Source organism: Psittacula echo, assembly GCF_963264785.1.
Source record: "Psittacula echo genome assembly, chromosome: Z".
NCBI classification, from domain to species: domain Eukaryota; kingdom Metazoa; phylum Chordata; class Aves; order Psittaciformes; family Psittacidae; genus Psittacula; species Psittacula echo.
Window position 1 is genome coordinate 33,943,377 of NC_137742.1, and position 72,089 is coordinate 34,015,465.

A 72,089-nucleotide genomic window follows, 5' to 3' on the forward strand; every position below is an offset into this window, starting at 1 on the left:
GTTTTAATTACTATTCCTGGAAAATGGAGGGTGTTTCAGCCATAAATTATTGCTAATACTAATTCAATTTCTCTTTATTTCTTTTCCTTTTGAAAGTCTCAGTAAGTACTAAGGTATTAATTCTGAACATACTGAATGGTTACAATGTATAAATCTTAAAATCAAGTAAATACATAAATAAAAACAGAACGGCAAAATACACCACAATAGTTGCACTCCTAAGTTTGAAAAATTTGTATAGGCCTCACTGAAAAAAATATTACTTTACATTTAAGTATTCTAATATTTACAAAATAACACAGTTCTGTTAATATGAATTCGTTAGCTCTCACCTGCATAAAACAGTAGATGGCTTGCTTTTAGTACAAGCCAACCTTTCAGTCCAAATAAGTAAAGGATGATCCTTTATCCAACAGGATGCTTTCAGACATATTCCTGCTTGTACAGTGCATTCTAGTCTGAGATAAACCCCTGGACAATGTTTCTGTGTGCTGAATATACTCATGATTCACCTCATTACACTAAGTAAATAATGTGCAGCACTTATTATCAAATGTTTGGATTTGAATCGTGAATCTCATCACAGTATCTCAGCTGACAAAACGCACTCCATAAGCAATCTCTTGCATAATGGAAGCTTCTAATACCAAGTTCATAACCTTGCTCCTCTTGATATGTTTCCTTTATGCTGGGCAGTTTTTCATATCTACTTGCCACAACTGTATGTTGATTCTGCACTAGTAAAGTAAGTACGTAAATGTACTTACAGACATACTTCAAACATGTCAGCAAATATAATTACTCCTAAATATGACTCACTATAGATAGGCATTCTCCAACAGTATTGCCAGAACAGAAAGTTTTTTCTTGGAAAGACTTTTCTATGAGCAGGCTCAAAACAGGTAGAATATAAATTCAGCTCAGGAATAAATGTATTATTTATCCTTGGAGAGTTTGGTGTCTGGGAGTGCCTGACTAAGGCTTCAATTTTCATTCCTGTCCCTTTCAAATCATTAAAGAAAATATGCTTGTTAAATTAACCAATAAAGTTTTAAAACCTGTCTGTTTTCCAATCTGCAAAATAAGTAAATATTAATTGTGACTGCTAGGTGCAATGGGGAAAGTTTTTATTTTATTCTTTCATTTTAGTGAATGATTAGGTAATTTATACTTTTGAAATTCATGTATTGAGCTGACTTTACAAATAAGACATACAAAATCTCCGGTGTTTCTACAACCCCTTTTATTTGAGTTCTTAATGATTGGTTTATTTATCTTTGAATCTCTATTGGAAGGTGGGGAAGATGGGAGGAAACTTTTAGTGGTTTTGAGGGTGAAGAGAAAGAGAGACAGGGCCTGTTACTTCTGGACATTTACTGATAAACTTTCTCCATTACACCCTTGGTGAATATTCACTTTTCTAAAACTGTATTCCTGATAGCAATGCTTCTGCAGTTTACTCATGAACTGCACCTTACTGTTTTGATCATTCAAACACAAAACCAGTTAGATAAGATTGCCCATTCCTCATTTGTTTGTTGAGGTTGTAATTCATTCCAAGGCTTACACCTAGAGCAAGGCTTATTCATCTCTAAGGTGTCACACAGGCTTTGTGTGACACCTTGTTTGGCTTGATCCTCTTCCTACAAAATTTTACTTTCTGCTTCTCAGAGTAATTTCCTCAATTTTGTCATGGTAAAGCCCAACATGCAGTAAAAACATCCATCGGATGCTACTTCAACATGCAGAACAATGCTACCTCTTCTAAGTCAGTCTTACTTAACTTGAGTTACATTGACAAAGGTGCTGGTATGCTAAGCATGTGAATCAGGTGACTCTGCACTGTATTTTCTAATCTTTAAGAAAAAACAGGAAAACTACTTATATCAGAGGATGATATATATTTCAAGATATTTGGCTTGCATCCCCACATTTACACTGACTTGTATGATTCCTCCAGGTGTGCAATTTTTCTTCTTTTTTGTTTTGTTCCTAAAACATTTTCATAAATCAAAGTATCTGGCTCACTTTTAGAAGGCATAGTCTCTACCAGTGAACTCCAGGACTTTTGAAAGTCAGAAATACAGAGAACTGAAGTAAACAAATGCTTCTAATCACAGAAGACTAACCACTGCAATAGATTTCTGACATCTTAATGGTCTTAGTTTTCAAAGCACTCAGGATCATTTCCTAATCGTAAGTCTAGCAGCTTTGTAAAATTTGTATTTCATGTTTATTATTATCTATTATTATACAGTCACTGAGACGACTGTAACATGTCATCTCAAGTTAATGTGTCTTTTAGTTTCATTCCTCTCTAAAGATATTAAAAAATTAAAAAGGGACTTAGTGGGGTGTCATGGTGGACAGCCATTATTTCTGTTTTCCTGATGCCCTAAGAAAAGAAAACGTTTCTTTTCATTTTTAACCTCTTACCATCCATATAATTAAGCAACATGCACAATACTACGGTTTGAACAGAAAAGTTATATTAATATAAATGAGCCATCTTATTAAATAAGGATCTGTGGTATCCTGCCTTTAAACGTTTGAAAACTGCAGTAACTGAAATCCGCATTGTAACTAACTAGATTTAAAGCACGTATGTTTTAATTTGAAGAAAACAAAAACCAAAAACCAATCCAAAACCCCATAAAACCCGCCAAGTATTATAAATAATACTTCAAGATTTCTTCCTACAAAAAAATTAGTTCAGCATAATCATTATTAAATTTTTTGGCCCAAAGCCTGGTGCCTCAGTGGCATAAATTGCTTTTTCAAGTGGTTTGGCTGCTATGGCGAATCTTCAATTTACTCTAACATTATCTAGCACACAGGTTGTGTCTATTTGTAGACCAAAAAAGCTAGAACAGTTGTATGTGAATGGCTGACACAGGCTGCCTGAACTATACTATCCTACTGGGTTCTCCTGAAAGACATTTGAGTGACAGTGCAGTCACCAGGCACAGTCAACACAGGTTCACAAAGGGAAAGACCAACGTGATACCTTTCTATGGTAAGGTCACCTACTACTGGAAGGTGGTGGGTATAGTTTTTCTTGAGTTTGGTAAAGCTTATGATACTGTGCCTCACAGTAGCCTTCTGAACAACTTGCCCAGATGTGAAGACTTTAATGTTGTAGGGATTGCTGGTGCTATAACATAAAGGCTCTGGTGCTTTTATGTTTCAAAACCTGAAATGGTTATTCCTGCTATCATGGTTAACATTTATAAGTACAAATAACTAGTGTGTATGAAAATGTAAACATATAATTTCTTTAGTACATGAGAAAAGATAGTATTGAAAAGCATGTCACCCTTCTGTTATGCATGGTGAAGGACAAATAAAAAGTAATCTGCTGCATGGATACTGGTACTAAATACTTACCAGCAAAAGAACAAAAAAATTGCAGAAGAGGGAGAAATATTTGCACATATGAACAGCTTAGAGCTACACCACAACTTCCAACAGGAATATGCAGTTTGTCAATTTTTTTTTTAACTTGACTACGCAAACGACAATAACAAATAAAATGTCACCTATTTTCTGCCTCTCTAATCATCATCTTTGCATCTTGGATAGAAAATATCACAGGTAACAATCATAACTCAAAATTTACTGGCAAAGCACACAAAATCATGATAAAGAATATTATCTGTCCAGTAGCAATGATTCCATCAATATGACATGCAGTATAACTAACTACCTGACTAACTAACTAACTAACTAACTAATAATGCCAAATATTTCTTCAAATACATAAGATGCTCCTGGAACTTAAAATTGGAAAGAAAAAATACTACAATAAGACAAAGGAATTAAGACAGCCTTTTGTTGTGTGTTTTTTTGTTGTTATTTTTTTCCCCTTAGCTGAGTATCAAATGAGTTTTCAAGGGCAGGCTAGGCACCTAATATGTTAGAATACATTTTCAAGACTCTGCCCAAGATTAGTCGTTGCAAATTTCTGTATTAGTTACAACTCTTGGTGGCTTATTTTCATGTGCTTTTTGATTTAAGCTACATGAATGGGTGATTTACCTAAGAAACCTCTGTGGCAAACCAGTTGAAGAATTTTTTCCCACAGTGATATATCAGGAAAAAGTAATATAAGAATTAGGAATATGTATTTCAAGATTCTTGCTTGCTTGCTCTAACAGTTTGAAGGAAATCACATGACATTTGTTTGGCAATTGTATCTCCTAATACATTTAAATGCTTCCCTTACATACTTTTGATTGAAAGCATTTTTTTAAAGGTGAATCTGAAAATAGCATTAAAAAATGCCCTTGTTCTTCAACACTTCTGTCATGAGTCAGCAGACACAAGGAGGTAGAGAACACTCAGCTTGTGCCCCACTGTTTTGAGAGTGGTGCAGCTCAAAGTCTGGCATGGTTTGATGTGACTCAACATCCAAAGGTGATCAAGCCTTCAGGCAGAGAAAGATGAGTGACAATTAAAAACTTTCAACAGCAATGTTTGTTTTGTTTTGTTTAAGGAGAATTGAAGGAAGTCTTTTAGCAAAGGTGAATAGAACAGAAATTCACTGTTTAAAGTATCCTTTCACTGTGGCTTGCCTGCTTTTGGTGACCCATGTCACTTACTCTGGAAAGGATAACTGCTTGTGCCTTCTTCTTGCTCCATGCAAGACCAGCAGTTCAGCAGTGGAATGTCAGCTTAAACTGAGTTAGAACTTAGAAAAATTTTATAAAACCCACCCACACTGCTGCAGGGAGGATCATTGCTTCTAGTAGAATAAATGACAGTCAGAAATTCCAGTAGTGCTGAAGTGCTTGTAGAAAATTCTCTGAAATTCATAATCCATTTACTGCACACACAGAGTTATCCTTCTTGTGTGTTTTAGAGTATCACAATGTATTTGAATGCCCTGGGACTCTGACAAAGATATTTTAAAGTCTGCAAGTGTCAGAAGAAGATTGTATAGGTTCAGTTAAAATGAGTAGATGGTAAAATATGCATAAAGGTATACATGCTGCTACACAAGGGATGCTTATTTCAAAATGCACAGAATATGTGAAGGCTCTTGGCTGGCAGAGGCATGGAAGGTGCTTTATAGAAATGACATGCACACAGTGTGTCAGGTAATATGGGTCAGATAACTCTCTTGGTTTATTGAGTATTCCAGTGCACTTTGGTTCCGAGGACAGATAGTGACATGTTAAACTTGCCAGATGTAAGGCACAGCCAGGATTGTAATGAGAGCTGGGAGCAGGAGTGTATGTGATAATGAGAGAGCATTTACCTTTTGGGAGGAAGAGAAAGTAAAGGAATGGAAAATGGGGAAAAGCCATCTACTCACAGAGAATAACAGAAAAGAGTACACTTCTGTGCTACACAGGAAACATAACAGGAAACAACATATTACATGGTAATGGCTGAATTATTTTTTCGACTAACAATAGACCTATGTCTCCCTCCCACCCACAGTTATACATATGAGTGTCCAAGTTCACATTAACACCCTCTATGCACTCATCTGCCACCTAGAGCAGGGAATATATTTAAATGTTTTTTCACTGCTGGCTTTGGAGCCCACCATGCTAATCCTCATAGGTTTCTGAATCCCATGAATATTTGAAATTTTGGTATTGCTCATGCCTTTAGTCTACTGACTGACACTGTCCACATATATTTGTCCTCACATAGTTATTTAGCACAAGATTCTGATGCCCAAAAGCTTTGCAGTGTGTTCTATTAAGGTCCAACTTCTAAGGCTTTCCAGCACATTAAAAAGTCATATCAAAGACAGTCTTCTGTCCCAGGATGTGAGATGGACATTTCAGATAAACAGACTTTCTACAGAACTGTAAAACAAATCATTTCTTACTGTAGAAAACCAGACATCTAGACAAAGCAAACTTAACTAAACACTTTTTCTGTCTCAGCTTTTTAATGCAAAAAAATAGTAATTGGGTTTGCCAGTAAATTCTATGAAATAACGAAAGTTTCCCTAACACAGATGGTTTCTTTCTGGAATCATGCAGTATATCCCGGTGCAACTTGAGTTGCCTTTTATTTTTAAAATACCTTTTTTTGTATACTCTGATAACACAGTCATACTTTTTACCTAAGGTGTATATTTTTTCAGGCTTCTTTGATGTAGGTCCCTTTGGTTTTAAAAGTTACCAGAGATATCTTTGTTGTGCATTTTTACATAGCTCACTGCCATTTTTCTGTGGTACACAATGATTCTCCTTGTTAGATCCAACCTGCTTTCTGAACTTTGTCGGAATGCTTAACCAGTAAGATCTATTCAGTCTGTGAGCTATTTTTATGTTCATTTGAAATTTCATGGTTTAACAACTCTTGCATAGGATATCTCTCAAATTACCTGAGCCTTTAATAAGACGTGTCCTTCTCCACCTTTATTTGAATTTTTGGATGCAGATCCTCTAGGTTTGTAATTTATTAAGTCCAAATTCATGAGGGAAAATAAAACTCCAGAAACGTGAATACAAACTGCAAATTAGAGTTCATCCTTCTCCTTCATATTAGGAAAATATTAATAAACTCCAATATCCCTTTTGAAAGTAGGTATATAAAAATATAAAAATATTGCAAACTGATTTTATTCTTTCTGTCAGTACAAATTAAAGACAAGCTTTACTGAAATTAAGTCAAAAATGTTTGATGACTTTTGGTGTTGACTGATAACCAAGGCAGAATAATGAGCTATTTTCCTACTACTTCAGAGAATTTATTGACAATTAACAACTTAGCTATGTATTTCATACAAATAAATCTATATCTTAATATCTTTCCAAATGTCTGCATGACTTGTCTTAGGAAAACATTTTGACATTCAAAAAGAAGTATGTTCTCATAGCACACAAGCTCTTGTATACTCTTCTAGCATATGAGAAATATCTTTATACCTACTAGCATTATTATGCCAAACCTTGCTTCCTGGTTTTCTGATAAATTTAAAATTTTCCCCCTACAGCAGTCACCATGGTTTCCCCCTTAAGTTAAATTGTTTGCTGCTACAGTTTAAAGCTTGCATTTTCTCCACAACCTTTTACTTTCTCTCCACTTTTTGAGAAAAAAATCTTTACGAACTATATTTCTTGCCATGTTTATTCCTAATCTCACAGTCATTTTGGATGTAAGTTTGTTTTAAAGGCACGTGGCCATTGAATACATATATTTTGAAGAAGGTGATTTGACTTCAAAAACCTTCAGAACTCTGGAATTTGTGAGGAGCTAAGTGATTTAAGCAAACTTGAGAGGCTGAGAGACAGGATAGCGATCCTGTATTTGTCAAATGAAAAGCCAGATGATAAAAATCCCCATCTTCTTATAACCATCCCTGGCAGTAAATGAAAAATTCTGTGCTGTATTCTCTGAAAACATCCAATAGCTCATAATAAAGGCAGAGGACTTGCAAACAAGGAGTACTGACAAATTCTCTTGATTTTGTTGGCAAGATAGGAGAGATGTATGTGCCCTGTTGTTGTCCCAGCATGTACTAGGACATGCTGGAACATCTCTACTCATATGTATTATGATCTGTTCTTTCTTGTTAAATCAGTAGCTGAAGCTTGGCTTTAATGTTAGTAAATCTTATTTGAAAAGAGTTAGTTTTCTTTCACACATCTCAAAGCAGCAATAAAACATTATGAACTGTGTCAAATTAAGTTTCTTCTAGACTCCAGATATCAAAGAGCTATTCACAATTCAGTTTTGTCCTGTCCTATGACAATTACTCCCTCCTAGAGAGCAATGCCATGCACAGAATAGGATCCTCAGCTGTCTTGGTGTAACAGTGAAAGCAGAATAAAAAATTAACCTATCAGAAAAGGAGAACAGCAGCAAAAAAAATATCTATGACAACAATATATTTGCTGTGCTGGTTCAATATATTCTTATCCCAGACTTCATTGACCTTACTGAAGAATGATATTCACCAGTTTCTGTGACATGCTGCCAGGTCTGAGCTTTAGCTGGGGGGAAGGATGCTACTGATTTAGATTCTGGAATATTCAGTCAGTCTGTTTCACTCTGTATTACCCTGCATATACTGTATCTAATCTGTTACTTTGGAAGAGCCTGCAGCAGCTGTTAAGTGATTTATCTCGAGTAACCTCTGTGCTATGACAGCTCTGAGATACTACATGGTACCAGCAGTGATAAGAGCAGCCATACTCAGCACAAAGTGCACAACTGCATATTTATTTCAAAGTGGACTTTGCCAAATATAATTTGTAATGCTGTGATTAATTTGATGATTATTTTATGATACACAAAATTCATTAAGAAAAAAATGCAACACCCAACTTCTTTTGGGGTAATTGTTATCTTGTGGATGGTCGTAAACTTCATAAGAAATATAGACAAAGAGAGAAAAGTTTCCTTTGTTTTTGTGGTTAAAAAAATTGACATTAAAAACCAGAGGCTTGTACTGGAATACTGATCTCATTTTATTTTGCAGACTCCAGATGAACCCTAACAGCAGCAATGTGAAAGAAAGCTATATTAACTGGAATGATGAAAATATTTGAATATATTATTTCAAACTACATAGTAATTTTCTGTATACCTTTTATCTCATGACCATGTTAAAATAATTTTTGTAGCATAAAATATCTTTACAGTGTCTTTAAGAAAACAAACAAAACCCCACATCTTTAAAAAGAACATGATGATGAGAACACATTATAAAATACCTATATTCCATCAAAAAAAAAAGATTAAAAAATGTACAGAGGGTCAAATTTTCAACGTATCTGAATTCACAAAGGTAGGATTAAGTTTGGCCGAGTTGAAATGAATGTGAGAAAGGGACAGTTTACAGTCAATGCTAATACAGCAATTGAAACTTTTAGTCTCACCTTTCCCCTGAACAAGCTGTACTGAATAGTATCTGTTCCATTAAAACTAAGTAGGTCTTATTCAGGTTTCTGGAAGGCAAATCCTAACATAGACCGTCAAATTATACTGTACTCTGTGTCAATGACTTAATATTATTTAGACATGTGATGAAGTTATACTGAAGTCTTTCCAGAAAGTGATTACTTATGTTTGTACCCTTACTCATATTTAGGCTAAGGATGAAACATATATTTTTAAGTTTTTTAATGAATATTAAGTCACCTTTCTTTCACACTTCATTGCTGTTTGTTTGTATTGAGATTGCATGGCAATGTTTTGGTAGCAAGAAGGGAGCTACAAGGGTTGCTTCCGTAAGAAGATGCCAGAAATTTCCCCTGTATCTGATAGATACAGTGCCAGCCAGCTACAAGATGGGCTCACTGCTGGTCAAGGTCAGGCCCATCAGTGATGGTGGTAGCAGCTCTGGGATAACATATTTAAGAAGGTTAAAAAACTGCTGTGCAACAGCAGCTGGAAGAGGAGTAAGAATATGTGAGAGAAACAGCCCTGCAGACACCCAGGTCAGTGCAGAAGGAGGGGCAAGAGATGCTCCAGGCACATGAGCAGAGGTCCGCCTGCAGCCCGTGGTGCAGCCCATGGTGAGGCAGCTGTGCCCCTGCAGCCTATGGAGTTCCATGGTGGAGCAGATTCTACCTGCAGCCATGGAGGACCCCATGCCAGAGCAGCTGGGTGCCCTAAGGAGGCTGTAAACCCATGGGAAGCTGCTGCTGGAGCAGCCTCCTGGCAGGACCTGTAGCCCCATGGAGAGAGGAGCCTACCCTGGAGCAGGTTTGCTGCAGGACTTGTAACCCTGTGGGATCCTACACTGGAGCAGCCTGTCCCTGAAGGAATGCATCCATTGTGGTTTAAGCCCAGGCCGTAAATCAGAACCACGCAGTCTACTTCCCCCCACACACCTTTCTTCCCTCTGCTCCTGGAGGGACGGGGAGGAGAATCAAAAGAATGCAACTCCCACGGGTTGAGATAAGAACAGTTTAATAACTAAGGTATAACACAAATCACTACTGCTACCATCAATAATAATAATGATAAAGGAAATAACAAGGAAGAGAATACAACCGCTCACCGACCGGTACCTCACCCTCAACCTGCAGTGATCCAGCCCTTCCCGGGACTCTCCCTTCTACATCCTGGGCATGACGTGCTATGGTATGGAATACCTCTTTGGCTAGTTTGGGTCAGGTGTCCTGTCTCCGCTTCATCCCGGCTTCTCCTCCTCCCTGGCAGAGCATGAGACTCACAAAGTCCTTGGTCAGGGTAAACATTCTGACCAGCAACTGAAAACATCGGCTTTATCAGTATTATTCCGAGGCTGAAAGTCAAAACCACAGCACTGCCCCAGCTACTAAGAAGAAGAAAAACTGACTGCTGCTGCTGAACCCAGGACATCCATGGAAGAGACCCATGCTGAAGCAGTCTGTTCCTGAAGGACTGCACGTATGGAAGGGCCCACACTGGAGAAGTTCATGAAGAACTGTCTCCCGTAGGTGGGACCCACACTGGAGCAGAAGAAAAGTGTGAGGAGGAAGGAGCATCAGAGACAACATGTGATGAGCTGACTGTAACCTCCATACTCCATCTTCCTGTGCCTCTCAGGAGTAGCAGAGAAAATCAGGAAAGAAGTTGAATCTGGGAAGAAGGGAGAGGTGGGGAAAAGATGTTCTAAGATTTGGTTTTATTTCTCATTACTGCATTTTGATTTGATTGGCAATAAATTAATTTCTCTAAGATGAGTCTGTTTCACCTGTGACAGTAATTGGTGAGTGATCGCCCTGTCCACAAGCTTTTCATTATAATTTCTCTCCCCTGACCAGCTAAGGAGGAGAGTGACAGAGCAGCTTTTGTGGGCACCTGGCACCCAGCCAGGGTCAACCCACCACACTGTCTTAGGCTGAGGAAGTTGGGGCTGTTCAGTCTGGACAAGAGAAGGCTGCGTGGAGACCTCATAGCAGCCTTTCAGTGTCTGAAGGGGGCCTACCAGGATACCGAAGAGGGGCTCTTGGTTAGCTACTGTAGTGATAGGACCAAGGGTAATAAGCTTAAATTTAAAGAGTGAAAGTTCAGGTTAGATACAAGGAAGAAGTTCCTTATTGTGATGGTGGTGAGGTACAGGAACAAGTCGCCCAAAGAAGTTTTGAATGCTCCATCCCTGGCGGTGTTCAAGGCCAGGTTGGGCAGAGCCTTGGGTGACATAGTTTAGTGTGAGGTGTCCCTGCCCATGGCAGGGGGGTTGGAATTAGATGATCTTAAGGTCCTTTCCAACCCTATCTATTCTATGATTCTATGAAACCCTAAGTTTTTTGTTAAAGTTTAGTGCAAATCTAGGTTCAGACTCCGTGAGATGGTTGTATCTATTGGAGCAGTGAGGATGCAATAGCCCAGGATCTGAAATACTAAGACAAGGGATCTTAGCTCACAGATCACCTACGTGTACATAGGTTTCCTCTATAGGAATAGGAAAAAGCCATGCTGTCAAGAAAACTAGTGCTTTCAGTGAGGGATGTCTAAACTTCAAGGAGAGACAAATTTGTGTTCAAAGTCCTGTTTCTATCCTGAGTTTAAGCATTCCTTACAGTAAGCAACTACATGAAAATAGAATTTGTGACTTAAATCTGCTTCTTTGTTTTAGGTGTCTTTGTCACATTTTGTGAACTAAATTTTTCAGCCACTATGAGGATATTAATTGCCTCAAAATTTGTCTAGACCTCCATTTTAAAACATATCAGCATACAAGTTCTATTCTGCATGAGCCTATTTGAAGTAATGAATATTGTTGTCACTGTTTGACACAGTCTCCCACAGCATCCTCACAGCTAAACTGAGGAAGTGTGGACTAGATGGTCAGGTGGTGAGGTGGACTGCGAACTGGCTGAAGGACAGAAGCCAGAGAGTTGTGGTCAATGGGGCGGAGTCTAGTTGGAGGCCGGTATCTAGCGGGGTGCCTCAGGGGTCAGTGCTGGGGCCAGTATTATTCAATATCTTCATCAGTGATTTAGATGAGGGAATTGATCGTACTATCAGCAAGTTTGCTGATGACACTAAGCTGGAAGGAGTGGCTGACACACCAGAAGGCTGTGCTGCCATCCAGCGAGACCTGGACAGGCTGGAGAGTTGGGCTGTGAAAAATGTGATGAAATATAACAAGGGGAAGTGTAGAGTGTTACATCTGGGTAGGAACAACCCCAGGTTCCAGTACAGGTTGGGGAATAACCTATTAGAGAGCAGTGAAGGGGAAAGGGCCCTGGGGGTCCGGGTGGATAGGAGGATGACCATGAGCCAGCACTGTGCCCTTGTGGCCAGGAAGGCCAATGGCATCCTGGGGTGTATTAGAAAGGGGGTGGTCAGTAGGTCGAGAGAGGTCCTCCTTCCTCTCTACTCTGCCCTGGTGAGACCACATCTGGAATATTGTGTCCAGTTCTGGGCCCCTCAGTTCAAGAAGTACAGGGAACTGCTGGAGAGAGTCCTACGCAGGGCAACAAAAATGATTAAGGGAGTGGAGCATCTCCCTTATGAGGAAAGGCTGAGGGAGCTGGGTCTCTTTAGTTTGGAAAAGAGGAGACTGAGGGTTGACCTCATTAATGTTTATAAATATATAAAGGGGGAGTGTCACGAGGATGGAGCCAGGCTCTTCTCAGTGACAACCAATGGTAAGACAAGGGGTAATGGGTACAAACTGGAACACAAGAGGTTCCACTTAAATTTGAGAAGAAACTTCTTCTCAGTGAGGATGACGGGACACTGGAACAGGCTGCCCAGGGGGGTTGTGGAGTCTCCTTCTCTGGAGACATTCAAAACACGCCTGGACACCTTCCTGTGTAACCTCATCTAGGTGTTCCTGCTCTGGCAGGGGGATTGGACTAGACGATCTTTTGAGGTCCCTTCCAATTCCTAATGTTCTGTGATTCTGTATGACAACTGTGAAGATAGATACATCTTTTTCTCTCCAGTCTTTCAGTGCAAAAATGCCATAGATTAACACTCAGTACATTCTCATTAATGTGTATGTTCAGAACTGGTGATAAATTATTTTATCTCTTTTAACAACAGTTGTAGCAAAGAACTGATTGTATAGGTATACACCTGCAAAACTACGTTTGCAAAAGTGATGGAAACCTACATGCATACTTTAACAAATTAATTACATTAATAATTGGTGTCTAAAATGTTTTCTTAATGAAAATGTTTTTAAAATGAAGGTGTTTTAACTCTAAAAGGCTCAAGCTTCCTTTCTTGTAATCTTTCTGTTACCCATCAATTTTATTTCATTTTTTTCTGGCACAATCACATATATAGCACACATGTGTATAATACTTTAAAAGTAAGTTTGGACAAAAAACTGTTAAAAAAATGTCAGTAAATAAATAGTACTGCATGGAATGAGTTGTGAATTGAATTAATGACTTCTAACAGGTTTTCTAGGAGACACTTTTGGTTCTATCTCTCTAGATGTCTTATTAGTTCAGGAACCTTGTCAAATTTTTTCATGTATGTTGACTATTGCTTAACCATAGATTTTCATTGTTGCTTGGCAGTGGTAAAAGATGTTGCTTGTTGTTTTTGTTGTGGAATGGTTATCTGTCAAAATGCACTAGATGCTAACCCAAAATGCAGTACCCTTTCTTCCTGCATAAACATGCTTTTAAATTTTAGATAAAGTGAATTGTTGTAAAGAAGCTCTGCCATAAATTACAGCTGACAGTGGAAGTGATTAAGGTACATAGTTTGATTGCATGCATTAATCTCTACAACTTTCCTCTAGTCTAATTTAATTACCCACAGGTGTACATTTCTTTTTAATTTATTAGCTTTGTCAGTAATCAGTTGCACTGTATGCTGTTGCTTGCAGAAGGTGCAACCCAGCTACATCTATGGACAAATCAGACAGTAAAACAGCAAAATAAATGAACATTAAGTACCATGGCTCTCCCTTAAGTGTAAACTAATACTGCTAAATCAACATATGAAATAAGACTATTTATTTTAAGACTATTTGTTTTATCATGAAGAACTATCAGATATCCCGATTGAGAAAAGACCACTAGCCGAGGCAGAAGTGGCTGAGAAGGCTTAATCCTCTTCTGCTGTGGAAACAGCTGCTGTTGTTAGAATACCCTGCTCAGATGTCATCAGCCATCCAGATATATTTTTTGTAGCCAACTTTATGTTACAGTTTGGACCTGACAATTTATAGTTTAGATGACAGCACTGTCTATTCCTCCCTATCAATTAATTGTAAATATTAATTTTAATTTTAATAGATCAGGACCCTGATTTTCAGTATAACCATAATTTTAGGATCCTACATACAAACTATGCACATTCTCTTGAAGTTTCTTTGCAAACTAGATGAGACATTTTCAGAATTTTTGCATAACTATAAGAATTGGAATTGGTATTGGTGAGGCTACATCTTGAATATGGTTCTGGGCCACTCACTACAAGACAGACAGAGGTACTGGAGCAGGTCCAGTGAAGGGCAGCAAAGCTGATGAAGGGTGTGGAGCACATGCCTCATGAGGAACAGCTGAGGGAACTGGGGTTATTTAGTCTGGAGAAGAGAGGGTTTGTTGGGGACTTTATCTCTTTTTTTAATTAGAGGAGGATGGATCCGGGAGGTGGCTGGTCTCTTCTCCCAAGAAGCAAGTGCTAGGACAGGAGGTAATGTCCTCAAGCTGTGCCAGGGGAAGTTTAGATTGAATATTAGGACTCTAATGCATTAGTAGCCAGTAATGTTTACTAAACTGTTTACTCAGAAGCCTAGTTTTTGTCTGTGAATTTAATGCTACGCAGTCTCATAAAAATCCATGTTTTTCACTTACAAAATCCCTAACTTAAAGGAAGATTGTCTTTTTGGTTTTTTGTTTGTTTATCCTTGTACTTTATTCTAATGACATAGACATAGTTGTAATTGTGATTAAAGTAACAGGAAGAACAACTATTGATATTATTGATTATTTCCACAATGACATGGACAACGCACAGGAAAAAAACACTGTTATGTACTAAAAAGTAAGGAATTGTCAACATCTCTAAGCCAAGCTCTATCTCTTCTATGTTAATTCATAAAATTTGGTACTGTGAAACTCCTCAAATGAATGTAGAGGAATGACAGAGGAATTTTTCTTTCTTTCTTTCTTTTTTAAGTAAAGTATGTTCCCTCCTTACTGGCCCTTAAATAGTGCACAGTAAACCATTTCAAACAAATATAATGTTGAAAAGTTACAATAGGGAAGTAAAAAAGACCTACTAGATAAAAGAATGAACTGCACAGTACATCCAATTATAATTAAAATTGTTTAGTGAATACATGCAAATAAACTGGTTAATTATGGTCAATGGATTTAATGATTGCAGTTGCAAACAGCCAGAAATAAGTCTTCCATGAAGTAAATAGGTTGTTCTTTGTGGCTATAAATTTAAGAAAATATTTTTAATATAATACATGCACATTATTACTCTTGTTGAGCAATATGTGCAGTAGCTCCCAGTTTCTGAGAAATTAGAACTAATTAGAGTTTGCTAATGAAAGGAAAGATAGCATGATTCTGAACAGCACATAGAAGGGCCTTAGGGAGCCTTTCAATTACTTCATACCAACCATATGATATATCCTGCAGCTGAAGTGCAATGTCTGTATTTTACTGTTCATCTGAACTTTCTTTCTCAAATACAGACATTATATAGTGGAGCTTACTTTAAAACTGTTGTTACTTTTCACAAGTCTATAGACTGATGAGCAGTCTGACTGACTGGCTGAGTAACAGCAGCTTTGTGTAGGTGAAGGGCAGGCTATTCCACTTGCAGCTCAGAAGGTAAATCCCATGCCAAGTGGGATAGTGCAAAGAAAGGTATCATGGGGCCAACAACAGTTCATGTTGGACAACCAAACTAAATAAAATTCCTATCACAGCCAAAAACCTCACGTAGCCTTGGTGGTCCAACTACATAGGAAGACAATCTTTAAATTCAGACCAAGACAGAAAGTGTAAAATGGATTAAACAAGTGAACGCATACTACTATTCCTAAATTGTGAACTAGCAATAAAACAAAAAACTTCTTCATATATATTATCCTTATATATCATTCTATATTAATTTGCCTTTCTGTATTTTTTTATCTGTTACTGTTACATGTTGTTGCTCAGTAGCTACTACTGATCAGGGTAACCTGATCAGACTTTTCAGTCTCTCATGCTCTGCCAGTGAGGAGAGCCACAGCAAGATGTGTGAGAGCAGAGACAAGACATGTGACCTAAACTAGCCAAAGGGATACTCCATACCATGGCATGTCATGCCCAATATATAAACTGGGAGGATTCACCTGGAAGGCCCAGATCACTGTTCAGGTCGGGCTGGGTATCGATCGGCGGGTGGTGAGCAATTGTATTGTGCATCACTTGTGTTTATTGTTTTGTTGGGGCTTTTCCTCCCCTTTTGTTTTATGTATTTCTCCTTGTTATTCCTCAATGTAGCAGTAGTAGTATATTGTACTTTATTTTAGCTATTAAACTCTTCTTGTCTCAACCTGTGAGTTTTACATTCTTTCAATTCTCTTCTCCATCCCACTTGGGAAAGGGTGAAAAGGGAGGGTGTGTGAGTGGCTGGGGTTAAATCATGACAATTCTTTTTCGTGCCCAACATGATATGACAGATCTGATCAGAGTGAGTCAAAATAAATTTAATACTTGTAGTATGTGTTCCGTGAGGTGATTTTTATCACCCATGGGGCCTGGGCTAAGGCTCTAATTTTGTTGTACTATAATAGTGGCTTGTGATATGATGGAATTGCTGGTCATGACATGAATCTGGTATGTGTACTGAGCATTGCTGTTATTTTTATACTTTACGACCCATGTAATGGGAACTATTGATAATTATACCATTTGGCTTTTCTCCTCAGAAGGCCAACCTATGGAGGAAACACCCTCCCAGACCTTCCTCCTCCCCACCAGGCTATTTACAGCAGCATTTGAGAATTTAAAAGATTCTGAATATCCTTTGAATACCCTTGAAACGAGTCTGCCCCTTTTGCAAGGAATCATCATGGTGTTCAATGTGGTTCAGGTCTTGTTTAAGGTTAAGCCACTATCTAAGAATACTATCAAGAGATTTTTTCCAAGGCTGGACAATTATAAGTGGGATAGTACGGGTAAGCATCTAGGTCAGTGGGAACTTCCAGTGTTTTGGAACTTCACCTCAGAACAAGCACAGAATCAGAAAAAATGGTAAAATATTTAGAAAAAGTATGCTGTCCTTCTGGCAATTCCAAAGAGGCACAAATCACTGCAATGGGCAAGGGCCTGGTCTATGTCTTCTGAGTCCTACTCAATACATTCAGTACTCTCCAGGGGAGAAGAAGGTCTTTGGATCTGATGGCAAGGCAAGATTTTTTTCAAACTTTTCAAACAGGAGAAATACACAAACTACCTTATTCTTCAGGTATTAAAACAGAACAACAATCAAGAGTCAGAAGAACAGTACCTCTTGCAAAATTTCCTGGCTTATTACTAAAAGTGGGGTTAACTGTGCTCACTTTACATGTCATTTGATGAAATAGCTGTTCCACACATTCAAGAGACAAATTAGGAATATTTAATCTTATCCAGGTTCTTCCTTTATACATGCCAGTTATTTAAACACCATAATAAACTAAACTTAATACAAGGTTATTTCTCAGATTAATTACCACTCAGAAGTAACATTAATTATAGAAGAAAACCATCTAACATATTGAAGAGTAAAAGCTTACTGAAAACTAAAATCTTAAAATAGAAGGAAAATGAGGACATGTAGTCATTCTGGCATGGACCTGCACTAGCCGTATAACTAGTACTGCCTAATCAAAGCCCTATCCTGAATCAAGACAGACTGAGCATCTTTTTTCATCGTCAGTGTCTTTTTTTTTGATTCAGAGGCAGAGTGCAGTAACAGGACTTGTGTATTATTTATGCAGCCATGTTACAAGTTCGAAAATCTCCAGTGAAAGGTCAATAACAAGAATTAGATATAAGTGGCTAGCAAGCTGAACAACTGACACTATATATACAAAAGTATTATTACTAAATTTACCATGTCTCCTGTTACTTCTTCAATAAAATAATGAGAAAAAAAAAAAAGTAACTTTTAGGGGAAATGTATTTCAAAGCAAAGGAGAATGGCTTTGCACTGAAGGAGTGTAGATTTAGATTAGCTATTAGGAAGGAGTTCTTTATTGTGAGGGTGGTGAGGTACTGGAAGAGGTTGCCAGAGAAGCTGCGGATGCCCCATCCCTGGAAGTGTAACTCTGCCTTGCTCAATGCAAATGTCTATGCAGATGGCAAATGTTTAGACAAAATATACAAGATATAGGCTTATTAAGATGTTTCTTTTCTTTTCTTTTTTTTTTTTTTTTTTTTTTTTTCAGTTCTTGCTGTGACTTCCAAGGGAAGCAATGGTCTTTTTCTACCAGCATTTCTATTTCATTTTATTAAGCATGCCCATGGGGGAGTTTGGCATCTGTTTATTTTTCAGGATCCCTTGTTGTTAGAGGATGCTTTAATTTCAAATCACAACTCTCAAGCAGGTTGTACACTGAAAGCTGAAAACATGGAACTAGAAATTGACATGCACTACAGATACCAGAGACAGAATGTTTCTCCACTTAGTAGCTCAGGCAGAACATGTAATTACTTTCACATCTTCCAGGAACATTGGTTTAGTGTTAGACTGAAAAAAAAGAAAAAAGCATTTTGGTTCTGTCATTCAGAGCTATCTTACTGAATTTGTTAGATTTACCTTCAAATTTCATCAGAGATTATTGAACAATTCTATCCATGTAGAAAGCAATTACTTTTCAGTTAAATTTGCCATGAAGTTTTCTCACTTCTCTTTTCTCTTCTTTTCTTATACTTGATAGTTTATTTTCAAGAAGGGAGGGTATTACTAAAGGGGCCAGGCAGCAGTTTGGTTGCTACCCTCTCAAGCCTGTTCTAATGAATTCAGTTGTCTACATATATTTCAGAATATTGTTGCCCAGCTCCTAAAACCAATGTGATTAGAGTTATGATATAAATTAATGCAAACTGTGAACAGCAAGACTTCTGAAGAATTCAAAGATAATCACAATTTCTAAGAGAAGACCTGTTTTGCCAATGGAATTCTTGAAATTACTAGGTTCTCTTCTGAAAGTATTTACATACACATTCTTAGTACCCTGTGATAAAAGAAATTTTTGTCTAAGCTATATATATATATAGAAAACTGAGGCAAATGGAAGATTAAGATCACAAAGTGAAATGCCCTCTGCAGCTGTAAGCATTGTGATACTATTTTAACAGTACAAAGTTTACTTTTTTGGTGTCTACCCTTCAGAAAATATATTCCTGAAATAGAAAAGCCAATCATGAGGCACACAGATAATGAATTCAGAGAACTAGAAATTACTTCCCAATATATAAAGAAAAAGGAACAACCTCAGCCGTACAGAAGAAAAAATACACAGAACAAAGCATAAGCTTCTCTAATTCCTATGCCATTGATATTGAAGGTTCTTCACAGCAGTGATTAGAAAGATGCTTGGAAGATCATACTTTTTATAATTTTTTTTTTTTTTAATTCTGTATGTTCAAACTATACTTTGCTCTCAGAAAATGAGAAGCTTAATAAATATAACATCCTGTAGTATTCAAGTTAGTATCACACAGTAACTTTAAAGTGCTGAGATATGCAGAGGGTAGATAGAATGTGATGTGGGTGGAAAACTGGCAAGACTACCAGGATCAAAGGTCTATGAACAGTGGCACAGTCCAGCTGGAGGCCGGTTACAATGGGAGCCTGTCTGGGGTCAATATTATTTCACTAGTATGTAATTATCTATTTCATTATTTTTATTACAACCTAGATAATAGGATGAGCTGCACCCTCAGCAAATCTGAGCAGAAGAGGTTGGGACCAGCTGGCTGGGATAAGCTCTGCAGAACAGGCTCAGAGGTCACTAAGTTAGCAGTCCCCTGTGCAGCAATGTAACCCCCCATCTGCACAAGCAGATCCAGGATGGGATCTTCCCCAGCAGTCTGGGACTTATGAGATACTCCTGTGTCTGTGCGAAGCCTGGGGCTCCCCTGCATGACACAGACACCAGCATACTGGTGTAAGTCCAACAGAGACCACTGAGGAAATCAGGATTGGAGCACTGGACATCCAAGGAGAGGGTGGGTGTTTCCAGCCTTCAATAAAAAGATGGCCAAGGGGAAACATGATTGTTATCTTCAGCAGTCTAATGGGAAAGTATAGAGAAGATGGAGCTGTACAGTGAAAAGAAGAGAGAAAACACAAAAGGGAAGTATCACGTAGATAGCAAGAGAAATTTCTGATTATGGGTAATCAGAGATTTGAACAGGTTGCCCATGAAGGCTGTGTAATCTCCATTCTTGATTATATTCAGAAATCGACAGGACAAAACTCTGAACAAAATGATCTAGTTGCACTTGTTTTGAGCAAGGAACTTGATGACTACCAGAATTAATTTCTGAATTATATTTTTCTGTGATTCTGTATTACAGAAAATCTCCAGAACAGGTTTTTTATGGCTTGTTTACAGCATGTTGCATTCTCTGGGATTGTATCTACATCTGACAATCAAACAATAATTTTGTTCAAATGATAGGTCACGAAGCCTTATACTCACATTTTTCTTAATTGTCTTTCAACAGGCAAGTGTACTATACACACATCCACATGAGACTAATGTCACTTATAATACAGGGTTCAGAAATAAGGGAAGAACTCATTTTGGAGATGCAGATTGTTTAGTTTAGACCCCATTTTCAATGTTACAGAGTTTATTCCATGACATACTTTCTCAAGTACAACTGCCTGATTGTTACAAACTCAATGACACCCTAAATATCCAGGATGTTTTCTAATCATGTGAATGCATAACAAAATGTGTAAGACAACTGCTTTTTGAAATAGTGAAATGCATTTATATTTCAGTAGAGAATCATAGAATCATTGAATAATTTAGTTTGGAAGCGACCTTCAACAGTCACCTAGTCCAACCCGCCTGCAATGATCAGGGACATCTTCAGTGAGACAGGTTGCCAGAACCACATCCAGCCTGGACTTGAATGTCTCCAGGGATGAGGCATTCACCACCTCTCTGGGCAACATGTGCCAGTGTTTTACCACCCCCATTGTGAAGAATTTCTTCCTCACAAACAGTTTGAACCTCCTCTCTTTTAGTTTAAAACCACCGCCCCTTGTCCTATCATAAAAGGCCCTGCTAAAATGTCTTTTCCATCTTTCTTACAGGCCCCTTTAAAGAACTGAAAGGCCACAGCCTGGTCTCCCCAGAGTCTTCTCCAGGCTCAACAAGCCCAACTCTCTCAGCCTTTCCTCATTGGAGAGGTGTTCCATCCTTCTGATCATTTCTGTGGCCTTTCTCTGGACCCTTTCCAACAGGTCCATGTCTTTCCTGTACTGAAGACATCAGAACTGGAGACAATCTAGGTGGGATCTCTCCAAACCAGAGCAGAGGGGCACAGTCACCTCCCTCGACCTGCTGGCCACGCTCCTTTGGATGCAGCCCAAAATACGATTTGCCTTTTGGGCTATAAAAACATATTGCCGCTCAAATCCAATCTGTCAGTGGATATGAGATATATGCCTGAGTCCTTATCCCCAGTGGTATTCTCAATCTCTTCATCCTCAGCCTGTTTTAATACTGTAGGTTGCCTCAGTCATGGGGTTAACAGGGCTCACTTCTCGAGCCTGTCCAAGTCCCTCTGGATGGGTTTTCTGACAAAAATGAGGCAAGCAAGAACTGTGTATCATGCTACAATTTTCAGATTTAGGGTATATCATCCCGACACTATCTTTTCTAAATGTTTGAAGAATTCTATTGTTTATTTTCTTATTACAAAACCTAAAATTTAATTAAAAAAACAACCAAACCACAAAACAACCTTCCAGTGCAAGACATCTACGTTCATTTTACAACGCATGTGCTGTAAAAGACACATAACATAACATAAAACTAATTCCCCAATATATAATTAAACACTCCACTCACTGGTGATTTCTGTATTGACAGCTCAACAGAAATAGGACCACATAGACACTTGATTCCTGTGATTATCTTTGGGCAGTCCGCTTGCTACATATTTTCGGAGTACTGCCAACCATTAATCAAACCAAATCATGTCAAGGAGGTTTGAAGTATTATAAAACAGCTGAACTTGAAAACATCAGTATTCGGTGGTGATACGAGGCCCTAAAGGATTAAAAGATATAAGGCAGACAAGAAGAATGAAAGACAAATAGATCTTGGGAGGGAAAGGGGAGAGAGAACAAACCCCCTTTTCTACAACCTGAAGCATGTTTATGTATTTTATTAATTCTTAACTGTGGTTTTTTGCTTCCACAAATTTTGTTTGGGGAAAGAAGCTGGGTAGTATCAAACTCTGTTTGCTATGACCAATAAAATGTAAGATACCACTAGAAGAAACATTGCCAAAGTAATTAATGGTTTAACTCACTCTGTGAATTTTCATTATTAATGAAGAAGTGGAACTTTCACTTCTATTGCAGGGGAAACTTATGTTGTTGGTTGTATTTTGCTGCTGGAAAATGAAAGCCTAGGTTATTTGTGTGCTCTCTCTCTCTCCCTCTCTGGAAGTGGCTTAATGAAATGAAAGCAACAATGAGATAGCTGTTGTCTCCATACATCAAAATGTGATATAGAAAAGTTTGCTTCATGGTATTTCATTACTTATTTGGTTGAATGAAAAATGTGTGGTGTCAAATACAAGACCTAAATCACCTTGTGTTCAGGTGTCTTCTCTCCTTAATGATCAGCAGCCTATCAGAGAAGAAGAAAAACGGTGAGAGATATCTGTGGAAAATTATTTGTGGCAGAAGTCTATTTTCCCTGGTGGATTTGCACAACAGTTTAGTAACATTTTTGAGCATTTCACTTTCCTTAAGCTGAGCTTACTTCAAAGCTTTGGCATAGGATTGTTCTTACTTTACAGCAAAGGACAAACTTCTTGGGATTTGAAGCTGCTGACATCTTCTTTTAGAAGGCCTGTGATGGTGATTATTTTGCATCACAAAGACAGTCCATATTGATTATAACTTATACTAAAGGCTCCGTCACTGGTGGCTTATATAGGAATTTAAAAATTCAAACTGCTCATAGAAAAAGCATTTAATGGACACAATGTATCGCATCTATAAAAGGAAAAATCATAGTAGTTTAGATTCACTGAATAATTTTTATACACATTATAGAAAACCAATAGAATTTCTTTTCAAGGGGAGGTGAAAAGATTAGAGGACAGAGAAAAAGAAACCTATCAAGGATGCCTTCTTAGCATCAGAAATCAAACAGGGTTTTTTTCCCTCAAAAGCATCACAAAAATTTAAAATATTCCCTGTGCTTCTACATTTCAATTTAATTATATTTTTAATCTGTACCATGCAAAGTTGCCCATGATTGTCTTTGTTTTGATATATAAGGTATGAAGTTAAACATCTAACATAAACAGAACTTTCAAAAAGTATCAATGCCATAACAAGCCAAGAGATTATCTTATTGTGCTAGACATTTCTGAACTACCAATAAGACGCCATCATAAACTTTATAACAAATTACTGCTTAGTATCAAGCTATTAAAACTACTTGTCAATATAGCATTTGTAAAGGTAAACAAAGCTGCATTCTGTTCCAATACTGTCTTTGCCAACTGTTTTTCAGTTTACCAAAAGTAAACTTCTGAAAAAATTTATATAGTGAAATTACATCTGTAGTTATCTTCAATGGAGATTTTAAATTCTCTAGATTTCTAATATAAAACACTTCATCCAACCTGACAGCACAGTGTAAAATTCTAGATATCATATGCTTTTATAACATATACTTACATGTGTAATGTTTTCCAGTTTGGTTTCTTCCCCTTCTCTTCTGTGTCTCAGATGCCTATACAATGCAAGAAACAAGAAAGCCAAGCACGAGAACATTGAAATAGACACACAAAACAAGGCAAAATAGTACGGCTTTTCATGTTTCTAAGAAAAGTTATTGTAGCTCTAACACAGCAAACATGGCTGCAGTGCTCTGAATGTCAGATTGGCAGATGAAGTCAGACAAAACATGTTTTGATTTGCCCAAACTCTCAATTTTGTTTATTACTTTGATATTTTCTGACACAAAATAAATATTGTTATCGGTTCTTGATCTGAGTAATTACCTCAGATTTGTGGATATTCTGTTTTTAATAAAAAGATAAGCTGATGGTGGAATATGTGTGTCTGTAAATAAAGTGGAAACAATGAAGTGTAAATAAGGACTTCCTTCTCCATTAGCATGTGAGATACCAAGCAACAGGTGGCATTCACTTCACTAGTGATCCAACTGTATCTTATAAAACAAGAAGCTTAAAAATAATTTTTGTCAACATCATGAAGATCTGATTCTGTGCCTTGTAATTCTTTGATATCTCTTTGATAACTTTCTGCTCGAAGTTATTTTTTGGCAGTGTTTTTTCTGATAGATCTATCACAAAATGACTGAGACCAACCAGCAGTTCTGGAAGTTGTCTAGACTCATTCAGCCATGCAGAGGAGCATGTTGCCTAGGGCCATGTTCAGGCAAGTTTCCATTATCTCTAAGGACAGGGACACTACAGCCTCTTTGGGAAATCTGTTCCATTGTTTGACAGCCCTCAGAGTCTGACAGCCCCTTTTTGTTCTATTTAAAATTATTTCCATGTATCTCAGTTTGTGTCAATTGCCTGTTCTTGCTGGACACCACCGGGAAGTTTGGCTCCTTCTCCTTAACAGTCTCCTAGGCACTTATACACCTGAAGATTCCCTTAAGCCTCTTCTGAGGATGAACTCTCACAGCTGTCTCAGTCTTTCCCCATGTGACAAAGATTCCAGTCACTTCCTCATCTTCACAGTTCCACAAGGAACTCCAGTATATTTGTTTGATTAAGGCAGCCCAGCACTGGACACAGCACCTGGATGTGTCTCATTTTTGCTGAGTACAGGGGAAGGACTGTCTTCTTTGATCTGCCTACAGTGGCCTGCTTAATGGGTCTGTTTGATGCTGGCCTGTTTTGCTGCAAGGGTGTACTGCTGGCGCAACAGTTTATTGTCTACCAAGACCACAGGGTCCCTCTTCGCAAATCTGCATACCAGCTAATGGGCCACTGGCATGTGGTGCATGACATTATTCATTCTCAGCTGCAGGGCATACACTAATTTTGTTGAATTTCATGAGGTTGCTGTTTGTCCATTCCTCCAGCTTTTTCTGATCTCTCTGATCAGCAAAGCATACATATGGTACATCACCTACTCCTCCCAGTTTGGTATTTTCTATATCAGATTGTGAACTCTATCTAGTATAATGAGTATAATCTCAGGCATTACAGTGCAGATTCTTACAAAAACTTCTTGTATTATATATTTCAGCTTCTACTTAAACACACGAGATTGTGTTTTCACTTTTATAGTTTCAGCTGTCTCATTACACAAAAACATTAACTGGCTTCTGCTAGTTTACACTGACAGAAAGGCAGCTGTTATGCTACCAACTCTGATGGAATTAAATCCAACTCATTCCAAATTAGAATCGACTATTTTGCAGCAGCACTGTAAGATCTACTTGTATCTTCTGCATAAGTCTGTGGAGAGCAACATTAAAAATCTTGGCTTTAAATTTGCTTGCACTGAATTTAATGGGCATCTTACCATTAATTCCACTGGAACAGCTAAGCCAATGATAAATGCTTAGGAAAAAATCCTGCCATATGTGATTTTTAAATATTCATAACTCAGATAAATAGAAAGGAATTTTCTCTTGGAGACAGTGTTAGTGCTGTTACTCAGTGAAGGCTTAATTTGCCCCAAAATTCAATATTAAAACAGAATGCTTTGTTCATGTCTAAGAATGCTCAGAATATAATCATTTGTTTTGCATTTTTTTATGCTTAGGAACAGAAACACCTTTACACGAAGTTTTCAAAGGAGAACAAGAAAAAGTCTCAAACCAGAAGTTTTAGATAAAGTATGATATGGAACTTGAGCATGAAAACAGGTTAGAAATCCATATAAGGGCAAAGTGTAATTTATACCTCTGTAAAACATGTATACTTGTACATCTTGAGAATACATTAAAGGTGCAGTTTCAGTTTCCTTCTCTATCCTACAATATTTTTAGCGGAAGTCTGATAATCTACTGTATTCTAAGAATGCCATTACTGATGCTCCATTAGATACACAGATTTCACGGTTTTTTATAACATATCTGCAATAAATAAACATTTTTATAGACTGTATAAGCACTGGTTATTAATTCTTTATGTTTTATTCCATGTTACTTTTGCACTTACAGAAAAGACTTCAAATTAAATTTAAAAACAATTTTAGAGTATATTAATTGTAAGAATGTGTTTGCTTTAAACATATGAACAGTGGAGCAATATGTCAGTGTCATAATTTATATTTTGACAATATGGTCTGACCAACTCATTGGCAGGAAAACAAGGTAGGGTCATGAGTGCTTTTGTTTTCTTACATCTGAGGGGCTGCCTCATTTCCCATGAGGAATAAGATGGGTACCAAATGCTCAGTTTATTCAAACAGGGATTTTTTAAAACAACGTATTTACTGCATCATGGGTATCATAGAACTTTAGGTTCTGCACTATGAAACAAATCCTCAAGGGACAGAGATGTGTCCTTTCATTCATAGATTTTGATCTGTAGATTTTTTACACTTGGTCAGGAGAGAGGCAGCAGAGAATTTAATTCTCTAAGTTTATGCTTACCAGTTTTCACTTTATTGCATCAAAGCATGGCAATCTTCCCCATCTTCGACAGTCATTACAAGCTAATCAGTGTCCAGACAGTCCTGGCAGCAACAATATTTCTTTTCCAACCCCTACCAAAGCCTTCTGGGGGAGGGTCACCCTTTGCTTTTGCTTCACATTGTTCTGAGGGATCTGCATTTATCTTGAAGCTGATTTAAAAGTACCCTTTAGTAATATAATATGAAATTTCTGCCAGTGAGAAGACATTGTTCCACATGCTGTGTTTTAGGACCAGGTCATTGTTTTATGCCTGAAGTCATTATTTACTGGTATATTGGCTATACCCCCACCAAAATAAAAACCCTATTTTTTTTCTCATAATTATCAGTTTAAATTGGTACAATGTTTATGGAAAATGCTGTCAGTTTTATCTATGTATTAGAGGGACATATAAAAGCTGCATCCCACCCTTAGTAATTCTAAAACAATGTTTCTTGCCAGTTTTCAAGTTTTGAACAGAATACCAGTGCATCCTACCCATGGCTGTATGACATTGGAAAATTATTCAATATTTTTCTTTCTTCGTTCCTTGTTTCTACTTATGTCAGTGTTTTACTTTTTCTGTCACTTGAAAGTGTCCGATTGACTGATAGAAGGCTTGAAATAATGTGACAAAAAAAAGTTGTCAAATTCCTTTATATCAGCATCTTTTCCAAATGACATGTTGAAGGTTTCATTTCAGAAATAGTGAACTGAAAGGGATATATAAACTACGTTTATATTTTTACTTGCATTTTAAGAAGTTTTGCATGTTGTAGAGGTAATATCTAGTTTTAAGTTGTCTTACTGCCTGCCATTTTGAGGATGTACTATAGGTTCCATTCCTTCCCTTCCTCTTATTCACACTCCTGAAATGAGGTAGCTGAACAAATACATATTTGTTGTGTTGCTGATTAAGAATCAAAACTTGGATATACAGAAGGTGATAATTGAGATGTCTTTGTGTAAACTGGAAAATAACATGCTTTTTCTTCAGAATTCAATAAACACCTCAGCCTCTTTTAAATGCAGAGCCAATTTCATCCTTTTATATTTTGATGCTAGTTGATTATTGTTTACACTGAAGCTTTTGTAAAACAACAAAAATCACTTTTTTAAGACTAGGAATATAAAAATAAGATTTTGAATGAAAAAAAAAAAAGAAGAGATTGCTTGAAGTTGACCACTCTTTTCTGTATTGTTTGGGAATATGAATCCACAAAATGGATATATTTTAGGTGCCAGCAGTTTAAAGCACTGCCTGTGTCTAAAGTTGGTGTCACAGAATACTGCAGTATATACTGTAAGGTAGGGACAGTAAGTACCATCACTACCAAAGATGACCATAGGGGGAATATAAAAAAGGAAACATTCACTGTAGATTCAGACATCGAAAGATCTAAAGAATAAATGGCAGTTCTTTTGCTGTCTGTTGCAAGTGATGTGTACATGTCACAAAAAGTACCCACCACAGCTGACAACCTAGTGGCAGACTTCTTTCCTTTACCATATAGCTTTAATTGTATTCAAAAGTTTTTGAGTGATTGGTTAGCAGATGGCAGGTCACACAAAGCAGTTACGCAGAGCTGCTTAATTTTCTCCTGATACATAGCTGAATTTTCCTTTAAAAATGTAAAATCTTGTCTTATGGATTGTATATGAAATTATGAACTCTGTTTCTATCTTGCCAATTTGCTAATGCTGTCTTTTATGCACTGCTTTTTTCTTTTACTCTGCCTGCTTCCTTTTAAACATGTGTTTCTTCATATTTGGGATTTGGATTTAGTAGCTGGCTGAGCAAGTCAAATACCTCTGCAGAGGGAGGTTGCCTTACTGCAACACTGTTTGTGGCTTTGTAGCTCTACTGTTTTCTCTGTCTTGGTTCTGCAGCGTTCTCTCTGTGAACACTGCTCACTAGCTCCTTAGAATACATTGTCAGGAGAGAAATAAGCCCTTTTCTTTATTGAGCAGGACAGACTCAATAGTATATATGCAAATAGTATAATCAGAACAAGCAAAGGATAGCTGTGAATGGGAAGGATTATAAGAAGGGGAAATTAATATGGTTTTCATCTTAAAGGAACACTTAGGTTGATTTTACTTGCTAGCTTCTTTCAGTTGAAAATATATTATCAGATATACAAGTTTAGGGATTGCAAGACAATGGTAGAACTGATTTTTAAGATACAGGCTGCCTTGTCTAAGGGTGGCTTTATAGTTACTCGCTCCCCAGCTAAAGAACAAGCAAGAAAATGCCAAATGTTCCAAGAAGCTAGTAACGATCTTATCTGGGGAGGATTTTTCTTCTAGTACAGAATGGAGAGATCTGCACCAGGCTCATACAAAGACTAAAGGACAACACTAAACCTGTGGAGTACCACTTTTCTGTACATTTATGTATTCCAAATGACCTTTGTGTTCAGTCAGTTGCATAAAACTACAGGGTTTTCTGTGTCAGATTTTCTGGACTACATTATACTGGACTACACCTGTTCTCTCAGATCATTTAAGCAGCTTCAGCAAAAATAAATCCGGAAGACCAAGGTCTAAAATAGCCAAAAGAACTTCTTGAAAGGATCTGCACAAACATCAGAGATTTGAGAATCTTATTCCAAGCAGAATAAGGCATGCATTTCCTCTGTAGATTCCAGACGCTGGGAAGAGGACAGCTACAGAATCCACTCAGCAGGACACATTCTTGACAAAGTCAGTGACAAAGTCTGGATCTTGCAAAGAGCTGGGAAGCTAAAAAATGTAACCAGGAAATATCTTGGTAACCAGTAGTAGTATCATCTGACAAGACTCAGAGTGCCCAGGAGAGGAGGTTGATAAGTACTGTTACTGAAGTCACATTGTAATTGTCAACACTGCTTTCCATTCTCTCATGTGTATTTTTTTTTATAAATCAGTCAGCAGTATATCCATCATGAATACTAGGAGCTGCTTTGTTATTCTAACCCTAAAAAAGGCAATTGTGATAACATAAAAATCTATCAGTTCTAAAGCAACTACCCTGCAGAAAAATGTTGCATTGTTTTCTTTTATATATTGCTCATATTTATTAATTGTAAAGATTATTTTTAAAGTTTTGGCAACGTACACTCTGTGAAAAAAAAAAAGAAAACTGGGTTTTCAGAAGTCTTCAATAATCCAGTAGTTAAGTAGTTGTGATCAGTCCAGTGAATGATATCAAGCACATAACAGACAGTTGTGACAGAATATTTCTTACCCCTAAATGACCTGATACAAAAAAAATATGTGCATAACATAAATTTTATTGAGGGAAATCTCATTACCCTTTTACTGTAGATCAATAAGGGTAAGAGAAACAGTACAAAAGTGTTTTATTTTCCTTTGTTTTGAGTTGTTTTGGTTTTAAGTCATGACATGTGAGTGTGCTGAATACTGGAGTTGGACTAAATTCTCACAGACTCCAGTAAAATGAAGCAAGAAAGCTGTCTTTTAAATTGAAATGAAACAGATTCATGTACTTCAACATAACAGACAGAACTGAGTAAACTCAATATAGTGGGCAGAAAGGAGAACATTTTACACATCTTAAGAGAAATATAGAGTAGAAAATAATCATCACATGATTCAACAGAAGTATGTTATGCATATCTCTATGACTGGTCATTTTCCTTTTTGGAAAAAAATACCCATTTTCTTTCTACTTTCTACTAAAACCTATCAAATTATTAAAAAAAAAAAAAAAAAACCCACCAAAACCAAAACACAACAACAGTTCTGGAGGCATAATGTCTAATTTCAAGTTAACAAATAAAGATGAAGTACTGTTGTGGTATGGGTTATCACTTTGGATAGTTCAGGTCAGCTGTCCAGTTTCTGCTTCTTCTGCCCCTGGCTTCTTCTGCCCCTTCTCACTGGCAGAGCATGAAAGACTGAAAAGTCCTTGACTTAGTGTACACCTATTTAGCAACAACTAAAACATTGATGTTTTATCAGCACAATTCTTAGACTAAATCCAAAGCACAGCACTGCACCAGCTACTAAGAAAAACGTTAATTCTACCCTAAATGAAACCAGGACAGGTTTCTGAACTACAAGTGTATACTTTTCCAGATTGCAAAAAAAAAAAAAAAAAAAGATCCTTACTTGAGATTCATCAAAGTTTAGCAACACAGCTAGAATTTCGCTATTTTATCTGCAGAACAAAATTTAGAAAGTAGTAAAAAATATTTGGTATTGATTGTAAGAACTGAATAATACATACAGAAGAAAAGTAAATCTGCTTTTTTTTACCTTATGATGTAGTTCATTTTTTAGCAAGGAATTTCAGAGATTGTAAGACAGTTATACATTTTTTTTCTTTAGGTTAAAGAAAAGATACTTTAATTTCTTAGTTAAATTCATGAATTTATTTCTAATTGATAGCACTTTCAGTGGGAAACCCACTAGCATGAGCTAGTTAAATAAACTATTTCACGGAAAAAGAAAATAAACTATCTAGTTTTAGTAATCAACCCCATTGAATTTTATATGTTCTAATTTTAACAAGAGATTGATATTGGAAAAGCATATACCTTTCCATACAGCAAACACAAACGAATAAAGTTGTAGTAATATTGGAATGATCAGCAGCAGAATTTTGAGTCAGTAGAAATGACATTAATATAACAGACAGACCTTGAAAACTGGATCCCAAAAATCATAACTATAGTATATAAAAATTGTGTGGCAGATCAAAACTGTGCAGTTTTCTCTGGGGAGGGACTCTTCATTCTGGGGAGGGACTGTTCGTTAGGGACTGTAGTGATAGGACAAGGGGTAATGGGTTAAAACTTAAACAGGGGAAGTTTAGATTGGATATAAGGAAGAAATTCTTTACTGTAAGGGTGGTGAGGCACTGGAATGGTTTGCTCAGGGAAGTTGTGAATGCTCCATCCTTGGCAGTGTTCAAGGCCAGGTTGGACAGAGCTTTGGGTGGCATGGTTTAGTGTGAGGTGTCCCTGCCCATGGCAGGGGGGTTGGAACCAGACGATCTCAAGGTCTTTTCCAACCCTAATTATTCTATGAATCACCGAACTAGTGATTAAAAATTGGTAAGTACTGACATGAAAGATACTGACCTTCATTTTCTTCATTTAATTTGCTGACTCTTTTCAATAGTGTTAGGGACAGTATCATTACATTTCTACATTCTGTTTGAGAAAAGGACATAAACCAAATTCCTCAGCATCTAAAGAGAGTACATTAAAGTCAATATTTTCTCTTTGGTCAGGTGGGTCAGTTTTGGAATTGATTCAGTTTTCTTTCCTAAATGTAAGCCTTCTATAAACTGATAAGTTTAGCAGGAATGATTATGTTTCAACAAATTTGTCAGTAGTAAAATTCTTCAGATTTGTGTTGTGTTTAGCTTTGAGACTACTGTTTTTTTACAGAATAACCAGTAGCCTGATGAATAGGGATGACATATTTAAAATTATAATTCTGAATCAGGGGATAAGCTTTATCCAATACTCTATTTGATGTATCAGAGGTACAGGTATGTATATATTTCTTTTAAATATTTTGAAGTATTTTGTTGGGTTGGTTTTTTTGTTGTTGTTTGTTTGTTTGTTTACTTGTTTTGAAATGGGAGAAATGTATTTTGAACCCCTGTAGTGTTTTATTAAAGGAAATGATATTTCATGTCTGCTGCAGTGGGGAAGAGGGCAAAAATACAAAAAAAAACAAACAAAAAAACAAACAAAAACCCACTAAGCAAAACCACCCAAAGCACCCAAAAACTTGACCCATTATAAAAACCAGCAGCTAATTCTACACGTAAAAATATCCACTACTAACATATAGAGATATGTGAAAAGACAGAATCCTTTGAATAATACACTTAAAGTATAAAAAGGTATTCTGAAAATGTGTTAAGCCAGTGATTAGAGAAGTAGAGCGTATAGAAAGACAGATGTGAAAAAAATCAGAGAATGACAAGGTGTTAGAACAGCAGCAGTCAACTGTGTTAAAGATGATGCTTGCTATAGCATGTGAGTAGGAAGAATTTGCCTGGCACTAGTTATGCTGGTGGAATGCAATAGGCTATAGTGAGACTGGAATATCCAGAATGGAACAGTAATGAAAATAACTGAAATAATTGGTAACACATTAATATGCTTTGCACATAATATGTGCAACACATTCTACATGTACATTTTCTGGAATCTGTACTGTTAAAAAATTCACTTCTGTAGGTTTTATTCACTTGCTGTTTAAAATCAAAGCCAAATCTCTTATTAACGTGGAGGTGGAACTTTTGCTCCACGCATTCGAATTTTACACTATGGCTGTAGGTGAAACAAGATTACATAAAGTAAGAGAATCTCTACTGAGATTTGTATAGTGTTCATTTATTTCCATTTTACATCCAATCATACGTGCAAACTAATGGAAAAAATGAAAAAAGAACTCCAACAGTGAAATGACTTTGAATAATCTGACTGTATAACTCAGTGAGATTTGGCAGGAAGATTGCAGAAATGGCCTGAACACCTGTGCCATATGGGCACAGAAAGGCTGCTGTTGACCATATGTTTGGAAAATCATGCAGGAAGGCTTCCCAGACATTGGACAGCATGAGGAGCAATAAAAAAAAGAAAGTATGCCAACCACAGCCATGCAGCCCAGAATTATCAACATTTGAGCTAACTGCTGAAACAGCTAATAATATAGAGTATATTGCCCAGTAGGGAAGAAAAGCATATCTAGCCAAATAATGTCAGACTACATAATTCATAGACTTTAATTGTGAAATATCAATGCAGTCAAAGTCATTTATAAATAACTTTAAAAGTAAAATCAACTACATATATGCTAAATAACCAACAACCTCCATACAAGCTACAAAACTAATAAATATTGTCAGGATTATTCTGGGGGGAGGGGAGGGAGGAGGAGGAGGTTGAAAGAAGAAAGGTAAAAAATTCTAACACAAAGACTGAAAGTCTTTGAAAATGGAGCAATTCGTTTTGTGCAAATGCAACTGCAAATGAAAAATTAACTTCTTTCCCTTAAATACAGAGTATTCTTAGGAGCTATACAGCAAGTATTCAGTGCAGGATGCTGTAGAATTTTGTTAAATAAAAAAGATAATTCATAGGTATTGTCACATGGTAACCATTTAGAAAGAAAAAGCTTATCTTAAAGAAAAAACAGTAAAGATACAGAAACTCAATCAGGACTACATAATTTTCATATTTGTATCGTCATGATTTAAAAATTACAAATAAAATTCCTAATTTACTTTTCTTTTGTAGTTCAGTAGCTGTAGCACTAGTATTTCTACCTGAGCAAATGCACCAATTTCAATGACCTTAGAAGAAATAATTAGTGCAGCATTAATATAATGGAATTTTGTTTGGCAGACTTACTAAAAACCAGGTGCCTGAAAGTTCATTTCAGGTGCATTCCCTCAACAAGCTTTTCTATGAACAAAAAGATGATGCTTGTCAAGTAATTCTTTAGCTGGAGCTTTTAATCACTGTCCTTTGAAGCAGTATGCATGGTAAAACCTAGAGCTTTACATATTCATGATGCAAAAATAATGTTTTTATTGGCACCTGAATGACTCATACAAGAAAGGAAAAGCTCATATATCTGCTGACAAGCACTACAAACTAGTCTTAATGAGCAAGCATGGTCAACAGTGTAGAGCTTGTGGCAATCCAGTGAGAAGATGCATAATCTCTTGCTTTTCTATATGTAATGCATATTTATTTATTAATATAAATTTATATATATTAAATATATTTTATATTTTTATATATATATAAATATATATAATATATAAATAAATATATATAATATATTTAATATATAATATATAAATAAATATATAATATATATTTATATATTAAATATATATTTATTAATATATTAATATTTATATTAATATAAATACATATATATTTATTGCCTTACGATGTTGCAATTTGATTGCCTGTCTTTACCCCTGAACATATATCACAACATCACAGATTTAGTGGTAAAAAGATCTTTTGAAGTTATTAACTGGATCAGTTGCTACAAATAATCTTGACGAAAAATGGAAAATGGTGAACATGAACAACTGATGACATCTTCCTGGGTATCTTTAGATACTCTTCTATTATTAATCCACACTAAGCATACCTTTGTTAAACACTACATAGAGAAACAAATGCATTTTGCTTTTTTTTTTTTTAATATATCATTTATATACAAAAGTTTCTATTATTCCGTTCATTTCAACCTTTTTTCTCAATTTCCTCACTGCCTGGTAAAATACATTAGCAGCTCCTTAGGCAGCTAAATTAACATTGCCCGTAATGCAAATGAGTGTTTGGCCTCAGGAATTCTGTGTTGCTCCTAGATGTGGTCCTTTCAGAGCAATGTGAAGATCTGGTATCAGGAACACATCCCTGGAGCCTAAAACAGAATAAAGTCTGTGTCCTGCAAATCACACAAGCCCTGAGACCCAGATCCACAAAAAACAGTTGCATGACCAACTCCCAGTGGAAGTTTATGGTGAGTTACACGCATAAATCAGTCAGGTACTTATAAAATTCCGTATTCATTGAGTTTAGTGATCATTAAATGCCAAAGCTCTTCAGAAAAATTAATGAGAAAGTCTTTTAATTTGGTACAGAAATAATAATTTTATCCTTTGCCAATGTGTGGATGATTACGGAGGGAACGGAAATGTATTTGCTTTGATTAGGATCATGCCAAAGGGAAAGTGCCTAAAAACCCACTCACCTGATGTTATTAAGTAGTAAAAGGAAACTCATAAATCACTATTTATTTTGAATCACATAAAATAATTATGTTTAATTGGGACTTTAATATTTCATTATTCACCTTATTTTATTGGGAGCACTCCAAAATACTAAGTCATAGTATATAGTCTATCACAGAACACTCTGCTATGTGCTGGCACATCTTTTGGTTTCAACAATTTCCTTCCTGCTTTTCATCTTTGCATATTAGAGCCTTCTATTTAAAAATCAATCCCTAAAAAACTACTGCTGTGGAAAATGATGTTCTGCTTATGAAGTTAATGTTAGTGCCTTTTGCTTTGGACTTGTAAGATTGTTTGATATTTGCAGGAGACCAATTTCTTTCATTAAATTATATTTAATAGTTTGAAATCCAGGACTGGCATATTTATTTTTCTGCATCATATTTTTTAAAACATTATAGTTAATTTTGCACTAATTGTTACTAACACTTAAAATAAATTATTGCACATGTTTTCTTATGATAATTTTTGCTGACCTGTTAATTTGTCTGTGGCTTTTTAAACTTATAATGAGAGCCAAGAGCTTGTTTCATAACCCTTGATTCCTAGTTTCTGAAATCATATTTTCTGATAAATATCATAAGTCTCTGAATGCAGCCTTTCCTCTGCATTACGACAAAATAGCCCTTATACCCTTTCAAAAATGCTGGCCTATATGTGCTGAAGCTCAGTGATGCTTTCGAGGTCTATTCCTCATGATCACTGAGAGCTCTTTCTTCTCCAAAATAAATGTTATCTTTTAGTCACTGGTTACAAATTATTTTCTCCACAGCAGATTTTCTTGAGCAGTGTGAAAGACAAAAAGGGAGAAGATGCAACAGAACTGCTCAATAACATTCTGCTGAAAAGCACAATAAGCAATATTTCAACATTTCAATGAAAACTCAAAATAATCCCCATGAAATTCGTTCAATGGAAATGCAGAAAGTAGCTCCATAATTGATAGAAAATTGGCAGAGCTTCACTGAAGTCAGTGAAGCTATGCTGAATTACATCACCTAAGCATTTGGTTTCCTGGTTGGGGGGAATGTGAAGTATTTTAATCCTAAAATAATAATGGATGAGGTTTTTTTTCAGAAGGGACAATGGCTTTTCTATAAAAGTGTTACAGCATTTTATCTTTGTCAGCTCTGTCAATCATGAGAAATGTTCTAACTTGTAAAAAAAATTAAATAAGATTCTGAGACAAAAGTAGAATGGCCAGTTGTAGAGCAAAATATATATGTCCATTGAAAAAACTTGGAGGATGGGTTTCTATGCCTGAAACATCTTTGGTCATTGTGATAGATGTTGCAAAAAGAAAAGAATGAAAATACAGAACTGTAGGCATGTAGACAGCAAAAGTCAACATCAATTAAAAAAACATCATCAAAAATCAAATTCTCAGATAAGGTACAAACTTCTTAGTGATGGCAAATTTGTTGCTGTATCTAGAAATTATATTTGCATTAAGTTAGCAAATGCACTTTTTAAAATAAAGTATAAAATTGAAACCATTATGTATGCTTCAAAATCACCTTCAGGAAACCTCATATAAAAAAAAAAAATGGCATTCTATACTGAAATGTGGTATCAAATATATCTGTAGGCACTTTTGTTTGTAAAAGTTATTGCCCGATCTTCCATGGTAATGTGAATAATGCACTGTATCTAAATTTGTACCAAAAAAATTCATACGAATCCTGGAGCATTCTGTAACTGTGCCTGTCTTTTAGTAGTTAGAGACCTAGTACAAACCCAGGAACTTAGACACAAATGTACACTGGAGGCATGTTCGTTATACCTTATCAGTCTGTGTACACTATAATTAAATATTAATGACATTCTTTACATTGTCTGGTAGAGCTCCAATGGACCACAGCCTTTTCAGGAGCATATCTACTGTGGCGTGAACTATTCCATGGCCACAGAAGCTTTGAGGTGTTCCAGGATGAACTTATCCACAGACACAGACAATGCCAGGTGCACTGCCTCCAGCATCCTTGGGCCACAGTCCCTTCAAAGGGTATACCTGCTGTTATGTGCACATAAGCATGGCCACAGATGATTTGGAGTGTACCTCCACCCATGTGGACTTATCCACAGTTCACAATCCCTTCAACCTGAGTTTGCACTGGAGTTGCTGTGCAGTACAGCAGCACACAAAGAGCAGCAATGCCTGAGACATCTGTGGGCCCAAGTGCACAACTGTTATTAAAATGTTCTGAGGCTCAGGAGAGTAAGATAGTACTTAGACCAAACAACAAACAGCAAAAGCAGCCACGAACAAGTACTAGACTTCAAAGCTAGACTAGACTCTGACAAGCCAGCTCCAAGGCCAGAGGAGGAACCTGCCAGATGCTAATTAAACAGCTATAAATTTGGTCTAGCAAACTCCAGTCAAATCTGTCATTATCTCAAAGCTTTGAGCCCCATGCTGGGTTTCAAGAAATGACTGCTGTGGTTTAAGCCTTGTTGACAGCTAAGGCTCACAAAGATGCTTGCTCACTAACCCCTAGTAGAATGGGATAGAGAACTGAAAGGGTAAAAATTGGAAAAATGGTGGGTTGAGGTAAAATAGCTTAACAAGTAAAGTAAAAGCTTTACGAAAGGAAAGGTAGATAGATAAATAAGAAAAGAAAAATAAAGAAATCATTAACTACTTCCCATCAGCAGACAGGTGTTTAGCTGTCTCCAGGAAAGCGGGGCTTCATCACGTGTAATGGCTACTTGGGAGGACAAACACTATTGTTCCCCTCTTCCTTCTTTTGTGAGCTTCTATTGCTGAGCATGTTGTCATGTGGTACAGAGTATCCCTTTGGTCAGCTGGGGTCAGCTGTCCTGGCTGTGTCCTCTCCCAGCCTTCTTTGCACCCCCAGCCCACTAACTGGCAGGGCATTATGAGAATCAGAAATAGCCTTCGATACTGTGTAAGCACTCAGCAGTAACTAGAACATGAAGGTGCTATCAACACTATTTTCATCAAAAATTCAAAACCACAGAACCATAAGTGTTACTATGAAGAAAATTAACTGCATCCCAGCCAAAGCCAGTACAAGAAAGAAAGAACAGTAATGACAGTTAAGGTACCACATATTGATGACATATATTCCACTTGGACTGATGAAATTGAAGTTCTGTTTCACTATTTTTTCCTTCTTTGTTCCCCTTCAGCCATCACCTTCTTCCTGATGTGTTTTATTTTCATTTTACAATTACTGTTTAAGTAGTATCAAACATCATGGCCTGCTTCTCCCCCTCCTTCACACACACACACCCACCCACCCCCTTATACTCTGTAATCTTATCTTCTTAACATTTATTTTCTGCCAAAATTCTACTGAGAAAACTGCAGGGACAGATCCATGTGCATAATGCATTGTGCATAATGTATGCCAGGATAAGGCCTCTCCTTCTCCAAAATGTTTGCTTTCAGATTGAAATATCCTGTGGATCTCATCATGCCATCAAACAGAAAATACACTTCGTTTAGCTTTGACTTTGACCAATGCTTTTTAGAACAGAAGTAAATGGAGCTTACTTCCTATTCTTCCATCTCAGTTTGAATGTAATTCCCTGACTACTAATACAATAAAATCTTGGAAATTTGTGGAAAAGTTTCTTGCAAAAAAGCAGAATGACTACAGTGGCTTTGTAAAAGAACTTATGTTATGTCATCTTCTATGTTTAATTTAGTGTTTATTCCCTGTATATATTTTTGTTACCTTTGGATTGCACTAATGAATATGAAGTCTTGACAGACAGAAACCTTATTTCTGTAATTTAAATAAATTACCTTGTTAGAGTTTCTAGACCTTCAGCTCCACATAAAAGGAACAACTGTGTCTTTCATCTCCTCTGACATAATATCTTACTGATCACTGATATGCATGCCCTTCACTTTAAGTTCAGTTTCTTCTTTCCAACTGTTTTATCATATATAAATTACTGACATCTTTACTATTAGATTCTCCTTCTTCTATTTTAAAGAAAATTTTTCTTCCTTAGGGTTTATTCTGCTGTTTAAACATCTTAACAAGATAAATTTTACTCACTTGGGAGTGAAAAACATACTTGAGGATCTCAACTGTTGTAAAAAATCTAGGTCCTAAAGGAGCTGTTGGTCTTCCTTTCTCTTTTTCTTAGCAGATCAAGATGCTGCTTAGTTTGTACTTTTGTACATATTCAAAAACATGTCCTGTGAAACTCTGAGAATCACAGTAATTAAGGAAAAACCTGCAGCGGGAGAAGAAACTATTGTTACTGTTAACACTGTCAGTATTCTTACTATTGTTATTATTATTAGCATAATAATAATAATTTTCTTCATTTTTCATACTGTTGATCATACAGTTGATCATGATACTGAAGGAGTGAATGAAGCAAGTCTTTGGACTATTCATATTTGGCATCAATATTTTCTGAACAAAATTTATTTATGGCACAAGATACATTTATTGAACTGTCTCCCAGTTTGTGTCAAAAGAAAGTAGCATGAAAATATTTTCATTTGTTTTTGTACATAACTTCACCTGGCTGAGATGGAGTTACTTTTCCCCCTAGCAGCCCTCATAGCGCTGTTCTTTGTAGTGATAGCTAGAAAAGGTGTTAACACACCAGTGTTTTGGCTAGTGCTGAGTAGTGCTCATACAGCATCAAGGCTGTCTCTTCAATATTCACCCCATCCCACCCAGTAGGCTGGGGAGGGGCAAGATCCTGGGAGGGGCATAACTGATCCAAACTGACCAAAGGGCTATTCTGTACTATATAATGTCTTCTCAACAATAAAAGCTAAGTCAGGTTGGGGTAGGGAACTCATTATCATGACATTTGTTTTCCAGAGCAATTGCTGGATATATTGAAACCCTACTTCCTGGGAAGTGACTGAACATCACCTTCTGATAGGAAGTAGAGAATAAATCTTTTTTTTTCCTTTGCTTCCATGTATGGTCTTTACTTTTTCTTTATTAAGCTGCCTTTGTCTGTGAAGTTTTTTTCCAACTTATTTTCTCCCTACCCCTGTTCTACTGAGGTGAGTGATAAAGCAGCTTGGTAGGCATCTGTTGTCCAGCCAGGATCAACCTACCGCAGTATCTCAGGAAATGCAGTTGTTCATTTATTAGCAAAAAATCTAGTTCTGCCTGCACTCCTAGACAATACAATGTGCTGTTCTTTTCCATGCACTATCACAAGCTGCCTTTTAAGTTTTAATCCCAGAATCCTGATTGTGGATGATGAGGTAGGATACAAGAATTCAGTTTGATTTTCAGAGAAAGGACAAACATGTATTTCTGACAGTTAGAAAAATCTCATTTTAGTTTACAAAAAAGTGAATTTGATATAGAAGTCAGTGACTGAAATCTGAAATAAACACAGAAAAACAGAATATAATTTTACAACAGTTATTCTTTTTCCTTCTCTCTATCTTATATCTTTGAAAGCTAACAGGAAGAAGTTTGAATGAGTGCCAGTTCATCTTTTTCCTTTATGAATATCTGATCAAATCACAGGGGGATGGGCAAAAACATTTAGAAAATGAAAGCATGGAAAATGAATGACAAAGACAGCTGCTATGATGACTAAAAGATAACATGAGAAAAAAAAAAAAAGAAAGAAAAAGCATGTGAGAGAGAAAAAGGAGAATGAGCATAGGTGCAGCTGGAAAGAGATGGAAAGATACAGGCCTTAAAGCGAGCTCATACTTAGTAGTTGGTGGTTTAAAGGTGCTTAGAAGAATAAGTAGTACATTTCCAACTTTTTTACTTAGGAATTAAGCACTTTGCCTGAGCAGCTAATCTTTGTAAAACAGTTAGCTGTTTACTCAGTGGGCTGCAGTGTGACAGTGAGACATTAGCCAGCATAGTTTCTACAAGAGATCTAGCTGTGACAACAGGTAGATGAACTAGACTGAACAGTCCATGTTATTTCTGCAGTGTTTTCAGTATTCAAGCTCACATGTATGACTAGCTCAGCTACTCACTGGAGCCTTAAGTGAAGAGACCTTGTATACGCAGGGAAGAATGATAATGGGTCAACTCAAAACATGAACTGAGAAAAGGCAGTCTTCCCCTACTGCTCTTGCACAGCTCCCAGCAGTCGTTCAGTGAATTTAGAGCAACATGTATATGAGAACAAAATAAACATTTTCGCAACAGTGACAACTGTCCTATGATCCCTTACACTGATATGAATCTTCTTAAAATTTTATGATGGAAAATTTGAATAGTTTGCACAGCTCCTTATTACAGAAGCTTTTAGCAACATGAAACATTTAAGATCACTGTATGTGTGAACACACTCCTCTCGCTGTTGAAAACCTGAGATTCTGGGATCTTATCACTGCCTAAATGAAGACAGGGGCTCTGAAAATACCTTTTGAGGCCACATACACTTGATGAGGCTGTTGGTACATGGGTGCAATTAAACTTGTTACAGGCCTACAAAAGGGATATAGAGTGAAATATATAAAAATTGTAATCCCCAGGTGAGACAGAAGTGTCTTCTTTAAGATTTGTGCAAGAAAGAATTTTAAATTTACATCTTGTTTTTATTCCTGTTTTAAAAGACAGAACTTTACAAAATTATAGTTTGAGAAACACATTCTGACCAGTATAGGTAATTCATTTCAGCAATGGGCAATTACTTTAGTAATAATTCATAGCCTTTCACTATAGGTTCAGTGTATCATGAAAATAAGCCGCTGTGACAGAGATGTTAAGGTAATTTGCACATGCACTGTAAATCTAACATATCTGGGACACTCCTTTTATACTGATTTCAAACCTGACAGTGTTTTAATATCAGAAGCCTAATCTTTGATTTGTGTGGTTTTACCTCACAGAGTAATCTGGAATGCCCAGGTTTCTGCTGCCACTTGGTGACAGAGAAACACTAACTCATGTCTTCATACATAGCCATTTCTCTTCTGAATCTTACCGAACTGCTAAGCAACTCCTGTAAATAATACAACCTGTATACATTGCACAACTTGGCTGTGGAATCCTGAAAGTACCAGTGTGCAGCCCACAGAACAAAATTGCTCTCAGAAACCCAATAGTTAGAAAAGCCATTAAAGATTATAATGTTTGTTTAAAGCAAAGTTTTATCTAGATAAAACTAGATTTTTTATCCAGACTTAGCTCTGTCTGAGCTAAACCTATGTCCCCTCATCTCCTCATCCTTCACCTATTTGGTCTCACTGAACTCTATTTTGAAAGATTCTTACTCAAAAAGACTGTTTTACAATAGTAGTTTAAGCCCTGTTTGTGATTTTTTATTTACGTGTTTGTTTTAAGATAAATCTAAGAGATGAGTTTAAGAAAAAGCTAATCAAGTAAAACTATAGTAGACATTACTTGAATACAGTCACTGTCAGCTAAATCACTGAATGCCAGGTAATTATAAGGTGTTAACAGTTTTTTCATGTTAAGCCCCATCCATGTCACACAGAGTTAATGAAACAGAGACTTTGAATCATTCTTGTATTCATCTGATGTTAGAAAATATTATAATTTCTAAAAAAATGAATGAATATTAATGAAGCAGAAGTATATGAGGTGAAAAACCATGGCATGGTTTCATTTCAGAAATGGCATTCATAGTGCATCCTAATTCTTCAATAAATATCAAATAGGTTATGAACAATCTGGGAAAATTCTCCACCATTACCCAATCAGAGGAGCTGACAACTCCAGTTTAATTTAGGTAGTTGAGACCTAATAATGAAGTACTGGTGTCATTCTATTGAATTCTGATATAACACTTGACATGAAGCACTGACACCACCTGTGAAAGCTCTGACTTGTCATTTGGAAAGCCATATGAGTAATTCAGCACCTGCAGTTTAATTTTTTTTTTTTCTCCTAGTATGAAGCTGGTTTTAAAAGTGCAAGGCTATAATCTCTTCCTGGTTGCTGATAGTTTGCATGTAGATCTTAATAAATTTTAATTACTGTTTAACAAGTTAATTATATTTTCTGAAATCATTACTGTATCATGGGCTGCATCCAAAGAAGCGTGACCAGCAGATGAAAGGAGGTGATCCTGCCTCTTTACTCTGCTGTTGTGAGACTCCACTTGGAGCAAGCACTGTGTCCGGTTCTGGTGTCCTCAACATAAGGACATGGAGCTGTTGGAGCAAGTCCAGAGGAGGGCCACGAGGATGATCAGGGGCTGGAATACCTCCTTTATGAAGATGAGGTAAGAAAGTTCAGGCTGTTAAGCCTGGAGAAGAGAAGGCTGCGTGGAAATCTTATTGTAGCCTTCCAGGATCTGAAGGGAGCCTACAAGAGTGCTAGAGAGGGATTCTTAATTAGGGACTGTAACAATAGGACAAAGGGTAATGGGTTAAAACTTAAACAGGGGAAGTTTAGATTGGATATAAGGAGGGAGTTCTTTACTGTGAGGGTTATGAGGCACTGGAATGGGTTGCCCAAGGAAGTTGTGAATGCTTCATTCCTGGCAGTGTTCAAGGCCAGGTTGGACAGAGCCTTTGCCGAGATGGTCTCTTGTGAGGTGTCCCTGCCCATGGCAGGGGGGTTGGAATTAGATGATCTTAAGGTCCTTTCCAACCCTAACCATTTTATGATTCTATGATTACATATAACTATGTTTCACAGTTTGTATTTTCAACTGAATGAATTTTGACCAAGAGTGCTGTTAAGAGCAATGTTAGAAAGAATAGCTTAGCCCTCTTTATTAGATTATTGCCTATATTTTACAAAAAGAGAACTCAGTTAAAAAAAGTCAGCTAAACAACATTTTAACTTATCATGTTATATATATTTAAATAAAAAAAAAACTTGAAAGTGAAGGTACATTAACAAAGGTATTACATTTCACACCCACCAATTCATGTATCACCAAGTACAGGTTTGACTGATTTGTGAGTTTAGGAAGAGTTTTTGAAATTTCACTATGGAAAAAAAAAAAATTTTTTTTCTCTTTTTCAATAAACCTTGAAAAAAGACAACCTTTTTTCCTCTCTTCATTCTCTTTTGTTTTTCTTTTGAAAAAAAAATAGTTAAAAATGAAAAATGTTTAGTGATTCAATCAATCTTCAGTTACTTTTTTGAGTAAATGATTTAGCATTGAAGTAGCCCATCTTGGCATATCATCAAATCCTAGCAAGGAAGCATTTTAGTTGAAATTAATACATATTCACTCAAGATGAGAGTGAGAAGTAGCAAAATACCACACTTTATAGTATCACTATGGGGAGAGAGAACAATGGGACTCTGAAACTATCATATCAGAAATTTGACAAGGTCTTACTGCTGGCAATATATACACAGTCCTGCAGTCAAAGCGTAAATGCCTTTGCAATGGCAGAGCTTAAAATGTAAAAATAAAACGTATAAAGAGAAGAATTAAGTAAAGGAGGAACAAAGGGACATAAAATCACTCAGCATATTTTAAGGCTTTTTTTTTTTTCTAATCTCTTTTTGACAGGAATCAACAGATTTTTTGAAGACAGAAGCAGCAACTTCTCAGGAAAACGAAATGAAATGAAACAAATCAAAACCAACAAACACCAAAAAAAAAAAACCAAACCCACAAACAAACCCAAAACAAAATAAAAAGCCCCACACTTTTAACTCATTCAGTAAGTTTTATAGGTTCCAATGAGATAGTCAAATTCAAACTTATATATGGAGATGACTGACATGGAATCAGTGGATGGAACATCATCAACATAATGCAGCAGATCTTTGATTTATAAGAAAAAAAAATTCATTCAGAGATTTCTGTCCTCCTAATTCAATAAATTAAACTAATAGAAGATTAAAAGACAGAACATAGACAATTATGTCAGCTTACAGAATATGAAGATCAAATAGTAGCACCAAATATGTGGTTCTCAGGATTGCTTGAATGTTTAGTTGGTTATGAAGAAGTAAAATGTCATTAATTACCCAGTTTAGGACTCATTTGGTTATAGCACATACTGGATGAAAAAGCATTTGCAATTGCAATTGATTCTACAGCTGCTTCACAGGAGTGGAGTTTTTTGACTCTTCCAGCAAGAGATTGGATGGCATCTCCTCTCAGGGCTGAAGATGGTAACCTTCTCTGGAAATAAAATGTGCTGAAGTCACACTTACCCTCCGTGTTTTGTCTCAGAGACTGAGAAATCTGACATTTCACTGCCATTATTTGTGCAGCAGAACTTGAATTGGATTTTTCCAAAACAAATGATTAATGTGTAAGAGTTTGAAATTTAATACTATTTTTTTTCCTGCAAAAGCATCTTGGATCCTGTTTTCAGCAACTGATTTAACATATAAATTGGCCAAACTTGGCAAAAGTTGAGAATATTTAACAGGATACAGATGGTACAGCAGAAAGCAATATCCAGAGATTTGGGTGACTTGAGTGCTCTTTAGCCCTCTACCAGCTGCTTTGGCTCAAGTGTGAATAAAGACCTTCTAAGAATCAATAAATGTATCTTATGTTGTGCCTAAGCATTGCCCACCCAACCAAACTGACACCAAAAACAAAAGCAACCATATGGTTTTAAGTATATTAATAAACAGGGCACTACAGCTTGATATTCAAGATTAAATATGTTAATTTAATATAATCAATTTCTCGCACATTTCTATTTTCCATTGGCCATCTAATACAATGTACTTCTCTCCAGATTTTCAGTTTACTGTAATAGAAACTAAGATAGACAACAAATGCCTGAGGCTAGAGGAGAATGGAAGAGACACTCAATTTTTTTCTTGACAAACCATAATAAAATCACAGTCAATAGATTTTAGTTATTGGAATCATAAAACAACACTAGCTGCAGTTAACAGTTAAGTCCTTTGGGGCTGTAAGTGCTCTATATGATGTTTTCAGTTTGTAATGAATGATTACTAATTACAAGACTCAGATCATATTGCAGGCATTTAAGTGCTGATATCCCAATACAATATAGCAAAGAACCTCGAGCAATGGGGATTTTTTTTTTTTTCCTAGCAGCCTACATTTGATAAATTGATCCTCAAGTTCCTAAGAAATGCTAAAACATAAATGATGGAGTGGATTCCAATCGCAAATGGATTCCTAGGGCATTAGATGCTGGAGGCAATATCCTAACAATACTCCATGATTTCCTTTAGCATTGACTTGCTATTACACTCAGAGAGGCATGTGGCTTTGTATATCAAGAACAGTATTACTGCCAGAGTTCAGACTATATAGAGTTGTAAAATCTTTTTTCACAAAAAGGGAAAAAAAAAGGATACAAAACAGGTCTATGCAATCACAATCATACTGACAATCATGATTAATCTATTAAACTAACAAAATCTTTTTGTTTCACCCACATATATACACTAATTAAAGGAAATTGTATATTTAATGCTTAACAGGAGATTGATACATTATGTCTAAGATTTGGTGCTCCACAAAGTTGTCACATTCAAAATTGAATGAGAGTTTGGAATCAAACACATCTTTCATATTATGTTCAAAGGAGAACTCTACCTTTTTGTCTGTTATCTGGGACAGGAAACTGTGATGACATCTTTTCGGTATCTTTCTTTTACTGTTCTATTCTATTATCAGTCCTTCCTCTACTTTTGCTACCTTTGAAATAATCTATAGTCTCTCGTCTTCTATCTACTCCCACAGAGTATTTCCCCTAAGGTCTCCTGGCTACCCATGCTCTCCTGCTCCTTTCTTCAGCCAGATCCCTTCTGTACTTGTGCAGCCCTAATTCCCTTCTTCACCCACAGCCTCTCTTCTGTTAAGATAATCATTATTTATGTCATAACAGCACGCTGAGCTCTGAAGAACACTTAATTACATGGCTCACTGCTGGATCAGTCTCTTTAGAGCTTTAAAGAGGTATCTGTATGATAGGGATGCACTGTAGGAAGTTAGCCCTTCAGGGCTAACAGTCACAGATGCTTCTGGCTAATTACCTGTCCTGAAATCAGTTTCATTTCCCTTAGCTTCTTTATATATCTCTGATGCCTAACGGTTAATTCATCTCCTAGCCTTGGAAAACAGAGGTCACCCAACTTCCATGAAGATGGTTTACTTTCAGTTCCTCTGGAAATGGAGGTGGCTTCACTTCTGAATACAATGAAAAGAAAACGTGACCATTTCAGCAAGATTGGGATCAGCTGGATATAAAAAGGGATCTAGACTTTAGCTGTAGAGGATGTTTTAGACTTCTTGCAAAGTATGAGGAGGATCATAAAAATTAAAGAAAACGAAAAGATAGAACTTATCATAACATGTTCAAATTGTAAGTACCAGTTATGGAACAACATTAAGGCTCAATTTACTGATATTTCTTTTTCTTGCACATATCAGAAAACATCTATTGGGGAGTGAATCACAACTTGAGAATCATATATTACTTCTGGTTTTGAAAATTCAGGTAGTAGCATCTCCCTCTGAATACACTTCTTTGTCTTTCAAAAAATCGTCCTCAGGCCCTTTATAGTTTTCAAAACCAGGCTATTCTTTCCCCTACTGATATCCACCTGACTATCAAGGCCAGACATGTCAACCATTCTAACCTCTTAGCTGTAATGCAATAGTGTAAATGTAGTAATAATTAATTTGTGAATTGAACACGGTAATAACAATGCTTTTCTATAGCTGCACATTCATGTTGCAGTAAAACCCAAAAAAACTACCAAATTATCAAAATATGAACGTGTTATTTTCAGTGATTGAACAAAGAGGAAAACTTTGCCATTAGCTACCGAGATGTAAATTAAACAATCAAAATATACGAAGTTCAATTTGGAGAGCGTGACATTTGGTCCATAATGAACAACGTCCATAAAACAGAGGAACATGGATTCTGTTATAGGAAGTTGCAAGTGAAATTCCACCATGGTCGTAGTGTGGAAGGGATCTTCACAGGTCACACACTCCAGTGCCTGCTCATAGCAGGTCCTATTAGAGCAGGTGGCTTAGGGCTGTGTTCAGCGCAACTCTGACCATCTCCAAGAACAGCGATCACACAACTTCTCTGGGCACCTCTTGCCATGTTTGGTGACCTCCACAGTGAAATAAACTTGTTTTAACTTCAGTCAGAATTCCCCATGTTCTAGCAAGAGTGTTCACCCCTCTATATAACTGTACATAGAGAGGAAACTAGCTCTCTCTTGTCTACGTCTCCCTGCTGGATATCTGGAAGAATTATTAAGGCCTCCCTGAAGCTGTCTGCTTCCAGGTGAACAGATTCAGCTCCCGCAGCCTCTCCTCAAACAACCTGTGCTCCAGCCCCCAACCACCTCTGTGTCCTCCATGAGACTTGAAAAATGCATCTGTGTCCGCCCCATATGAAGGAGGCCCAGGATGCAACAGCCCTCCAGGTGCATCTTACAAGTCCCAGAAAGCAGGGCAGGATCCCTTCCTGGACTTACTGGCTGAAGCTTTCTTGTGCTACCCAGCAAGTAGGGGCTATTTGCTACTCAGGAGCACTGTTGCTTCATGGCTCAGCTGGTGTCCTTCAGGCTGTAGAGCCTTTTCTGTATTGCTGCTTCTGACTAGCCAGCCTCACCCAGTCCTATTGCACTAATCACAACCCTTCATACCACCCCAATAGTCCACCATTCATGCTATTTTCCAGTTTTTGAGTTTGTGTCTCACTAATGTGGTTACAACATTAAAAGACTCCAAAGTTAAAATATTTTAGTACTTTTAACCTCAATTTAGATACAATTACTTCTTTTATGACAAAATTGAAGCAGGGTAAACATGCTTATTTCACCTTAGATTTTAACAGAAAAAAATATAAAATTCAAATAAATCTAAAATTAGCAGTTATAAAACTTTAATAAGTAGATAAGTACTTCTAAATTTGATTAAATTTCTTGTTCAGACACGTAACTAAATTATATTTTTATATAAACTGGCTTCAAGGGATAAGTATTAACTTTTTCAGAAAATGAGATTGAAACCATGCTGTTTTAGTCACAACTTGAAAATGTACAAGGTTATTTTAAATGTCTGAGCAGTTAAGCAAAAGACAATCACCGGATAACTAGTGCTGGAAGAGACCTCAGATCGCTAATCTAGAACACAGTCAGGTTGAAAATCTCCATGAGCTTAGATTTCGCAATCTCTTAAGACCCCTACTTTGATACTTTACTTTCTTCATAGTGACATTTTTTTCCCTTAGGCCCAACACAGGTGTCTCATGTTTCAGCTTGTGTCCACTGCCTCTCAGTCTCCTGCCACACACCTCTTTTCATATGCAGTGTATTAAAAAAGTCACTTGTATTTCACAAGAAGTGCCTTCATCTAAAATATGTAAGCCACGTTTTAAAACTGATGACACAGAGTGGACTTAATCTCATTCTGTCCCAGTTGAAAACATACTATTAAAATGTCCTTTGTAGAAGCTCTTGTTTTCACTCACCATTTCATGGAGCCTGCTTTTGTGTTGGTAAATTTCCAGCAGACAAAGAGCCATAGGTGAAAGGGGATCTAGGCATCTTTCTGATGCATCTAGGCAGCTCAGGACAGAGTGAGGCAACAGAAATGTCAAAGAAGTCCACTGATACTTTGGATGACATCAGCCATCATTAACAGATGCTAACGATTATTAGCACTGGATTTTCAAGTGGAAATGCAGGCATTTTAAAATGGTGTCGATAGCAGTTCATTCAGGTTGACATTACATGTCAAGTATCACAAATATCACCAATACAGCTGCAGCTACCAACAGCTACAAAATGTGTTTCTAAAAAGCTAAGAAAATACTTTTGTATCTCTTTACATCATTCGTTATATACTGAAAACATGTCTTTGCTATTTTTATTTTCTCCTTTTCAGTATCTGTTAAATCAGAATTCACTTAAAGGAATAGTGTTTTAATTTTCCCCTCTTCTCTGTAAGTCCTCTGATCTTATCTCAAATATGATCTTCTCACTATAATTTTTTAATCCTTTTTTCCTTATTATTTTTATGAACATAATTTCTCTTTCTGCTTCTTAGTCGTGTTCTGCTTGATTTGATCTTGTTTCTTCTGGGCTCTTTTCCCTATTAGCACCAAAGATATTTGTGAAATCAATTTGTAAAAACAAAGTGAAAACACTTTTTTTCCAGTTAAATAAAAGTATTCTGTCATTGTCTCCTCTCCTTCCTTTTGTAATACTAATTACTTATCAAAATAATTTTATATTTTACCTTTCTTCATCATCACTAAAAATAGGGTGAAAACCATAGCCAGAGACCTTTGTAGTAAACCAGTGTAAGCTAGCATTGCCATGTTCTGCAAAATAAAAGTGTGGTTTGGTTTTGAGTATTTTTTTCTACTTGCATCTAACTCACACTTTCGTCTTTTAATCATGGGTATCATTGGAGACATGCACAATGGATTAAGTAGACATAACAGAAAGAGAAGTTTAGGATTTTTCCTAGTATTACTATCTAGCTTAACCATTGTGAAGTTAGCTTCATTGAGCATACCCAATGCCATTTCTAAAATTGCTAGACAAGTCAGCTTCATTATTTTTTAAATATTCATTCAAGAGGCACAAAGACGTGATGACCACATTACCTGTATTTTTTTTTATAGTAAAAAAAAAATGCAGCTTGGCATATATGTGAAGGCCCGTGCAGGATAGAAGGAAAATGAATATTCAGAATTTACTAAAGAAAACAATGATTACAAAAAATTAGTCAGCTGCAGCATTAGGCAGTGTGTTCAGAAATACTTTGACAATTGGACATAACAAGTAAACACATATGGTGAGTAAAACTACCAGTATTCAGGACATATCATAGCATTAGTTCATATTAGATATGTTAATTTGGTACAATTAATCTTTTGTAATTACTTTAAAGATTTTGTCTAACCAGGCAGAATATTACTTCATTGAAGAAATAAATAATGAAGTATAAAACTAGAGGCAAGCCTTTAAGAAACCAATTACTCTTTCTCTACAAGTACATATTTTCCTAGTAGGGCTTATGCCATCTTTTTGTATAAGATGTATTTTGTATTTCTTTTGTGAAGAGTTCCCAAAAGAACTCTGATTTCTGAATAATTTGCGATTTACTTTTTGGTCTTCCACAGAAGTTTAGAAATAGAAAACCATGACTTAAAGTTAAATGTTTGTTTTTCCATCTTCTCCTCTCAATTAGAGCTAAGAAATGCAACTGAATAATTTCATGGGATGGAGTGAGAGGGAAGAAGGATGATGAAAACAGAGTGCAGTTTATGATTGTGTATTCAAATTAAGGAAACCATTTGCAAATTTTGTGCTTTATTACCAAGCATATGCTGATACTGACAAAAAGAGCTAGCACAGACATTTTCCCACTAATAAATTCTGGAGAAACTGGCCAAATGGTAGAATGCTACAGATATGTCACTTAAAAAGAGTAAAACCACTATATGCTAGTATAAACCCAGAATGGTATAAGCTGCATTGCTCAGATTTCATGTAATAGAAGCTTACTCAATTTAACCAGAAACGAAATGCAGCTATTTAAGAAAAGTGGTCTGGGCTAGCTGGTTCTTTTTCATATTACATCAGAACCTAACTGGTAACCAGGTTCTTCATAATAACTTGACAGCAAGACCTACTCTTTAATCTGTGGTACAGCCTTCTGTATTTGGTTTGGTATTGCCTGAATGAGTCATTAGTTAATGAAGTACACAATTCTTTGGTTTCACCTCTGGGCATCTCACCTAAAGAATTACTTAGGACTGCTTCACTGCCATGTCACTCATGTTAGAAATGAAGAAAATAATCCACAAGAAATATCCTGACTGGAAATGTAAACTTAACTTCAGGGTCTCCTAAGCAATTGCCGTTTTTGCAAGTATGCTTTGCAAGTATCCAGGTTTCCAAAGCTGGAAGACTAATGTCTATGTTCTGTAAGAAAAAATAAAAGCCACTCAGCATTAGCACATTTCTTCTCTATTATTCCTATTATTTTAAAGGTTTATAAGAAATGTGGTATCACCTTGTGGCTAAGCTTCTGCTGAGCTACTCACTGTATAAATAGACGGTGAAGAGTCAGTTCTGAACCTTAAGCATTGATAAATGTATTCAAACAAGTAAGTGCAAAAGCACAACCTTAAAGCAAGGCAAATAATTTTGAGGTTTATTGTGTTGTTGCTGTTTAATTTAAGACGTAGTCTAGAATATCAAAAAAGTTTTGTGGGAAAGTGGTCATATTTTTATTAACAGATTTTCAAGTAACTTTTCTGTTAAAATTTCACATGACTTTCAAGTTACACCTGAATTATTTGCAACATAAACAAGTCACAAAAGCAAGGAAACCTGGATGAATGAAAATAGCAAGTCTTTCCTCAAGAGTCTAACTGAACTTTGAACTGAAGTTCCAGAAAAATTAAGCTAAATTTTCCCCAAACTTTTAACCTGGAGCTCTAAGTTATTCCAAAGTGGCATATTAAGGACAAGTATATGCTAGGCAGTGGAAGAGTAACATTCACAACATATTTTGAATTCTGAGAAGCTTAAACCTATCTGACCTTCTTTTAAAATAGTTGTTTAGCCTCTATTGGCATTGCTGGGTTTATATTTGCAAGAAAATAAAGATGAGTGTGCACCGACAAATCTGTTCTTTAGCTCCTCATTTGCTAGTAGGTCATCCAAATTAGAAAACAGAAGAAACATGTGATTCAGATAACTGTTCATTTACCTCAGGAAAAAAAAAAGAAAAAAAAGTAAATCTTTTTCTGAATCATTGAAGTTTTAGATTCAACTATAAGCTGAGTGCCTCAGTCCTGTTGGTTAAGTCTACCCTCACTTCCACAAAAAAAAAAAGGCAAAAATAGCTGTACAACTGTTGCAGTTTAACCCCATTCTATGATTTTATGATTCTTGAACCATTAGTATTGAACAACTTCATTGAATAATTAGAGAAAATTCATGGCCACCAAAGGGAATGATTTCTAAAAGGTAATAGAAACATCTACAGAAAACTAAGATATTTTTCACAATGAACTGTTGGACCACCCCCACTAAGAAATTGTTCCTCACAATTTTATGTTCCATTAAAGAATAAATCATGAAATAACTTCCATGAGTAACCTTCAGAGAAATTAACAGCTTCTCATAAAGTTCAACCCAAACCAAAATGTGTGTTACCACTCCAGGTCCCAAGAAATATATATTACTATTTTATACTATGAAGCTACTGTTCCTCGCTCTAGAAGCAATTGTGACTTGGTGGAAGCTACAAAACTTGTAGGTGACATAAAAGGTTTAGGTGTTTTAAGGTCCTCTGAAATCGTAGAGATTATGGCAATATGAACTATTTAAAAGTTTGCTTTAAATCTGTATAAACTATTTCCCAGGAGAAACAGAGAAATCACATTTATAAGAAATCAATATTTTCATTATTGCTGTTTCACTTACAAGTGCTTACTGTAAAAAAACTAGGGAATAAAACAATGGATTAATTTGCTTACTTGACAGGAAGTCATCTGAAATATTCAACTGTGGTCAGGTAGAGACAGCACAACTAGCTTTAGTAATCCCAATACTCTCCTCCTCCTAGTATTTTAAAAATTTTAATTGAGAGGTTTACTATCAAAATGATTCCTCCTTTACATTTTACATAAAAACTCCATCCAACAAATATGAAGGCATAGTCAGCTTTCAAGCAAAGTCATGCTGCATTTCTACTGAAAGAACAGGTGTATCCTGTCCCCCCATACTTCTGAATAGAGCACTGTCAGTAACAAGAGTACAGGGTTTAACCAAAGATTCCATCTGAAATGCAAATGACTTCTAAACTCTTGAGTTTATTCTGTTGGCTCTTACCTAGCTTATTTCTGCCATTGCTGCTTTCTAGAGAGGCATGTGAAGACAATGATTTGGACACATGAGAGATATGCATCTGGAATTATAGTACTGACAAAATACCTTTTAGAGCCAAACAATGAAGCACACCATTGAGCTGTAACATCTAATTATCACTAGTAGAACAAACAACCGAATTACTCAGCTCTTCCATAATGCTGCTTTATGCATTGGTTTTTTTAAAATGTCCAGTTGTCAATTACTTACAAGCTGATGGATGCCTCCATTCATCAGTCATTTGAGAGGAATATTTCTTTGGAATGAATGGATTAGTCTGGGGTTTTGAAAATACGAAGCTGAGAGGGAAGAACTGTCTCTTTTACAGACTACAGAATTCACCTGGAAAAATTACCTTTGGTTAACAATCTGCTTAACACAGATAAAAAAAAATACAGCCACCTACCACCTTCCCCTTTTCCCCGTTGCCTCCCATATTTTGGCACTTATTTCTATCCTTTCCTCAAGAGTAAAAGATCCACTGCCTTAGCAGGGTGTTTGTAGTTATTTTGATCTTTGTAAAGATACCATTCTCTCCTCTATCTAGCATCTTAAATCCCACAAAGTGCTGAAAGTTTGAACTTCATAGAATTAATGAATTAATTGTTATTAATTATAGATTTCTTTCATATGAAAGATAAATATGATGTTTCTAATAAAGAAAAATAAAAACCCAAATACAAAAAAACTCCAAACCCACAAAAAATAGCAAAAACCAAAACTACATTGTGTTATTTATTGTGCACACTGTCCTGGGTTCAAGCAGTAGCAGTCATTTTTCTCCTTCTTAGTAGCTGGTGCAGTGCTGTGTTTTTGACTTTCAACCTGGGAACAGCGCTGATAACACCAATGATTTTAGTTGTTGCTCAGTAATGTTTACTCTGACTGTCGTGGTTTAAGCCCAGCCAGCAACCCAGAACCATGCAGCTGCTCGCTCATTCCCCCACCTTTCTCCCCCCTGATCCAGGAGGGATGGGGAGGAAAATCAAAAGAATGTAACTCCCATGGGTTGAGATAAGAACAGCCCAGTAACTAAGGTATAACACAAAACCACTACTGCTACCACCAATAATAATAATGATAAGGGAAATAAAAAGGAAGAGAACACAACTGCTCACCACCCACAGACAGGCACCCAGCCCGACCCGAGCAGTGATCTAGCCCTTCCGGATAACTGCCCTCAGTTTATATACTGGGCATGACGTGCTGTGGTATGGAATACCTCTTTGGCTAGTTTGGGTCAGGTGTCCTGTCTCTGATTCCTCCCAGCTTCCCCTCCTCCCTGGCAGAGCATGAGACTCAGAAAAGTCCTTGGTCAGACTAAACATTACTGAGCAGCAACTGAAAACATCGGTGTTATCAGCACTGTTCCCAGGCTGAAAGTCAAAACCACAGCACTGCACCAGCTACGAAGAAAGATTAAAATGACTGCTACTGCTGAACCCAGGACACTGATCAAGGACTTTCTGAGTCTTGTGCTCTGCCAGGGAGGAGGGGAAACTGGGAGGAAGCAGAGACAGTACATGTGACCCAAACTAGCCAAAGGGGTATTCCATACCACAGCACATCATGCCCAGTATGTAAACTGGGAGGAGTTACCCAGAAGACCCAGATCGTGCTTGGGTTGGGTTGCTTTTGTACTTTTGTATTCTCTTCCCTTGTGATTTCCCTTATCATTATTATTCTTGGTGGCAGCAGTAGTTGTTTTGTGTTATACCTTAGTTACTGGACTGTTTTTATCTCAACCTGTGGGAGTTACATTCTTTTGATTCTCCTCCCCATATCTCCGGGAGCCGGGGGGGGGGGGGGGGAGGCGGGGAGGCGTGGAATGAGCAGGCAGCTGCGTGTTTCTGAGTTACCAGCTGGGCCTAAACCATGACACATTTTTTATTTACAGGTAAGTATGACATCTTAGCATGACAACTTTCTTATTTTCTGAGAACTTTTTAAAACCTCTAGTCAAAATTCACTATTATGTTTACTTAGTGGTAAAGTCATAACAAACATCAGTAGGCAATATTTTTTAATATTGCTTCTTTTCTAGCATAAGTACCTCTTACAGTAAATAGTAGTATTGTCCTGCAACAGACATGTTTTGGCACACAATAACCTTTCTCAAGTTGTTCCCTCTTTTTTATTATTTAAAAACCTCTGTGGCCTCCCACTTTCCTTCATATCACTTGTAGCTTGTCAACAAATATTTATTTAATGAGAAATATTAAACATCTGACACTCCCATGTCAGATGAAACAAAGATCCCTTAAACATAAAGCTCTGAACTTGGGTCTGTAATCAGATTATTACTTTTCAAGGTATATTTAATGGTTATACGCGCTCAGAGAGAAAACAAAAAACCCAAAGTCCTATTATTAACTAAAACATTTTGTGAGTGGGAAGTTGAGACACAAAGATGATAGGTGGCTTCTTGTCACAAAAGGCCAGGGAGAGATTTTTAAAAGACCAAATTCTATGGTGGGTAGCACTCAAAGATATTAAGCTATAATGGCTTGCTCTGTGAAATGTATGGCCTGTTTTGCAGAGCTGTTCAGCACCCAAGGAACTGGAAAATGATGTGTTCCTTATTCTACATCTTAACAGTGTAATCTAAACCTAACAAAAGTCTAACTTTAGTGATGAATTCTGACTACCTTATCAAATCTATCGCCACATCACTTTGTACAAGGTCACATAAGAACCTACATCTCTAGAATTTTAGCAGAGTACTTTTTTTGATATGCACAAAAATTCAGGGAAAGCATACCATCATAAACTACGCTCAGCAAATGTATTATCTTGCTAGGAGACAGTGAAAAGAAAAAAAGAGGGAAAAAAAAAAGAGAGAAAAGTTACTTCAGCATTTTTTAAGGAATTTATGCATCTTATTTTTATTTTAGATTCAATTTGCCTTTACAGCTTGGGGTGAGTGATCTTTCTTGCTTGTTTTCTAAGAGATGTGCTAAATGGCCAGGAAATATAAAACACACTAGAGAGTTTGGAGACTTCTTAATTCATTGCCCTGGTGTACAGTAAATCTATTCCTTGAACAGGTTTATTTCTTTTATTCAGCAGGATTTCACCTAACGGATGGCATGGATATAAGATGGTGACTGTATAGTGAGTGATGTTACTAGAGGCAAGACTCATCACTGTGATGGAAAGTAAAGAGAAGCAGCACTTTACAAATAAGTGCTTTGTAAATAAAATCGGGTTTAAACCAAACATTTCTTTCATACCTGCAAACACGTCCATTGCTATGAAGGATGTAGACTTACACCACTGCCTTGACCAAGGCAGACCATTTCCTTCCTACCCATTGACTCCAACCTTATGTTCATTCTAGTCCAGGATGGAAGAAGAAAACTTATCAAGTTAGCAGCCTTGACATTGTAGTGATATGTGTAAATTGTTCTGAATATGCTCACCTATTCTTTTTAGTACTGCAGATGTGACTTAAGCCCAAACTGAGTTTAAGGTTAGCTAATCACTTTTTAATTTGTATGCTTTTTGGTGGCATTTAGATTCTAATATAAGCTAAGACAGAATGGCTTAAGAATAGGCTATGTGTTCAAGGAAATGGTGAGTTCAGGAGTTTTTGCCTTACAGCAGTAATAAAATTTCTGGATGTGAAGACAAACAAAAGCAGGATGTTCACTTCCACCTGCAAACAGGAGATTCAGGACTGTGAAGTCTCCCCCCGCTATTGTTTTTCCTGAGAAAATTATTTCAATGATAAAGCTTCAAAGTCAGTAACTATTCCAAAGGTGAAAGAAGAAAGGTGGTACAATTGCTGCCTTTAAAGGTTATAATGTGGGACTGGCTAAAGAGAGAAAATTCAGACAGAAAGGACTGTGGAGAGGAAGGGATAAAGAGAGAATAGAAAATAACAGTGGTGTAAGAACAGTCAGGTACTTTTCACTAATCAAAGCTCAATGTGGTATTGAAGTATCAACTAAATATATCAAGATAATTTTGAGAATTACAGTCTCCTTTTCTGTGTAGACCTTCTGCTGATACTGGTACAGTCTCTCTAAGGTTCTGTACAGTCTCTCTAAGGTTCTGTACAGTCTCAGGGGACTACCAAATCCTTAATTTTTTTTTCAAGAGAATTTGGAATCAGTCCCATCCTCAAAAGAAGTTTTATACCTTGCTCAGTGACAATAACGTGATTAATTCATGACTAGATTAAGGTTAACACTTGTTGTAAAGACGCTACACCCCCTCAGTGCACATGCACATATGCACACATAGAGACCATATGGGTTTTGCTGCCTGAACTGAAGGCCAGCTTTGACATTATAAGGCTACCTGGACCTGTGTTACAGCTATGAGAAAGGGCTAAGAACAGTGCCCCTGCTCCCCCAGATTGTTCAGGAGCCCTCATAGCTGTGTCAGCACCTGCTGACGTACTGTGCTGATCCAGACTGACTCATAGGCTCAACTCGCTGGCTTGACCTTCTAGTCTCAACGAGAATCCTGGTTGGGCCCGATCACCATCAGGGACCTGTCCTGGTTGTCCTGCTCCATTAAGGGGTAACTGCACTGGGCAGGGGCACTGCCTACTCTGCCCTGTGCTGGTTTTGTCCTTGGCTCTGCTGCCACTGCAGAACAGCCCTGCCTTCTGCTTCCTGAAAAACTTGGATTTTAAAACTCATCTGGTTTTGCTGATAGAAATTTGCCTTGCTGCTTGAGAAATGTGACACTACGTTGCTCTTTTCCAACTTGGAATGCCTTCACCAAAAGGAGTTTCAAGTGTTGTTTCTGCTAATTTTTCACAATGGACTTTATCCTAGTGAAGAGTTTTATGACACATGAAGCCACCATATTATCTCTCAATCTAAATATCCTCCTTGAAGGTAACAAGGTGGGCATAACTGAAATATAAGCAAGACAATGATAATTTCTGAATCCCAGTCACTAAGGGTGGGCAAGTTTCGTAATTGCTTATGCAGACATTTGGAAAGACCTTGGAAAACTATGTTATTCAAGGATAGAAGAATTCAGAGATGACTGAAAAAATATGTATAATCCCAGTAGAAATAGCTCATGGGTGTATATAATTCATAGGCTATAAGATTTTCATTTTTTCCTATCACTGTTCAATTCAGCAAAACTTGATTTTGATAACACATGATACAAATATGAACAGTCAAAACTGCTACTGGGGGTTTACCGACATGTCTAAATCCAGAATAAAGGACATGACATCTATATCCATGGGAATCTTATTAATACAAAACCACCATCGATGGAATTATACCAGTGTTAGCAACAGTGATGCATGCATTCCAAAACCTGTCTTTTATGGACATGGTCATCAGAAGTATTCAGCCAGAGCAAATTAATGATAATTATGTAGGTTTTAGCACACCTAGGGTGCCTTTATCTCCAGAATCTCAAACAATATCTCATACAATTTACAAACCTAATTTAATCAAGCTTTATAATTTCAGAAAACACAGCTAAAGTACACAGAGCTTATTTTAGCCATCATTCACTAGGAACAGCTGCCAACCAGTGAAGTGTATTAATGCTAAACCAAAAAACCATTAAATAGTGGGGAAGGGAAAACGAGAGGGAGATAAGGACTTGTCCTTCTCCCACAGGTGACTCTTTTCTGGAAATATTTCTTTGTATTGAAACCAAATGAGATTCATTGCCCCTCATGCTCTCAATTGTTTTATTTTAACTAGTAGTACAGATCAGGTTCTCAAAGCCCTGTCTTGTCATACATGAATATCACAAAAAATTTCACATATAATACCAACTAGTGAGGATATTAAAAATGGAGATCTTGTGCGAAATATTCACAGAAATATAGCAGAAAGGGTAAAACTGGCACTAATGACTATTACAGCTATGGTTAGAGACACCATATAGGCATTGCCACATTCTAAATATTTACATCACTGGCTCAAAGAAAAGAATTTTCCTGGCCTTTTCAGGAACTTTATTCATATAAATTAGTTGGCAGTGTCTAGTCATGAGCGTTTAACCTTTCCTTTCCACATGGGAAATTTTGTGAGAACAATTTCACCACAGATTTTAATCAAACTGAAATTTTTAGAGAAAGATGAGTCTTATGTTAAGTGTTAAATACAGAAAATTGAGAAAAGCAGAGGAAAAACCAATAGGGTCAGTAAAATGAGTATGATATTTTTGAACATTTGGAAGAGAAAAGGGTCCTTATGAATAGGACCCTAAAAAAATCCCTTATTTTGCTGTAATTATAATACCTTTCTTCCACCTAGTTACTATATGAGAATGGTGTTCACAATCGGGGAATTTAAGGCTGTTCTTTTCTTACTATCATTTTCAATACATTTTATGCCCTTTTATAACTATATTGCCTAAATTATAGGCCTCTGAAACTGATCCTTTGCAACAGTATTAAAATATTGACATAAGAGTAAAATAGTGTCTTTCTTAACTTCTAGGGTAAAAGCATGTACCATTTTCCCACCAACTCCACCAAGAAACTGGACTTCATGAAAAAGGGCTCTTTGCAGGGAGCTCTCCAGATGATCTTTGCAAAAGAGGGTTAGCTTGGCCACACAGTGGGAGATTTCTATGGCGGTACCCTCTCTTTTTCAAAAGCGGATGAAAGAGAGCTTTTCACCTGTTTTTAACTTAAACAAAAAAATCCTTGAAAACACATGCATATTGCACAAACGTATTTTGATTATGAGCTAATCCAGTGAACTTATCTGACATTCCTTTGAGTTTTATTCATTGTCTTTATACCACACACACAAAAAACAAAAAAAAAAAGAAAGAAAAAAGAAAAAAGAAATATGCAAATGGAGAGACAGCTAAATTTGTTCCACAATTTTGTATGGTTGCATGAGCTTTCAATTCTTATTTTAATCCCTTATTTTTTGGTATTTTTTTCCTGAAAAAGAAAAAAATAATTCAGAAAACTAAGACATCTATACCTTATATCTAGAGTTTTGAGGCAGTGTTCCAGTCTAGAATGCAATTTTTATTCCTGGATTGGGGTCCCATGGAAGTTTTGTATACAGAGTTCTTTAACCAGTAATGATAATACAGGGATTGTAATTTCAAAACTTAATCTTGCGTTATAAAAATTGCAAGGTCTGAAGGCTCTCCTTCTCAAAATTAACAGATTAGATGGTTAATTGTTTTTTAAAATCAGTATTCAAATATTAATTAAACTTATATACATGAAAAAACTGACAAAAAATCTTCAGAATAATAGCAAAAATTTTTAAGTGATTTTTGAAATGTGGAATTACATTAAATGCAACACCCATTACTGAAAATGGGTAAGGCATATGCTAGTAATGTCAAAGTTTAAGTCTTTATAAGTTAATATGGAAGTTAACTACTGTAGTCTCTATATCTAAATGGATGCAATTAGAAAAAAAGTAACCAAGCCCAACACACATAACTATATTATATTTTTCTGTTGACCAATATAGGTACCATACATTTAAAAAACTTCTTATTTATAATGAAATTTTGAAAACTCAAATTCAAATACTGTTTTTCCCCTAAGCAATTTTCTTCCTTTTCAATTTCTTAGACAGTTGTGTTTATTTTCAACTCATTGTTTAGAAAGCAGGTTAAATTAACATTAGTATTTGCTTTCAGACAGTCTAGAGACACCTGACAACATCTTATTGCCAGTAAAGCTCAGTGACTGAGAAATAAATTATTAATGCTTATCACAAAAGAATATTTTTCTGTTTTTCACCCATTCTATCAGTATTATCATAATACACTAGAAATACGTTTGTTGGTTTGCTTGTTTGCTGCTTAATCGTATATGAAGACTTAGGTTAAAAGGTTCCATCAAAATATGTGGTTCAGAAGGAAACTCTTCTCTGCTCTCATGAGACCCACCTGCAGTACTGTGTGCAGTTCTGGTGTTTTCAGCATAAAAAGGACATGGAGCAAGTCCAGAGGAGGGCCATGGGGATGATCAGAGGGCTGCAGCACCTCCCATATGAAGACAGGCTGAAAAAGTTGGAGCTGTTCAGCCTGGAGAAGAGAAGGCTGTATGGAGGCCTCCTAGCAGCCTTCCAGTATCTGAAGGGGGCCTACAAAGATGCAAGAGAGGAGCTCTTCATCAGGGACTATAGTGATAGGACAAAGGGTAATGGGTTTAAACTTAGGGGAGATTTAGGTTAGATATAAGGCAGAAGATCTTTCCTGTGAGGGTTGCGAGGCATTGGAAAAGGTTGCCCAAAGAAGTTGTGAATGCTCCACCCTGGCAGTGTTCAGGGCCAGGCTGGACAGAGCCTTGGGCGACGTGATTTAGTGTGAGGTGTCCCTGCCCATGGCACGGGAGTTGGAACTGGATGATCTTAAGGTCATTTCCAACCCTAACCTTTCTATGATTGTATGATTGTATGATTCTGTGACTAAGTAATTCACGATGTTTGCTGTTGGTTTGTGCTTCACTCAATAGACCAAACATTTTTGAGATTCTGTTCAAACAGTGGCCCTTGTTTCCCTGCTTGAAATACCTTTACATAAGGAAGTCAGAAGAAGAGAAAACTCAGCTGAAAAGGGAAGCTTCATCCCTTCATGTAGCCTGTTTAAATATCATATGGCTGAACTCAGGAAAGTCCATTCCTGGGGAGGTTTCAATCCAGGGGTACAGGTTTAATATTGTTTCCAGGTCCAGAAACGTCTTAATGGGTTTTGGGGTTTTTTTTTAAATTAAAAAGAAAAAAAAGAAAAAAAACACTGTAGAGAGGAGTCCGTCTGTGATTAAAACATCTTGCAGCACATTGCTTAAACTTCAATTGAAGAATATATCTCTTTTTCCTATTTGGACAGGCTTAGACAAGCTTTTGCTTTGTGGGAAGTAGACGCTGGACATCTAGGAATAGAAGGCAGAAAGATGTGGGCTTTCCAAGTGCAGGTAACTCTGAATTATTTCTATTTATATTTCAATGTGAGCAAGAATGTTCTTGCATCAAGTCTCTGCAATATCTCTGCAGTTTTCAAGCTTACAATTAGATGAGATTACCATCATTTGTCAAGTGAAATTGTTCTGCATTATTCCCTTCTGTGACAGAAGTAGTAGGACTAGCAGGAATCTTGAATATATTACTGTTTTAAGAAGCAGAATCAGCAAGGGAAGTCTGGGTTTTATATAAAAATCAAGAGATTTGTTGTCATACCCTATAACTGCAGGAGAGTTAGGTCATTTGAAAACAATACCAAGCCCTTGTAGAATCTGCAGATGAGATTCGTACTTGAGTTAGCTAAGTATCAGAGACTGCTAGATCCCAGTGAATGATTCCAGCTATCTTTATGCTGTAACGGCATTTTCCTATCCAAGAATGAGAAGGAATTGTAGGGAGTTGGAAAATTAGGAAATTGAATTGTAGGAAAATGAGAAGGGATTGTACAAATATTGTGTGCCATCAAAGTGTGTGTGCTAAGCAGCCAGCCACGGTAGAGTAACTTATTCAAAGATCTTGCACGTTTCATGATGTTATTTCCAGTCCAAGCAGAGGTAAAAAGTATTGTAAATCTCAATAGGAAATCTGGTTTCAGAAGACACTTATTCACATTTGCCAGCACAAGCATAACACATAGCTTGTATTCATAAGTACAGGTTTTTGTCTAATATAAGTTTGGACTATTTTTTTAGAATAAACTGATTTTCTTCTATGACATGTATACTTGAACAAAAGTTACATGAACTGTAACAAATTGTTGTTCTTTATGTACCCACACATCTTCAGTTTCCCCTACAACATTGATAACTTGAAAGCATGACACCTGGCTTTCCTTTTTTACATGGTTGCCATATGAAAGATAGACAAATTTACAGATGCTTTCCTTATCTTCATAGCACTCAGTAGACTATGCCCAGCCTACTAAAAAACTAATTTTTCACCCCACAGCAAAAGCTGGTGTCAGCACTTCTGTTGCTTTAGCATAGCGTATGTTTGTTCTCTAAGATTAAATCCTGTCTTATGCAGATAGAGAGCTTCCCCTAGGAACTGAAGACCAATGAGATCCTCACTGTCATCTGTTCCAGGCACAGGATACATTTCTTTTCTGTTCCTGCCTTGTAATGAAAATCTATAGTAGCACATTCTGGAAGTCTCCACAAAGACAGAAAAAAAGAATAAAATTAAAATAAACATCCACTGTTCATTTTTCTCCCTTTGGAAATAAAAACAAGGGAACAAATAAATATAGAACAGATGTCAGCCACACTACTTAGTGCTACAAGAAGGCACTCAGATGTTTCAGTAATTGTAGACAGAGCTAAACTTGAATGGAATAAGGCAAACACTCAGCAGAAATGTGGAACTTCCACAGAAATAAACCCATGTTATAGCCAGAAATGTAAGGCAAAGTTGTTTTGAAAAGCACACCTTAACTGTTAAAATATTTTAATACTGCATTAATTCTGGAGCTTCTTTATGTTTCCTTTCCTGTACTCTCAGAACCACAATTATCTGTTTATTCGTAAATATAATGTAGAACCTCACTCACTAAAACTTCTCACCAACTGAGCCAGGCAGGGTCTTCAACAGTACAGTGTATCAATACAATAGTTTCCAAGAATTCATCAGGTGCTAACTTGAGCCAGTCAGGAAAAGGAAGTATTGTCTTTATTGAAGCTAGTAGATCACCAAGTTATTTATCTTATCTGTAGTGTCCTTTCTTGCCTTTAGGTCTCAGGAAAATGTAAATCAAAAGCTTTTTGAGTCATAGTTCTTGATGATTCACAAGGTAATCTTGCAAACACAGCAGGGAAATACACTATTTGCAAAGCGCTTAAATGACATCTTTGCTATTACCTTAAATTATTGTTGCAGTAAATCTCATTTTACAATATTTCAGCTTGATTATATTTAAAACTTCACCTTTCACAAGATAAATACTCTAGTTCCTATTTGCATACTTTAATTTTTTAAAAACTTTATGCTTACTGAAGGACTGAATGTTTCATTTTAAAATGACTTAAGTTTCATTTCTATATGACAGCATCTATGAGTATTTTAAACTATTTCTAAATCCTTAATTAATGCAATTTTTTATACTGGAGGATTTGCATGAAAATTAACATTTCAAAATTCTTAAATATTTCAGGTTCAAAATAACTTTGGATCAAGCATAACCTTAGCCTATGTATCTATATTCCCCTCAAGTTCCTAAAAGCAAATAACAATTTTGTTAACTAATTCACTCTTGCTTCATATTGTAAAGTAACATAGAATCATAGAATAGTTAGGGTTGGAAAGGACCTTAAGATCATCTAGTTCCAACCCGCCTTCCATGGGCAGGGACACCTCACATTAAACCATGTCACCCAAGGCTCTGTCCAACCTGGCCTTGAACACCCCCAGGGATGGAGCATTCACAACTTCCCTGGGCAACCCATTCCAGTGCCTCACCACCCTAACACTAAAGAACTTGCTCGTTATATCCAATCTAAACTTCCCCTGTTTAAGTTTTAACTCATTACCCCTTGTCCTATCACTACAGTCCCTAATGAAGAGTCACCCCCCAGCATCCTTATAGGCCCCCTTCAGATACTTGGAAGGCTGTTAGGAGGTCTCCACACAGCCTTCTTTTTTCCAGGCTCCCAAGCTTTCGCAGCCTGTCTTCATACAGGAGGTGCTCCAGCCCCCGATCATCCTCTTGACCCTCTTCTGGACTTGTTCCAACAGTTCCATGTCCTTTTTATGTTGAGGACACCAGAACTGCACACAATACTCCAAGTGAAGTCTCACAAGAGCAGCGTAGAGGGGCAGGATCACCTCCTTCGATCTGCTGGTCATGCTCCTTTTGATGCTGCCCAGGATATGGTTGGCTTTCTGGGCTGTGAGAGCACACTGCTGGCTCATATTAAGTTTCTCATTGACCAACACCCCCAAGTCCTTCTCTGCACGGTTGCTCTGAATCTCTTCTCTAACACCTTTTGGTTTGTAATAGAAAATAATGAAAAGATGCAATTAATAGTCCCCACGTTTAATTTTCCTCAGTGAAAATGTAGTCTAACTCCATGAAGAGACAGACACCTGATACTTTTTTCCAGGTGTGCTTTGTGCTTATGGGGATCAGCTCCTGATAGTTCCAAACACTGGAAAACCTAGGGAGCAATTTTAGTCTCCATGTTCTATATTAAATATTAGAATCCTAGAAATAATTGATGTTATAAAAGGCTAAATCTGTCTTTATGAACATCTGGATCCGCCTAAATTATAGTAACTTTTAAAAGGCATGCTTTGTGAGACAGCTGCTTTCAAGTAATTGTTTTTTAGTGGTAGTGCTATTGATTTTTAATCTACGTCTGGAGAACCATCAGAAACTGTAGTGGCAAAGAGTGAGAGTTCCTGTAAGATCACAATGTGCTTTCAATCTACAAAAAACCAGATGTATTTCAAATAAAGACTTTTAGTATTTTGGGGGATTTTAGGGATTTATTTATTTGATATATGTACTATATATATTTAGTGATATATTTACTATGCTACATACATTTCCAAATCTATTTTATTCTACTTTTCATTATAACATACACAAGAATTGTACTTCAAGAATCATTCATAATGATTCTGATCAATTAATAATAATAATTAGTATTTAACATTTAACAATTTATCATGCTTTTATCAAGTTTTTAATTAAACATATTTATATACTTTTATTAAATATTTATGCTTGTCTCTATTAAAAGGATTTGAATGTAATTCTAACTTCAGGTGATATGATTTCTGTTTTCTAATGAGTCTTCTTGTCACCTTGTTACTAGATTTTTTATTTTCCAGCATCTCCCTATGACAGCTGTAAAACTGCAAAAGGCAATTAAATCAAGAAATCCTACATCCAGTGAACTCAATGAGAAAAGAAACCAAAACCCTTAAAACCCCATTCCAGTTCCTGCCCAACTAATGCAAAATCTGACTGGCTACTTCTGTGAAAACACATCAGCACCATGAAGTGTCTGGCTAAGCCAGTGAACCAGATGATCAGCTGCACCTGTGCAACTCTGCAGGTAAGAACTCGGCTTGCAGAATAGGCTTGCTATTCAGCAATTACCTGCATGTCCAGAGTCACAATTTATGCTGTCCTTTGTGCAATAGCTTTCAAATATACCTTTGAAACAGATACCCTTCTGCAGATATGCATATATCTGTAACAGGAATAACTATTTGCAAATAAAAAATTGCAATCAAAAAAAAAAAAAAGAAAGCAAAAAAAAACCAAAACAAAAACTAAAAACCCCAACCAACCAACCAACCATCAATAAAAAGCCCCCAAGATAAGTTAAAAACCAGGCATTGTATCTTTCATGGCACAGATGATGCTCATATTAAATATAGCATTACAGAATTAAAAGACTACTTTATGATATTTTGATCTTGATTCCCTCAAATATTTTTTTAGCACCCTGTATAGGGAAACATCAGAATGTAGATCACTTTCAGAAAATAACATGTGGAGTATGCTGGACATTCCTTTTTTTTTAACAGAGTAATGGAGGGAACCTTTAATATGAAATGTACAATGTCAGGATACAAAAAAAAAAAAAAATTCTATGATAAAAATGACTGTTCCAGTGTTTCTTTCAGAACAAAAAGCTATATTTCAACCTTTCAGTGGTAAAGGAGGTTTGTTTGGTTTTGTTGTGTTTGTTAGGGTTTTCTTTTATTGAGCCTCACCTGGACAGGTACTACATAATGCATTCTAACAGGAAAGTATACTGTTTAAATTCTTATTGGTAACACTTAACACAGTCATAGTAGTCAATGAGAAGCAATAATTGCATGCTAGTTTAAAAGGGATAGACATTACTTATACTTCACAAATTGGAGAATTCCAAACAGAAGCACTTAACTGTAGAGATTTACAACTGCAAAAATATCCAGTAATTGCCCACAGACATCTTGTGGATGATGTCTTACACTTCAGAACTTCAAGTGATCTCCCAGTAACTCAGAGCTTAGCAGACAAACTGAAAGACTGCTCTGAAGGAGTTAGAGGAAATGATTTGTCATTCAATGTGTTAGCTGCAGGCATCTCAAAATACCTGGCACTCAGTCAAAACCACTTTGAACTCCAAGTTCTGTTATCTCTTTTGCAAGCAGAAACTTTGGGGAATGATGTCTTAGAACAAGAAAAAACTGAGTTCCTCTACACAAATGTCACTTCTAATGGAATGTTTCAGAAATAAGAATGGTTTTGCAGAATTCATTTATATGAATAATATTCAAGTGTATAGAAAAAACTGCTATACTAGAAGTAGTTACATACCCTGGATAACTCTTAAAACAATGAAAAAATACGTTAAAGCAATTATATCATCCAAAGAATGTTCTTGGAATGATATTTGCCTGTATTTATGAAAGCTGATGAGGTATGGGTCTAGCCACGTGACATTTATAGCAGCCTTCCATTACCTTCAGTGGGGCCTACAAGAAATCTGAAGAGGGATAGTTTACAAGGGCATGTAGTGATGGGAGAAGGAAGATTGGCTTTAAACTGAAAAAGGAGAGGTTTAGATAAGAGATTAGGTTGGGTGGGACTTTCACAACATGGTTTAGTGGAAGGTGTCCCTGCCACAGGTTGGAACTAGATAACCTTTAAGGTCCTTTCCAACCCAAACCATTCCGTGATTTTATGATTTCTTCTCAGGGTGTCTATTATGAATGTTAACGATGCAAAAGAAAACACAAAAGTCAATGGGTCGCAAGTAACTGGAATATTTTAATTTTTTTTAATGGACATTGGCCTGGAGCTGGCTGAATAGCAAGAAATCTATCCAGAATTTATAATTTTAAAATTAATTTTTTTGTTTTTCTTATTATGGAAAATGAGCGTGTCCTGGGTTCAGCAGCAGCAGCCATTTTTCTGCTTCTTTGTAGCTGCTGTGGTGCTGTGGTTTTGATTTTCAACCTGGGAACAGTGCTGATAACACCAATGTTTTTAGTTGTTGCTCAGTTCACTCTGACCAAGGACTTTCTGAGTCTTATGCTCTGCCAGGGAGGAGGGGAAGCTGGGAGGAAGCAGAGGCAGGACACCTGACCCAAACTAGCCAAAGGGGTATTCCATACCACAGCACATCATGCTCACTATATAAACTGGAGGCAGTTACCCAAAAGGCTTCAATCACTGCTCTGGTCGGGCTAGGTATCTGTCAGCAGGTGATGAGCAGTTATATTCTCTTCCCTTGTTATTTCCCTTATCATTATTATTATTGGTGGTAGCAGTAGTGGTTTTGTGTTATACCTTATTTACTGGACTGTTGTTATCTCAACCCATGGGAGTTACATTCTTTCTGTTCTCCTCCCCATCCCTCCAGGAGCAGGGGGGAGGAAGGTGGGGGAATGAGCGAGCAGCTGCATGGTTCTGGGTTGTTGGCTGGGCTTAAACCATGACAGCTCTTCGTGGCGCCCAATGTGGGGCACGAAGGGCTGAGATAATAATAGATCTGACCCGAATGTGTCTAATTGTATTTGTGATAAGCATTCTTTGTTTTGGATTAATAGTCACTCATAACAATGCTGATTTATTGGCACTCAAAGTTGTTGCTCTTTATCTCAGAGTTTCAGCATGTCGTACCATACTTATGGCCGGTATTTGCTGTTCTAGTGTTTGTTGGCTGGGGCGGCCTGGGCTAAGCCTCTTGTTTCGCTGTCCTTCATAGCAATGACTTGTAATAGAATAGACTCATGGATCAGGAATCTGGACTGGTATGTGTTCCCAGTGTGGTCATCACCTCTATTCTTTGAGAGGTATATAATAGAAGTGTTTAGCAATTACACATCTTTTTTTTCCCTCCTCAGGTGGTCAGCCTATGAAGGAGACATTCCCTCAACCCTCTGCTTCCCCACCTGACTATTTACAGTTGGAGTAGATTCTGGAAGATTTAAAGATCCTGAATATCCTTTCAATGCCATTGAAAGCACCCTGCTCCTCTTGCTGGGAACCAGCTTTTTCCTGCATATGGTCTCTATGTTTTGCCTACAGCCACACCACCCTGAAAACGCCTGATCTTACCTGATCTTGGAAGCTAAGCAGGGTCCAGCTCAAGTCTTGTCTAGGATTAGATGATGATATAGGAGGACGACCAAGAGATTCTCCCCGAGGATGGACAGCCATGAGTGGCAAGGTGTGTGAGACAGAATGGGCAAGTATCTAGTCCAGTGGGTCCCTCCAATGCTTTGGAAACGTTGGAGATGGAAGGCAGCTGTATGAAGTCCCCAATAACAAGTTACAGAGATGGCTGAAGGAGAGGGTGAATCGAGTCAGTTTGCCAAGGTGAAAGCCATCTGACTGGCCTTGGACATTACTGAATGAGAAAAGTGCCCAGTACTTTATCCTTATACTGACTCATGGATGGTGGCAAATGCCCTGTGGGGGTGGTTGCAGCAATGGAAGCAGAGCAACTGGCAACGCAGAGGTAAACCCATCTGGGCTGCTGCACTGTGGCAAGATATCGCTGCCCGGGTGCAGAACCTGGTGGTGAAGGTACGCCATGTAGACGCCCATGTACCCAAGAGTCAGGCCACTGAGGAACACCAGAACAACCAACAAGTGGATAAAGCTGCTAAGATTGAATTGGCTCAGATGGACTTAGATTGGCAACATAAAGGTGAATTATTTTTGGCCTGGTGGGCCCATGACACTTCAGGTCATCAGGGCAGAGATGCAACATACAGATGGGCCCGTGATCGAGGGGTGGACTTAACAATGGACACTATTGCCCAGGTTATTCATGAGTGTGAAACATGTGCTGCAATTAAACAAGCCAAACGGTTAAAACCTCTTTGGTATGGAGGACGATGGCTGAAGTATAAATATGGGGAGGCCTGGCAGATTGATTATATCACACTCCCACCAATCCGCCAAGGCAAGCGCCATGTGCTTACCATGGTGGAAGCAACCACCGGATGGCTGGAAACATATGCTGTGTCCCACGCCACTGCCCAGAACACTATCCTGGGCCTTGAGAACCAGATTTTGTGGCGACATGGCACCCCAGAAAGAATTGAATCAGACAATGGGACTCATTTCCGGAATAACCTTATAGACACTTGGGCCAAAGAGCATGGCATTGAGTGGGTATATCACATCCCCTACCATGCACCAGCCTCCGGGAAAATCGAACGGTACAATGGGCTGTTAAAAACTACACTGAGAGCAATGGGTGGGGGAACTTTCAAGCATTGGGATACACACTTACCAAAGGCCACCTGGTTGGTCAACACCAGAGGATCTGCCAACAGGACTGGCCCAGCCCAGTCAGAACTTTTACATATTGTAGAGGGGGACAAAGTTCCTGTGGTGCACATGAAGAATTTGCTGGGGAAGACAGTCTGGGTTATTCCTGCTTCAGGTAAAGGCAAACCCATTTGTGGGATTGCTTTTGCTCAGGGACCTGGATATACTTGGTGGGTAATGCGGGAAGATGGGGAAGTCTGATGTGTACCTCAAGGGGGTTTGATTTTAGGGGAAAATAGCTAATGAACTCAGTGGTATGCTGTTGCCTGCTATGTAGCACTTTTATAGCCCACCAACTAGATGTCTTCATGTCACCAGTGACTGGCCCTAGCTTCCCTCTGACCATCATTCCAACAAAGAATGAACTTTGACAAAATCAGACGAGCTCAGCAGTGACCAGACGAGTTCTGCGGTGTCATCAGCAGGCAACAATCCAACACTGCACGCCACCTCTCCTGCTCTGGAAGATTGTTACAAGAGATGGAGCCCCACATCATGGACCGGATGAGCTCAGCAGATTTATGGGATTGGTCAATGCACTAGGGAATGA